Source organism: Oncorhynchus mykiss, chromosome 23, assembly GCF_057628025.1.
Source record: "Oncorhynchus mykiss isolate SJ-2025 chromosome 23, ASM5762802v1, whole genome shotgun sequence".
NCBI classification, from domain to species: Eukaryota; Metazoa; Chordata; class Actinopteri; order Salmoniformes; family Salmonidae; genus Oncorhynchus; species Oncorhynchus mykiss.
The window spans coordinates 44973794-45045882 of record NC_143044.1 but is presented as its reverse complement, the minus strand read 5'-3'; the positions used below and the strand labels follow the sequence as shown (position 1 = coordinate 45045882).

Here is a 72089-nt window from a genome sequence, read left to right as displayed (position 1 = left end):
TGGCGGATGAATGGCACGACAATGGGCCTCAGGCTCTCATCACAGTATCTCTGTGCATTCAAATTGCCATCAATAAAATGCAATTGTGTTCATTGTCCGTAGCCTTTGCTTGCCCATACCATAACCCCAGCGCCACCATGGGGCACGCTGTTCACAACATTGACATCAGCAAACCGCTTGCCGACACAACACCATACATGCTGTCTGCCATCTGTCCAGTACAGTTCAAACCGGGATTCATCTGTGAAGAGCGCACTTCTCCAGCGTAGCAGTGGCCATTGGAGGTGAGCATTTGCCCACTGAAGTCGGTTACAACAGCCAACTGCAGTCAGGTTGTGGCTGCTTTGTGTGATGTATTGTTCTCTACATTCTTGCCCTTTGTGCTGTTGTCTGTGCCCATTCATTTTTGTACCATGTTTTGTGCTGCTACCATGTTGTGTTGCTACAATGTTGTTGTCATTTTGTGTTGCAACCATGCTGTGTTGTCATGTTTCCTGCCTTGCTATGTTGCTGTCTTAAGTTTCTCTTTATGTAGTGTAATGTGTGTTTTGTCCTATATTTATATATTTAAATTGTTTTATTTTTTAATCCAAGCCCCCGTCCCCGCAGAAGGCCTTTTGCCTTTTGGTAGGCCATCAATGTAAATAAGAATTTGTTCTTAACTGACTTGCCTAGTTAAATAAAGGTGAAATAAAAAATACAATAAAGGTCAAGACCCTGGTGAGGATGAAGAGCATGCAGATCAGATTCACTGAGCTTTTTTCTCACAGTTTGTGCAGAAATCATTCAGTTGAGCAAACTCAGAATTTCACCAGCTGTCCTGGTGGCAGGTCTCAGACCATCCTGCAGGTGAAGAAGCAGGATTTGTAGGTCCTGGACTGGTGTGGTTACACATGGTCTGTGGTTGTGAGGCCGATTGGACTTGCTGCCAAATTCTCTAAAACCACTTTGGAGGCTGCTTATGGTAAAGAAGTTAACATTCAATTATCTGGCAACAGCTCTCGTGGACAATTTGCTAGAGGTCGACCGATTAAATCGGAATGGACGATTAATTAGGGCTGATTTCAAGTTTTCATAACAATCGGAAATCTGTATTTTTGGACACCGATTTGGCCCCAATTTTTTTTTACACCTTTATTTAACTAGGCAAGTCAGTTAAGAACACATTCTTATTTTCAATGACGGCCTAGGAACGGTGGGTTAACTGCCTTGTTCAGGGGCAGAATGACAGAATTTTACCTTGTCAGCTCCAGGGATTCAATCTTGCAACCTTACAGTTAACTAGTCCAACGCGCTAACCACCTGCCTCTCATTGCACTCCACGAGGAGTCTGGCTGTTACGCGAATACAGTTGAAGCCAAGGTAAGTTGCTAGCTAGCATTAAACTTATCTTATAAAAAACAATCAATCATAATCACTAGTTAACTACACATGGTTGATGATATTACTAGTTTATCTAGCGTGTCCTGCGTTGCATATAATCGATGCAACGCAGGGGGATGATTTGACAAAAGCGCATTTGTAAAAAAAGCACAATCGTTGGACGACTGTACCTAACCATAAACACCAATGCCTTTCTTAAAATCAATACACAGAGTATATATTTTTAAACCTGCATATTTAGCTAAAATAAATCCAGGTTAGCAGGCAATATTAACCAGGTGAAATTGTGACACTTCTCTTGCGTTCATTGCACGCAGAGTCAGGGTATATGCAACAGTTTGGGAAGCCTGGCTCATTGCGAACTAATTTGCCATAATTTTACGTCATTATGACATAACATTGAAGGCTGTACAATGTAACAGGAATATTTAGACTTAGGGATGCCACCCGTTAGATAAAATACCTGACAGTTCCGTATTTCACTAAAATAATAAACGTTTTGTTTTCGAAATGATAGTTTCCGGATTCTACCATTTTAATGACCAAAGGCTCGTATTTCTGTTTGTTATTATGTTATAATTAAGTCTATGATTTGATATTTGATAGAGCAGTCTGACTGAGCGATGGTAGGCTTGTAAGCATTCATTCAAACAGCACTTTCGTGCGTTTTGCCAGCAGCTCTTCGCAATGCTTCAAGCATTGAGCTGTTTATGACTTCAAGCCTATTAACTCCCGAGATGAGGCTGGTGTAACCGATGTGAAATGGGGTGCGCGCTAAAAGCGTTTCAAACGTCACTCGCTCTGAGATTTGGAGTAGTTGTTCCCCTTGCTCTGCATGGGTAACGCTGCTTCGAGGGTGGCTGTTGTCGATGTGTTCCTGGTTCGAGCCCAGGTAGGGGCGAGGAGAGGGACAGAAGCTATACTGTTACACTGGCAATACTAAAGTGCCTATAAGAACATCCAATAGTCAAAGGTATATGAAATACAAATGGTATAGAGGGAAATAGGCCTATAAATACTATATTGACTACAACCTAAAACCTCTTACCTTGGAATATTGAAGTCTCATGTTAAAAGGAACCACCAACTTTCATATGTTCTCATGTTCTGAGCAAGGAATTTAAACGTTAGATTTTTTACATGGCACATATTGCACTTTTACTTTCTTCTGCAACACTTTGCTTTTGCATTATTTAAACCAAATTGAACATGTTTCATTATTTATTTGAGGCTAAATAGATTTTTATTGATGTATTATATTAAGTTAAAATAAGTGTTCATTCAGTATTGTTGTAATTGTTATTACAAATACAAATCCATTTTAAAAATTGTCAGATTAATCGGTATTGGCTTTTTTTTGGTCCTCCAATAATCGGCAACGGTATCGGCGTTGAAAAATCATAATCGGTCGACCTCTAATTTCTGCAGCCCGCATGCCAAAACTGCACATTTTAGAGTGGCCTTTTATTATCCCCAGGACAAGGTGCACCTGTGTAATGATCATGCTGTTTAATAAGCTTCATGGTATGCCACATCTGTTAGGAGGATGGATTATTTTGGCAGAGGAGAAATGCTCACGAACATGGATGTAAACAAATTTGTGCTCAAAATTTGAGAGAAATAAGCTTTTGGTACTTATGGTACATTTACAGGATCTTTTAATTCAGCTCATGAAACATAGATCCAATACTTTTTGTTCAGTGTATAAAGGCAAATGCTTCTACAAATGTTCTGTCCTCTGTAATCTCTAATAGGCAGATATTTCTCTGTTGCCGATATTAGTCCTCTAGGATAAGAAACCCTATTAGCTTAGCTTCTATTAAAGGATTGTATAAATTCCTCATGAATTATGTTGACAAACAGAACTGCATCTTAAGGACAAGGATAGTCAAATTGACATTATGTACCTGAATTCTACGAATCTATTGCCTGACAATTTATCCTGAATTTAATTCCGCTGATCTATTGATCGCTATTTACATTCAGTCTGAACCTGCCACCCTAGAAGTCGTTTGTGTGATGTCAAAATGATGAGCGTTGTACAAAACAAATTCATCAGTAATTGGATCGTCCCTAAAAAATCCAACCAATCAGAGTATCAAAGTTGATAACGTCATCCTGTAGGCCAGTGCTTGCCAACTCATTGGTTTCTGGGACCAATCAGAACGGTTAGAATGTGTTCGCGTTCCAGAAGTCGTCGGGGAGAGAGGCAAGTCCAGACTCATCATGGAGAAGAAACGTTAGTGGGCGTGGCAATTGGTCATAGTGATGTGGATGGGTAGCCACGTAAACAAACCTAGAGAAATGGCAAAAAAATTCTAATTCACAACACTCGTTGTGATGCTGCTACTCCCTTGGTCAGCCAGTAGCCTTCCTTACAATACAACACTGTGTTCCAAATGGCAGCCTATTCCCTGTGTAGGGCACTACTTTTCACAGGGCGCTGATAAAAAGTAATACACTATAAAGATAATAGGTTACTTTCACAGATGTGACTGATTGCCTCATTAACTCTCAAAGTAATCTCATTGGTTAATTGTGGTTTCTGACTTGTATTAAACCCCTGTTTCTTTATGTTTTAGGGGAGTTGATGCAGTCCAGAGGTATGGTGGTTTCCGGGAGTATGAGGGAAATGGAGTCTTGTGAGTTTGATGAGCGAAACAAGATGGACCCCTGTCTCCTGAGCTGCACCGATTTCTGTGCCTTTTTGTTATTTTCATTTAAGATTGCATGGTTTGTGAATGTTCCTGGGCCAGTGAGAAAGGCCACTGCTAAAAAAGGGAACTTGTAAACGCTATTTATTAAATGCTGAAACTGGTCCTTTGTTTGGTCTCTACTTCACTCTGCCTACTCAACTCAGATCTAAAAGAACCTGTCACTTTTCCATCTCTTGACATTTGGCGTAGTCGGCAAGATCTGAGTCACTGAGTCGGCAGCTGTGGAGCACAGGCAGGTTTTGTTTGCTTTTGCTCTTTGTACTGTGTTTGTGTGCAGTCTGGTGGTCCTGGGAGTGGTAGGGGTAGAGATGGGTGACAGCTCAGCAGCCCAGAGATGGTGAACATTGCGTTGTGGTTAAGCTGTGGGAGAATTTCCAGCTAAGAGTCCAAGATAGCACTGGCATGTGGGGCATGACTGCCGGACAGGGTGGTCCACTCAAGTGAGTGAGCGGTGTGGCTGGGGTTACGGGGGAGGAGAGTGCAGTAAGCACCCTCGGTACACAGCCAATTTAATGAGGATATGAGGAGATTCTGGATCTATCCCCTACAGGGGTGAGGCGGGCATGGCATTTCCATCATTTTGGTCTTACTCTAACCTAATCTATAACAATAACTAGGTTTCCATCCAACCTTTTTATGCGAGTAAAGTACATGTCGGATGAACAAATATGGAGTTTATCAGGATACTGATGAAATAACCACAGGGTGGTGAAAGTGCAAGGTGATGAGCTAGATGCTGCTTTCCAATAAATATTGAGGGTACGTCTTATTTCTTATTCTGGTGACATGATGATTGATGCTTGGCTGCCATTTGACAAATAAAAATAATATTGCTCTTTTGTCCATGATAGGAATCTCATCATGTAGGTAGCCTACCCAATCTGTATCTGCTGAGGGCTATGCATTATTTATCAAGACAGAGGGCTTAAATTCCCAGTGCAGTCAACCTTCAGTGTTTCCTGTGTATACAGAGCCATCAGAAAGTATTCACACCCCTTGACCCCCTTTTTCCACATTTTGTTGTGTTACAGCTTGAATTTAAAATGGATTACCTTTAGATTTTTAGTCACTGACCTACACGCAATATCCCATAATGTCAAAGTGGAATGATATTTTTCTGAATTTTTACAAATTAATAAAACATTTAAAAGCTGAAATGTTGTGTCACGAGTCCGACCGAGGGTGGCTTCCCTTCCCGGTCGGGTGGCGCTCGGCGGTTGTCGTCACCGGCCTATTAGCTGCCACTGATTGTCTTTCCTCCCCCTCCTTGTATGTTTATTGGTAGCACCTGTTTATGTATAATTAGTTTGTCTTTATTAGACAGCCGCCCGCCTGTTTGTTGTGCGGGATTAATTATTGTGACCTTCGGCTCTGTAGTAGAGGTACGTGTTTGTTCCTGGTCATGTGTTTCAGTTGTACATTTTTCATTCCCCATGTTTCGGGCCGTTATTATTGTGAGCACCCTGTGGTGCGTTGGTGCATTAAAGAGCACAACATTGCACTCTGTCTCCTGCGTCTGACTCCACACCCACGACACCCGGAGCATTACATGTTGTGAGTCAATAAGTATTCAACCACGTTGTTATGGCAAGCTGAAATAAGTTAAAAAGTAAAAAAGATCTTAATAAGTTGCATGAACTCTGTGTGCAATAGTGGTTTAACATTATTTTTTAAATCATTACCTCATCTCTGTACCCCACACATACAATTATAGACAGAGATTTAAACACAAAGACCAGGGAAGTTTTACAAAACCTCTCAAAGAAGGGCACCTATCGGTAGATGGGTAAAAAAAACTGTAATTGAATATATCTTTGAGCATGGTGAAGTTATTAATTACAATTTGGATGGTGTATCAATACACTCAGTCACTTCAATGGTAGTGTACTTCCTAATTCTGTTGCCGGAGAAGAAGGACACCATTCAGTGATTTCCCGATAAGGCCAATGGTGACTTTAAAACAGTTACAGAGTTTAATGGTTGTGATAGGATCAAAACTGAGGAGGAATCAACAACATTACAGTTACTCCACAATACTAACCTAATTGACAGAGTAAATAGAAGCCTGTACAAAATACAAATATTCCAAAACATGCATCCTGTTTGCAACAAGGCACTGAAGTAATACTGTAAAAATGTGGTAAAGCAATTCACTTTTTGTCCTGAATACAAAGTGTTATGATTGGGGCAAATCTAATACAACACATTCCTGAATACCACTCTTCATATTTTGAAGCATGGTGGTGGCTGCATCATATTATGGGTATGCTTGTGATCGTTAAGGACTGGGTAGTTTCTCAGAATGAAAAATAAATGGATGGGAGCTTAGCACAGGCAAAATCCTAGAGGAAAATTGGGTTTAGTCTGCTTTCCATCAGACACTGGTAGACACTGGTAGACAAATTCACCTTTCAGCAAGACAATAACCTAAAACACAATGCCAAATCTACACTGGAGTTGGATCCCAAGAAAACAGTGAATGTTCCTGAGTGTCTGAGTTACAGTTTTGATTTAATCCTTAAGAGTCTGAGCAAGGGGCAGGGGGGTATAGCTAACATATAGATTGTTTTAAAATGGTCAAATCAAGGATAATTTTGCTATTTGATTTAGAATTTTAGGACCCCTTTAGGTATACAAAAAAGATTACAAAATGATTTGATGAAACATAACATTTGGCTTTACTGCTACTAGCCAATAGAAATGCATTGAATAACAGAGTCATACATGGAAAAAATGTATCAAAGTAAAGTTGTTGTTCAGACCCTTTTGTCAATTTTCGCCTAACATAACCCAAATCTAACTGCCTGTAGCTCAGGACCTAAAGCAAGGATATGCATATTCTTGATACCATTTGAAAGTAAACACTTTGAAGTTTGAGGAAATGTGAAATTAATGTAGGAGAATATAATACATTAGATCTGGAAATAGATAATACAAACAAAAAACATGTGTTTTCTATTCATCTTTGAAATGGAAGTGAAAGGCCATACACTCAGATAGGATTTATGTGTAATTTAGATGTTGTCCACAAGATGGTATCAAATGTATGTGCAAAGTTTCAGACTAGTCCTGTGAAGAATTACATCACCACACAACATTTTGTATCAAGTCTGCCAGGAGTTTGCCCAAAAGTGCAGAATTGGTCAATATAGAGAACATACAAAATGTCATGGTAATGAAACATTTAAGTTTACACACTCCCAGGAATGTCATACATGATGGATCATTAGCTTCCTTACAGAAAAGACACTAACCCAGTTCCTACATTTGAATATAAAAATAGATTTTTTTCAAACAAAACTACATTTTTTAAATCTTTATTTAACTAGCCAGGTCAGTTAAGAACAAATTCTTATTTTCAATGACGGCCTAGGAACTGCCTTGTTCAGGGGCAGAATGACAGATGTTTACCTTGTCAGCTCGGGGATTCGATTTTGCAACCTTTCAGTTACTAATCCAACGCTCTAACCACTAGGCTACCTGCAACTCCATTTAATCTCTGGGCCCCTCAGGATGACAAATCAGAGAAAGATTACTGAATGTAAGTACATTATTTACCTTCAGAGGTGAATGTATCAAACCAGTTACCGTGATAAAAGTGCTTTGTTGTTGTGCACTATCCTCAAACAATAGCATGGTATTTTTGTTGTTGTAATACAGTGGGGAGAACAAATATTTGATACACTGCCGATTTTGCAGGTTTTCCTACTTACAAAGCATGTAGAGGTCTGTAATTTTTTTTATCATAGGTACACTTCAACTGTGAGAGACGGAATCTAAAACAAAAATCCAGAAAATCACATTGTATGATTTTTAAGTAATTAATTTGCATTTTATTGCATGACATAAGTATTTGATACATCAGAAAAGCAGAACTTTGCTGTGTTATTGGCAAACTTGATGATGGTGTTGGAGTCTGCAGTCATGAGTGAACAGGGAGCACAGAAGGGGACTGATTACACACCCCTGAGGGGCCTCCGTGTTGAGGATCAATGTGGCGGATGTGTTGTTACCTACCCTTACCACCTGGGGGCGGCCTGTCAGGAAGTCCAGGATCCAGTTGCAGAGGGAGGTGTTCAGACCCAGAGTCCTAAGCTTGGGGACAAGCTTGGAGGGGACAATGGTGTAGAACGCTGAGCTGTAGTCAATGAACAGCATTCTCACATAGGTTTTCCTCTTATCTAGGTGGGTGAGGGCACTGTGGCGAGCAATTGATATTGCGTCACGGATGGATCGGTTGGGGCTAGCTAGTCAATGTTATCGGTGGAGTCTCTAAACATATTTCAATCAGCACTAACTAAGCAATCCTGTAGCATAATCTCTGATTACCATGTCTCATTGGAGTCACGGGTACTTCCTGTTTGAGTTTATGCTCGTAAACAGGAAGCAGGAGAACAGAGTCATGATCGGAAATGACGAATGGCGGATGAGGGAGGGCCTTGTATGCTTGCTTGTGGGTAGAATAACAAGACGCTTGTGGGGGTCGTAAAGGGGTCATAATAGTTTGTAGGCCAAACCGTTCGGACACTACATACGATTTTGTGAGAAGAACGATTTTTGGGATGTCTCATGGTCTGACAAACATCTCTCCAAATCTGTCACCTTTCACTGGAGACGCGGAAGTGCAACATCGGCAAATGGGTGGATTGAGACTAGTTTAAATTGACAGATTTTTAAGGGGAATTTGTATTATGCTAATTAGATTTCAGTGGGGCACGGAAAAATACTATAGGGTGTTCATTTTATGTACAAAGATAGGATATTCTCAGTGATGGGACAGTTTCTACATGCATCCAATCCAGACCTCCGAAATCTCCCTGCTACCGTATGAGTTTGATTGGTTTTCTGAGGACAGCAGAGCAGGACAGGTCTTGGTTGTCTCCCCCTGGTGGATGGATAAAGATGGTCTCCATCCTCAGAGTGATAGGTTCCTTGACAAATTGACAGTTTACAAGAGCCAACTTCACCAGTCAGACTGCCTAATTGAGAGCCCCATCTGTTGAAGTGCCTGCAAGACACCAATTTTAAAGTTATTACTAGACCATCTGCTACCCATTACATGCATTTGTCTTCATAAGGATTCTTCCTAGAAAGCATGAAATACTTCACAATACTCCTTTTATTTACATTTTTAGCTGAAGTAGATGCATATGAGTGCAATGAACCACAGTGTTGTTTCCATGGAGACAACCAGATAAAAAGGGGGGCGGTTAAATTGCTGAGCAATGTGTAATTGATTGGGAGGCTAATTTCCAAGGATATAATCCCATTTGCCAAAAATGGGCTGTACAGCATGGCTGATGTGATTGAATCCCTGTATCATTACATTATACAAAGTCGGAATCTAAAGCCTCGCTAGAGAGGCCCAAATATGGTGTTTAATCCTACACTCTTTCCCTTTTTTCCTTCTTGTTCAACAGACTATGGCTTCCCCCAAATGTATTCATATTATTCAGTACTGACAAGAAAACCCAGTGCAGGCCTTAAAATTGGTCAACTCTGAGAAGTAACAGACTGTGCCATTCGTTTGGTTTGTTTTTTCCATCTGAAATATTAGATGCAAATTTTGCTTGGGTGCAAATGCTTAGTTAGTGAAACTGTCCTGATTTCTTAAGCTTCACACTTTAGGATCTTAAAGCTGCAGTCTGTAATGCAAATAACAATAAAACAGTCACCCAGTCACTTTATTTTGGTAAACATTTCTTTGAAGTGCACATTTTTTAGGAAAACTTGATATTCTGTACATACAGTTGCAAATAGTTTAACCTATCGAACGCACCCCAGGTGATCTTGATGGTGTTCCCATTTCTCCCATTGACCTTGAAAAGGGCTTCTTGCTTGAGGCCTTGCTGAGTCACTGGAGAAATGGGAGCGTATCTGATTAGTGTGTCATCACTTTTTTCTGATTGCCTCTTTCATTTGCATTCCAGGATCCATGCCAAATACTCACTAAGCAGCCTTGGGTTTTTATTTAACCAGGATGAATCCAAATAAAAAAAAGACAAAGAAATATCAATTAGAAATATTTTACAGCAGATTCCTCTGAGAACAGCTTAATTTCACAAGCTCTGGCTGATATTGAATGTTTTACAATGGCCGCACACATCGGATTTTGTAACGTTGCAATATTACATTCTTTAGAGGAGGCAAAGCTTGTCAAAATGGGTACATTCACTCATCAGAATTAGGATACTCAGGATATATCAAGGGTACCAAAAACCTTGTTGGGTTAATGATCAAGCCAAAAAACTAGGCCAAATCAGGAAGTGCAGCTCTCCGTTAAACATTTGCCCAAGATGTTCTACATCGTGAGGTAACAGCCATACACATGTTTTAGTTTAGTTTTAGTTTTGGCTTCAGAATGTTTATTTAACCTGTACCTAACCATACCCTGACCATAACCACACATTTTTTTTGTATGCATTGGATGTGTCTCAATCCACCACATCCGCAGATGTCGCACTTCCACATCTGCTGTGAAAGGTGACAGAGCTAGAGCGGTGTTTGCGTTTTGCTCTACGACCCCCACAAGCATCTTCGGACTTGTCTGAAGTCGGTACAGCCGATCTGCCAGCTTCTGTCTGTAGCATCCTAACAGTTTGGGCTACACACTAATACGTGCCCTCTGGCACATTAGTTTGGACTACACACTAATACGACCCCTCAGTGGAAAGGTGAGACGCTCACAAACGCCCAAAAGCCTCACAAGACTTGTCTGAAGGTACCCAGTTAACAGTTAAAAATATGAATGGAAGTATGTATGGAGATAGTTTAGTACAAAAAATAAGGGGTTAAATACATGTAAAAAAAAAAATATTGTTTCCTGATCTTTCTTATATACCTTAGATATAGGGCAGACATTATATTTTTTTACTTTTTGTGTGTGTGACTGACCAGTAGCTGATCTACACTGCCATGCCCATTCATTCTACTAAGCTAACATATATCATTGTAGTGAATCTGTAAATCTGACCTTAGAACAATGATATATGTTAGCTTAGTCAACATCACATTGAATTAAACTGCTTTATACAGCCTGGGACTTCCTCTGAAATGGCCAATAAGACCTTTTTATATGAGAAATCAGATCTCCTTTTTAAAAATAGTTTTGTTTGTTAGGCAACATTTTCACGAAAATAAGAAAAACAATAAAATTAAATAATTTACCTTTGAAGAACTTCGGATGTTTTCACTCAGGAGACTCCCAGTTAGATAGCAAATGTTCCTTTTTTCCCAAAATATTATTTTTGTAGGCGAAATAGCCCCGTTTGTTCGTCATGTTTGGTTGAGAAATTGACCGGAAAATGCTGTCACTACAAGGCCGAACTTTTTTCCAAATTAGCTCCATAATATCGACAGAAACATGACAAACGTTGTTTAGAATCAATCCTCAAGGTGTTTTTCGCATATCTATTCGATAATATATCCGTCGGGACAATTGGTTTCTCATAAGAAGCGAAAAAATGGCTACCTCAGTACTTTACGCAAGATTTTCTGCGGGATCCATCATGTGACCACTTGCTCAATGTGGTCCCTTACGGCTATTCTTCAACATAAATGCGTAAAAAGACGTCACAATGCTGTAGACACCTTGGGGAATACGTAGAAAGCGTAAGCTCATTCGTAGCCAATTCACAGCCATATTAGGAGTCATTGGCATGAAGCGGTTTCAAAAAATGCGGCACTTCCTGGTTGGATTTTTATCTGGTTTTCGCCTGTAACATCAGTTCTGTTGCACTCACAGACAATATCTTTGCAGTTTTGGAAACGTCAGAGTGTTTTCTTTCCAAAGCTGTCAATTATATGCATAGTCGAGTATCTTGTCGTGACAAAATATCCTGTTTAAAACGGGAACGTTTTTTATCCAAAAATTAAAATACTGCCCCCTAGTTGCATACATCAATAAAAATAAATTTAGTCTCAAATAAATAATAAAACATGTTCAATTTGGTTTAAATAATGCAAAAACAAAGTGTTGGAGAAGAAAGTAAAAGTTAAATATTTGCCATGTAAAAAAGCTAACGTTTAAGTTCCTTGCTCAGAACATGAGAACGTGAGAAAGATGGTGGTTCCTTTTAACATGAGTCTTCAATATTCCCAGGTAAGAAGTTTTAGGTTGTAGTTATTATAAGAATTATAGGACTATTTCTCTCTATACCATTTGTATTTCATATACCTTTGACTATTGGATGTTCTTATAGGCTCTATAGTATTGCCAGCCTAATCTCGGGAGTTGATAGGCTTGAAGTCATAAACAGCGCAATGCTTGAAGCAAAGGGAAGAGTGGCTGGCAAAAGCACAAAAGTTTTTTTTTTTTTTGAATGAATGCTTACAAGCCTGCTGCTGCCTACCACCGCCCAGTCAGACTGCTCTATCAAATATCAAATCATAGACTTAATTATAATATAATAACACACAGAAATACGAGCCTTAGGTCATTAATACGGTCAAAAAAAGATAAAGATTGTTTTTTATAAAATAAGTTTAATGCTAGCTAGCAACTTACCTTGGCTCCTTGCTGCACTCGCGTAACAGGTAGTCAGCCTGCCACGCAGTCTCCTCATGGACTGCAATGTAATCGGCCATAATCGGTGTCCAAAAATGCCGATTACCGATTGTTATGAAAACTTGAAATCGGCCCTAATTAATCGGCAATTCCGATTAATCAGTCGACCTTTACTGCCACCCCCGTGCTTCACGGTTGGGATGGTGTTCTTCGGCTTGCAGGCCTCCCTCTTTTTCCTCCAAACATAACGATGCTCATTATGGCCAAACAGTTCTATTTTTGTTTCATCAGACCAGAGGACATTTCTACAAAAAGTACAATCTTTATCCCCACGTGCAGTTGCAAACCATAGTCTGGCTTTTTTTGGCGGTTTTGGAGCAGTGGCTTCTTCCTTGCTGAGCGGCCTTTCAGGTTATGTCGATATAGGACTCGTTTCACTGTGGATATAGATACTTTTGTACCTGTTTCCTCCAGCATCTTCACAAGGTCCTTCACTGTTGTTCTGGGATTGATTTGCACTTGTCACACCAAAGTATGTTCATCTCTAGGAGACAGAATGCATCTCCTTCCTGAGAGGTAGGACGGCTGCTTGGTCCCATGGTGTTTATACTTGCGTACTATTGATTCTACAGATGAACCAGACCTGTGAAGGTCTACAATTTTTGGGCTGAATTCTTTTGATTTTCCCATGATGTCAAGCAAAGAGGCACTGAGCTTGAAGGTAGGCCTTGAAATACATCAATAGGTACACCTCCAATTGACTCGAATCATATCAATTAGCCTATCAGAAGTTTCTAAAGCCATGACATCATTTTCTGGAATTTTCCAAGCTGTTTAATGGCACAGTCAATTTAGTGTATGTAAACTTCTGACACACTGGAATTGTGATACAGTGAATTATCAGTGAAATAATCTGTCTGTAAACAATTGCTGGAAAATTACTTGTGTCATGCATAAAGTATATGTCCTAACTGACTTGCCAAAACTATAGTTTGTTAACAAGAAATTTGTGGAGTGGTTGAAAAATGAGTTTTAATGACTCCAACCTAAGTGTATGTAAACTTCTGACTTCAACTGTATGTATGCTAAGTATTTAAAACACTTAATGGGCTTTGGTACGACAGAACACAGTTGTCCTCTAAAATAATGGGTGCATGATGCCCATGTGTGTGTGTGTGTGTCTGTGTGTGTGTGGGTGTGTGTGTGTTTCAAGGGGGACATTCAGTAATGACACACTTATTAGAGTAATATAGTATAGATGGACGGCCTTTGTAACTAAGTAGACTAATGAACACATGACCCACACGCACGCGCACACACACACACACACACACACACACACACACACACACACACACACACACACTTTCCATTCATATGTATTCTTGATATACAGTATAGCTAACTTTTATCATCATTATTCATAAATTGCTTCTAAGCAGGGTGAACAATGTTTTACAACGGCCAACAGGAACAACATTATCATCCCTTACCTGGTTGTTTGATAAGAAAAATTACACACAGTATATGAGTTTAGTCTAAATTAGGTGGATTAGATTAGGTTGCCAGTTCCTTCTGATTTGCCTCTGTACTGTAGTTACTGTCCAGAATAATGCCTCCAAGGCTTTCATTCTGTGTTGCTGAATAACGTAACTCCCTGTATTACTGTAATCTTAAATAACAATCCAAAGATTTAATTTTAATTAATATACTCTTGCCTGGGTTCAGGCAGTATCTCAAGAGAATTATTCCTATGACATTGAGTGAAAGATTGAATTAATCAGACGCATTTAGCCATTGTGCAAGTCATGAATACATAATAGCAATACTGTAATAACTATCTATCATTAAAAGTGCAATCTGCTGTTCAAACAACAACAAAGCGTTCATCCAGCCACTGTTTTGGTAAACACTGAGGGATGGGGTTGGAGAAATGTAACCGCTCTCAAATTCATAGACAGAGCAAGGACTGTCCATCCATTGGATCAAAATGATTGTTTCTCTAAGCAGTGCAGTGTGTGCAGTCTCTTGGAACACTGAAGTGCAGCGTCCTCTTTCCTTGGTCAGTCTGCATTACATGAGCACCACATGTAATGTTTTATCAACCAGGCAGCACAGTAGTGACAAATGAAAGCACTGAAGATGAATGTACCCAGCAGGGAAAAACACAGCAATTTCTCTACCATTGAAGCAAAGCATGATCCTTTACATACTAACCTCGCAATACTATACAGTAGCCTACATGCAAAGGAAGCATTCTGAAGTGCTGGTTGCCATTACTTTCCCATAATATAGTTGGGGAAGCATGACAGCATGACTTGCTTATATGAATATAAATGCTATAAAAATAGCAATACAACTTTTGCAACACCATTTAGTTGGTTAAAATAAAGGAAGACTCGAGTTTAGAAACCATGAGGCTGAGGAGATTTGCTGCAAAGTCATTGTGGGTCTGTTAGTCTGTTTTATGAAATGTTTGACTGTATTTAGACAATGAACATGACATGATGTTGTTATTACGCCAGTTTTTCCACTAAATATTTACTTAAACAGAAAGACTTATGTCCAAGATGAGTAAACTCAGAACACTCTGCAGATTGTTTGGAACAATGTGGAATGGAAGAATTTTAAGCTGTGATCTGAGCTCTGTCACCCTGTTCACCGGGGAAACAAAAGAAAAGGCACCAAAATGATTTTAGCATCTAATTGGTCATCCAACCGCATTCACCTCAAAGGTTGTTAAAAACAGTCAGGTGACCAGCTTAATGTGGCAACAAGAACATTGTGCTCTGTTTTCTGTGAATGGTGATCATGGAGATCTTGTTAGCACTAACTCATACTCCATATCCAGGACTGCTGCTCCTGCTGGACTTAACCTTTGAGCACTTTGAAGAACTCAATGACAGTGGTAATAGTGAGAACCCAGGGCAGAATATTACCAAAGGGGTTGTGTGATACATGGTAAAGCTATAACACAGCAGACCGACAAATTGGAGCTGTCAACCCTTGTCATTTAAAACTATAGTGTGAAGAAGAAAGAAGTAGTCACTGATAGATTACAAATCCTGTCTACATGCTTGCTGACCAACTTTTTAAGATTGCTTTTCTCTAACTTGGGAAAAGTGATAATTTAATTTATGGACCTTGAAAGTAGATCTGATTTATTTAAAATGGTCAGACATAACACCTCAGTATATGTAATGAGAATAACATAAGAGAGTATCATGTCTACAATATCTAGTAATAAAATGTTTTTTTATTATTATGGAGAGACCATGAAGCTGTTGTTAGTCAAATTAATATTGCATTTCAGTCACAGACTAAATGGAATAAGACAATGACGAGAACTCCATTCATGAGGATGTTCTATTGTAAAAATGAAGACATTTTGAATTTGCTGTAATGAGGCTCATTGAGTCTCCTAAATTGCTTTTCCACACAGGTTCCTTGAACTCAATTTGAACTGAGGACAACATTTGCAGCGTCTTTAAGTTCGATCTGCTGGAACAGGGGAAACTATTGAAAGTAGTTGCCCTTCCTCTATAACATTCCTTAAATCGTTTAGCATGAGTCAGTGCTGTGCACAGAGCTTTGGTGGGGCAGGTGCTTAAAGTGAAAAAGGACAAAACCCCCACCTCTAAAAAATTAACATAATTCCATTCATAGATTTCAACTTGTTCTGTTACAAGAAAAAAAATCAACTTAAAGAGAAAGGTCATTATTGTTTTAGCGCCACCAACATTTTTCATAGGAGGGCAAAAAGGCAGGTTATCCAGCACCCCTGGGGTTAGGGTTACAAACATGCAGTGCTGTGTTCTCTAGAAGACCACCCAAAGCAACACCAAGTCAAGGCCAAGACCGGAGCAAATCGAGACCAATTCAAGACCAGGACCGGAGCAAATCGAGGCTGGAGGGAGACAGAGTCAAGACCAGAACAATGCAAGTCCAATCAAAGATCGTGATTGTAATTTTGTCAGATTACTACTATAATAAGTTTTGTATTTCTGTGCTCATATGGATTCTGTGTTCATATTTCAAAACATATGGATTCTGTGTTCATAATTCAGAACATGTAGATTCTGTGTTCATATTTCAGAACATATGGATTCTGTGCTCATATTTCAGAACATATGGATTCTGTGTTCATATTTCAGATAATATGGATTCTGTGTTCATGTTTGGATTCTGTGTTCATATTTCAGAACATATGGATTCTGTGTTCATATTTCAGAACATATGGATTCTGTGTTCATATTTCAGAACATATGGATTCTGTTTTCATATTTCAGAACATATGGATTCTGTGTTCATATTTCAAAACATATGGATTCTGTGTTCATATTTCAGATCATATGGATTCTGCGTTCATATTTCAAAACATATGGATTATGTGTTCATAATTCAGAACATGTAGATTCTGTGTTCATATTTCAGAACATATGGATTCTGTGTTCATATTTCAGATAATATGGATTCTGTGTTTATGTTTGGATTCTGTGTTCATATTTCAGAACATATGGATTCTGTGTTCATATTTCAGAACATATGGATTCTGTGTTCATATTTCAGAACATATGGATTATGTGTTCATAATTCAGAACATATAGATTCTGTGTTCATATTTCAGAACATATGGATTATGTGTTCATAATTCAGAACATATAGATTCTGTGTTCATATTTCAGAACATATGGATGCTGTGTTCATATTTCAGAACATATGGATTCTGTGTTCATATTTCAGAACATGTGGATGCTGTGTTCATATTTCAGAACATAAGGATTATTTAGTCATTCAGAATGATGAAAAAATGCATGACCAAAGCTGGTCTCTGAATAACAGATTTAAAAAATCTATATATTTTACAATTTCCGCCGGTCCCCTCTTACTAATAGCGAGCATGCAACTAATGCAATTTCCCCTAGTGTCCCCTATTAGCGGTGCAAGGAAATTAAGAGGATCAAATCAAATCAACTCAACTCAACTTTAATTATAAACCCCTTTTTACATCAGCAGATGTCACAAAGTGCTTATACAGAAACCCAGCATAAAACCCCAAACAGCAAGCAATGCAATGTAGAAGAAGATAATCTATATGTCTCTGTAAGTGCTTCTTTAATACACAGAGGTGAAAAACCCAGAGAGAGAGAGAGAGAGAATAGAGAGACTTTGTTTGTGTGTGTTCACAGGTGCATGTGTGCCCTTATAAATTCCACATGTGAAACTGCATATCTGACTCTCAAATGTGAAAAGTGAAACCACAAATTTCAGATGTGAAACTGCAATTCACATGTGAGGTGAAAACATGTTGGTGTTAAAATGTGAACTCTAAATGTAACACGTGAAATTTAGGCTCAACATGTGAAAACAGCTATTTCACATGTGAAACTGCAAATGTGACGTTTTTTTTCACAAGGGTGTGTGTGTGTCAAATCAAATCAGGTTTATTGGTCGTGTACACAATTTGGCAGATGTTATAACAATGCAGTAAAAATGTCAAACAAGTACACAAATAATAATATGAAAAAACTAGAAAAAGTGTGTGTGAGTGTATATATGAGAACAGGAGTCTGTGTGTATGTGTGTGTATGATGTGTGTGTTTATGAGGTGTGTGTGTATAAGGTGTGTGTGTGTGTGTGTGTGTGTGTGTGTGTGTGTGTGTGTGTGTGTGTGAGGTGTGTGTGTATATGTGTGTATGAGGTGTGTGTGTGTGTGTGTGTGTGTGTGTGTGTGTGTGTGTGTGTGTGTGTGTGTGTGTGTGTGTGTGTGTGTGTGTGTGTGTGTGTGTGTGTGTGTGTGGCGTCAGAGAGAGACAGTGGAGGAACAAGAGGAAAATAAACTATGTTCCATGAGTACACATTCTATTATTCATGGATAACTGGAACCAGTTAGACTTTCAATCACCCCCTTATTACAGGCAGTACATACAATGAACTACATATAACTGCATCTATAGATTGAATGCATTAAAATGTCTAATTCTATTGGACTTTTTAGCACATTCTGACAAACAGTACAAGAGCAACAACAAAAGCAAACAGTAGAGTTGTGTTTGAAGTACTGCAGATCAAGATGTGAGAAACAGATCACTGATTTGTAATGGATCATGTTGCATTGTGTGTGAGGAGATCTGTAAGACTTTGATTTAGTGTGGATGACTAGCTACTTCTGCAAGCCTCTCTATGCCAACAGCTGGTATGCAGAGTGAGCTGATAAGAGGTAGAGTTATAGTCAACAACCCACAGAATGACAATCAAAAGGTAACAGTGTGGAGCTCCAAAAAATGTGGTTAACCCGTACATTATCCTCATTCTTGCTGTCACGTTTGTCGTATGAATGAGACCAAGGCGCAGCGTAAGTACAGTTCCACATGTTTTTAATAAAACCGAAACTCACCGAAACAAAACAAACGAACGAACGAACGAACGAACCGTGAAGCTATACGAATAGTGCAGACAGGCAACTAAACATAGAACAAGATCCCACAAACACCAAAGGGAAATGGCTACCTAAATATGATCCCCAATCAGAGACAACGATAAACAGCTGTCTCTGATAAGGAACCAAATCAGGCCAACATAGAATTACAAAAACCCCTAGCCCTACAAAACCCTAGACATACAAAAACCCTCGACAATACAAAAAACATAGACAATACAAAACTAGCGTACCCACCCTAGTCAGATCCTGACCTAACCAAAATATAAAGAAAACAGAGATATCTCAGGTCAGGGCGTGACACTTGCATTGAACGATCCATGATTGTACAGGTGTAGGATCTTAATTTGATCACCCTGTTGCAGGAGAACTGTCCATTGCAGGACATTTTAAAATTGTAGTGTATTTGAGGTTTAAAAAGGCTTCTGGATTTTACCTTATGAAAAATGTATCAACCCCCGATAAACATTTTCATGAACTATAATCAAAATAATAATTCACATTTCCTCTTGCTTCAGGATAATTTTCCTGCTGGCTCAAATTCAGATCCTATATCTGTACTGCCACACAAAATGGGTATCTGCTCTGTTCTGTCATTACACAGAAGGAGAAAAACACTACCATTTTAAATAATTAAATGTTTTAAATGTAGGTATATACAATGCATTCGGAAAGTATTCAGACCCCTTAACTTTTTCCACATTTTGTTACGTTACAGCCTTATTCTAAAATGGAGTAAATAAAAAAATCCTGAGCAATCTATACACAATACCCCCATAATGACAAACCAAAAACAGGTTTAGACATTTTTGCGAATTTACATAAAATAAAACAGAAATACCTTATTTACATAAGTATTCAGACCCTTTGCTATGAGACACTAAATTGAGCTCAGGTGCAACCTGTTTCCATTGATCATCCTTGAGATGTTTCTACAACTTGATTGGAGTCCACCTGTAGTAAATTCAATTGATTGGATATGATTTGTAAAGGCACACACCTGTCTATATAAGATCCCATAGTTGACAGTGCATGTCAGAGCAAAAACCAAGCCATGAGGTCGAAGGAATTGTCCGTAGAGCGCCGAGAAAGGATTATGTCGAGGCACAGATCAGGGAAGGGTACCAAAAAATTTCTGTAGCATTGACGGTCCCCAAGGACACAGTTGTTACGGTGCGTGAATGAGGACCCAAAAGCGAATTAACGTAAACAGAGCTTCTTTAATAACAAAACAAAACGTAGGCTCAGATGGACCGGCAGGTTCCGACAGGACAGGACAAGGTTGCAGCAAACATGACGATAGTCTGGTTCAGGCATGAACAACACAAACAAGAATCCGACAAGGACAGGAGCAGGAACAGAGAGAGATATAGAGACCTAATCAGAGGGAAAAAGGGAACAGGTGGGAAAAGGGGTGACGAGGTAGTTAGGAGGAGACAAGGCACAGCTGGGGAAAAGAGGGGGAGAAAAGGTAACCTAACAACGACCAGCAGAGGGAGACAGGGTGAAGGGAAAGGACAGAAACAAGACACAACATGACAGTACATGACAGTACCCCCCCACTCACCGAGCGCCTCCTGGCGCACTCGAGGAGGAAACCTGGCGGCAACGGAGGAAATCATCGATCAGCGCACGGTCCAGCACGTCCCGAGAGGGAACCCAACTCCTCTCCTCAGGACCGTACCCCTCCCAATCTACTAGGTACTGATGACCACGGCCCCGAGGACGCATGTCCAAAATCCTACGGAGCCTGTAGATGGGTGCGCCCTCGACAAGGATGGGTGGGGGGGGGGAAGACGAGCGGGGGCGCGAAGAACGGGCTTGATACAGGAGACATGGAAGACCGGGTGGACGCGACGAAGGTATCGCGGAAGAAGAAGTCGAACTGCGACAGGATTAATGACCTGAGAAATACGGAACGGACCAATGAACCGCGGGGTCAACTTGCGAGAAGTGGTCTTAAGGGGAAGGTTCTGAGTGGAGAGCCAAACTCTCTGACCGCGACAATATCTAGGACTCTTAGTTCTACGCTTATTAGCAGCCCTCACAGTCTGCGCCCTATAACGGCAAAGTGCAGACCTGACCCTCTTCCAGGTGCGCTCGCAACGTTGGACAAAAGCCTGAGCGGAGGGGACGCTGGACTCGGCGAACTGAGATGAGAACAGCGGAGGCTGGTACCCGAGGCTACTCTGAAAAGGAGATAGCCCGGTCGCAGACGAAGGAAGCGAGTTGTGGGCGTATTCTGCCCAGGGGAGCTGTTCTGACCAAGACGCAGGGTTGCGAAAAGAAAGACTGCGTAAGATGCGACCAATAGTCTGATTGGCCCGTTCTGCTTGACCGTTAGACTGGGGGTGAAAGCCGGAAGAGAGACTGACGGAAGCCCCAATCAAACGGCAAAACTCCCTCCAAAATTGAGACGTGAATTGCGGACCTCTGTCCGAAACGACGTCTGACGGAAGGCCATGAATTCTGAAAACATTCTCGATGATGATTTGTGCCGTCTCCTTAGCAGAAGGAAGCTTAGCAAGGGGAATAAAATGAGCCGCCTTAGAGAACCTGTCGACAACCGTAAGAATAACAGTCTTCCCCGCTGACGAAGGCAGTCCGGTGACAAAATCTAAGGCGATGTGAGACCACGGTCGAGAGGGAATGGGAAGCGGCCTGAGACGGCCGGCAGGAGGAGAGTTACCGGACTTAGTCTGCGCGCAGACCGAACAAGCAGCCACGAAGCGACGCGTGTCATGCTCCCGGGTGGGCCACCAAAAGCGCTGGCGAATGGAAGCAAGCGTACCCCGAACGCCAGGGTGGCCGGCTAACTTGGCAGAGTGAGCCCACTGAAGAACGGCCAGACGAGTAGGAACGGGAACGAAAAGAAGGTTCCTGGGACAAGCGCGCGGCGACGGAGTTTGAGTGAGTGCTTGCTTTACCTGCCTCTCAATTCCCCAGACAGTCAACCCGACAACACGCCCCTCAGGGAGAATCCCCTCGGGGTCAGTGGAGGCTACTGAAGAACTGAAGAGACGAGATAAAGCATCAGGCTTGGTGTTCTTAGAGCCCGGACGATAAGAAATCACGAACTCGAAACGAGCGAAAAACAGCGCCCAGCGCGCCTGACGCGCATTAAGTCGTTTGGCAGAACGGATGTACTCAAGGTTCCTATGGTCAGTCCAAACGACAAAAGGAACGGTCGCCCCCTCCAACCACTGTCGCCATTCGCCTAGGGCTAAGCGGATGGCGAGCAGTTCGCGGTTTCCCACATCATAGTTACGTTCCGACGGCGACAGGCGATGAGAAAAATACGCGCAAGGGTGGACCTTGTCGTCAGAGAAGGAGCGCTGAGAAAGAATGGCTCCCACGCCCACCTCTGACGCGTCAACCTCGACAATGAACTGTCTAGAGACGTCAGGTGTAACAAGGATAGGTGCGGATGTAAAACGATTCTTGAGGAGATCAAAAGCTCCCTGGGCGGAAACGGACCACTTAAAGCACGTCTTGACAGAAGTAAGGGCTGTGAGAGGAGCTGCCACCTGACCGAAATTACGGATGAAACGACGATAGAAGTTCGCAAAGCCGAGAAAGCGCTGCAGCTCGACGCGTGACTTAGGGACGGGCCAATCAATGACAGCTTGGACCTTAGCGGGATCCATCTTAATGCCTTCAGCGGAAATAACAGAACCGAGAAATGTGACGGAGGAGGCATGAAAAGAGCACTTCTCAGCCTTCACAAAAAGACAATTCTCTAAAAGGCGCTGGAGGACACGTCGAACGTGCTGAACATGAATCTGGAGTGACGGTGAAAAAATCAGGATATCGTCAAGGTAAACGAAAACAAAGATGTTCAGCATGTCTCTCAGGACATCATTGACTAATGCCTGAAAGACAGCTGGAGCGTTAGCGAGGCCGAAAGGAAGAACCCGGTATTCAAAGTGCCCTAACGGAGTGTTAAACGCCGTCTTCCACTCGTCCCCCTCCCTGATGCGCACGAGATGGTAAGCGTTACGAAGGTCCAACTTAGTGAAAAACCTGGCTCCCTGCAGGATCTCGAAGGCTGAAGACATAAGAGGAAGCGGATAACGATTCTTCACTGTTATGTCATTCAGCCCTCGATAATCTATGCAGGGGCGCAGGGACCCGTCCTTCTTCTTAACAAAAAAAAACCCCGCTCCGGCGGGAGAGGAGGAGGGGACTATGGTACCGGCGGCAAGAGCTACAGACAAATAATCTTCGAGAGCCTTACGTTCGGGAGCCGACAGAGAGTATAGTCTACCCCGGGGGGGAGTGGTTCCCGGAAGGAGATCAATACTACAATCATACGACCGGTGTGGAGGAAGAGAGGTGGCCCTGGACCGACTGAACACCGTGCGCAGATCGTGATATTCCTCCGGCACCCCTGTCAAATCACCAGGCTCCTCCTGTGAAGAAGAGACAGAGGAAACAGGAGGGATAGCAGACATTAAACATTTCACATGACAAGAGACGTTCCAGGAGAGGATAGAATTACTAGACCAATTAATGGAAGGATTATGACAAACTAGCCAGGGATGGCCCAAAACAACAGGTGTAAAAGGTGAACGAAAAATTAAAAAAGAAATGGTTTCGCTATGATTACCAGAAACAGTGAGGGTTAAAGGTAGCGTCTCACGCTGAATCCTGGGGAGAGGACTACCATCCAGGGCGAACAAGGCCGTGGACTCCCTTAACTGTCTGAGAGGAATGTCATGTTCCCGAGCCCAGGTCTCGTCCATAAAACAGCCCTCCGCCCCAGAGTCTATTAAGGCACTGCAGGAAGCTGACGAACCGGTCCAGCATAGATGGACCGACAAGGTAGTGCAGGATCTTGAAGGAGAGACAGGAGTAGTAGCGCTCACCAGTAGCCCTCCGCTTACTGATGAGCTCTGGCTTTTACTGGACATGAAGTGACAAAATGACCAGCAGAACCGCAATAGAGACAGAGGCGGTTGGTGATTCTCCGTTCCCTCTCCTTAGTCGAGATGCGGATACCTCCCAGCTGCATAGGCTCAGCACCCGAGCCGGCAGAGGAAGATGGTAGTGATGCGGAGAGGGGGGCAACGGAGAACGCGAGCTCCTTTCCACGAGCTCGGTGACGAAGATCAACCCGTCGCTCAATGCGAATAGCGAGTTCAATCAAGGAATCCACGCTGGAAGGAACCTCCCGGGAGAGAATCTCATCCTTTACCTCTGCGCGGAGACCCTCCAGAAAACGAGCGAGCAAAGCCGGCTCGTTCCAGCCACTGGAGGCAGCAAGAGTGCGAAACTCAATAGAGTAGTCTGTTATGGATCGATTACCCTGACATAGGGAAGACAGGGACCTGGAAGCCTCCTCCCCAAAAACAGATCGATCAAAAACCCGTATCATCTCCTCCTTAAAGTCCTGATACTGGTTAGTACACTCAGCCCTTGCCTCCCAGATTGCCGTGCCCCACTCACGAGCCCGTCCAGTAAGGAGAGATATGACGTAGGCGACACGAGCAGTGCTCCTGGAGTAAGTGTTGGGCTGGAGAGAAAACACAATATCACACTGGGTGAGGAACGAGCGGCATTCAGTGGGCTCCCCAGAGTAACACGGCGGGTTATTGATTCTGGGCTCCGGAGATTCGAAAGCCCTGGAAGTGGCCGGTGGATCGAGGCGGAGATGGTGAACCTGTTCTGTGAGGTTGGAGACTTGGGTGGCCAGGGTCTCAACGGCATGCCGAGCAGCAGACAATTCCTGCTTGTGTCTGCCTAGCATCGCTCCCTGGATCTCGACGGCTGAGTGGAGAGGATCCGAAGTCGCTGGGTCCATTCTTGGTCGGATTCTTCTGTTACGGTGCGTGAATGAGGACCCAAAAGCGAATTAACGTAAACAGAGCTTCTTTAATAACAAAACAAAACGTAGGCTCAGATGGACCGGCAGGTTCCGACAGGACAGGACAAGGTTGCAGCAAACATGACGATAGTCTGGTTCAGGCATGAACAACACAAACAAGAATCCGACAAGGACAGGAGCAGGAACAGAGAGAGATATAGAGACCTAATCAGAGGGAAAAAGGGAACAGGTGGGAAAAGGGGTGACGAGGTAGTTAGGAGGAGACAAGGCACAGCTGGGGAAAAGAGGGGGAGAAAAGGTAACCTAACAACGACCAGCAGAGGGAGACAGGGTGAAGGGAAAGGACAGAAACAAGACACAACATGACAGTACATGACAACAGTGGCCTCCCTGCACCACTCCACCAATCAGGCCTTTATGGTAGAGTGGCCAGATGGAAGCCCCTCTCAGTTAAAGGCACATGACAGCCCGCTTGGAGTTTGCTAAAAGGCACCTAAAGACTTTCAGACCATGAGAAACAAGATTCTCTGGTCTGATGAAAGCAAGATTGAACTCTTTGTCCTGAATGCCAAGCGTCACGTCTGTAGGAAACCTGGCACCATCCCTACAGTGAAGCATGGTGGTTGCAGAATCATGTTTTTCAGCGGCAGGGACTGAGAGACTAGTCAGGATCGAGGCAAAGATGAATAGAGTAACATACAGAGAGATACTTTATGAAAACCTGGTCCATACCACTCAGGACCTCAGACTGGGGGCAAAGGTTCCCCTTCCAATAGGACAACGACCCAACGTGGCTTTGGGACAAGGCTCTGAATGTCCAAGAGTGGCCCAGCCAGAGCCTGGACTTGAACCAGATGAAACATCTCTGGAGAGACCTGAAAATAGCTGTGCAGTAACGCTTCCCATCAAACCTGACAGAGTTTGAGAGGATCTGCAAAGAATGGGAGAAACTCCCCAAATACAGGTGTGCCAAGCTTGCAGCATCATACCCAAGAAGACTCAAGGCTGTATTCACTGCCAAATGTGCTTCAACAAAGTACTGAGTAAAGGGTCTGAAAACTTGTGTTTTTTTTTATATAAATTAGCAAACGTTGCTAAAAAACAGTTTTTGCTTTATCATGATCGTGTGTAGATGTGTGTAGATTGATGAGGGAAAAAGACAATTGAATCAATTTCAGAATAAGGCTGTAAAGTAACAAAATGTGGAAAACGTCAAGGGGTCTGAATACTCTAGGCACTGTATTTAGCCTAGAGGTTAGAGATCCCAAATCTGGCGTGGAAAGTTTGCTAGCAATTGTATCCTAGATGCCACCTACCTTGAGAAAGGAACGTATTTACAGTTTCATGACATTCTCATGTTTCCATTTGTCAATTGTATGTGTTTTTGTAAAAGTCTCTAATCGATTGGGATTGGTCCACTGAGCTGTAAAAAATTATAATAAAACCTGGATTCCAACTGCTCAGGTTGTGTGTGTGTGTGTGTGTGTGTGTGTGTGTGTGTGTGTGTGTGTGTGTGTGTGTGTGTGTGTGTGTGCGTGTGTGTGTGCGTGTGCGTGTGCGTGTGCGTGTGTGTGTGTGTGTGTGTGTGTGTGTGTGTGCGTGTGTGTGTGTGTGTGTGTGTGTGTGTGTGTGTGTGTTTCTCAGGGAGTTGGGTTAAAAGGCCAATTGATATGTGGCTGTCTCACCTACCTTCAATGAATGCACTGACTGTAAGTCGCTCTGGATAAGAGTGTCTCCTAAATGACCAAAATGTCAAATGGACATTACAATCTCATTTTTTATGTCTTAGCCATATTGAAAACCTAGTCAAACATCAAACAGCAAACCTCTTAACTGAATAAGAATACATTACTTGAAGATAATTAAATGTCAAGAGAACAATATGGTCTATATTGTTAAGGAAGACCACGGTTCCAATCTGATGCTTGAGGCATGCTTTTGAAGCTCCTAAAAGTGAATCTCCATAGGACATACTGTAATTACAATCTCAATGGATCTTCACTAATAGGGCTCTATTGAGGGCTCTACCTTGGTTCAAATATAATTAGTTATATTTAAAATACTAATTAACACTAGCCATACTGAATAAAGAGAAAACGTTATTCTCTTTAAACAGCATGCCTACCCAAACAAATACTTTGCCAGGCCTGCCTTGGAAATAAGAATGTGTTCTTACTGTAACAGGGATAAGTGAATAGTCGAGAACAAAAATATCTGTTAACTATAAGATGCCAGCTACTTGCTTGAATTCCACACATTGTATAACCTTAATCAGATAGCAATGTAATATGGGCCCTTTACGGTACAGTACATAACACGTAAATAATAATACAAAACATTATGTTGTATTGTCACATACACTGGATAGGTGCAGTGAAATGTGTTGTATTACACGGCCAGCCATAATAGTACAGCACCTCCGGAGCAAATTAGGACTTAGTGCCTTCCTCAAGGGCACCGACGTATTTTCACCTTCTCGGCTCAGGTATTCTTTCGGTTACTTACCCAATGCTCTAACTACTAGGCTACTGTACCTGCCGCACTCTCGGCGCGATCTACAGCAGAATACACTACTTCAAAGACATGGACATATGTTTTGATGTAACTAAAAACTGTGCTTGTGATCTACAGCAGTGATATATTTTCATAATAACATCACAGAAGCAGTTGGTAAATTATTCAAAACAGAGGACTCACTGTGGCATTTGTCCTAATATAATCAAATGTTTTTGAGTCTCGCAACTGCAGCTGCTTTGTTCTGTAAAACTTTGTTCGGTCTTCAACACATTAACAAATGAATGTCATCCACTTAACATTTACCAGAAACAGCAATGTAACACAGAGTTACATTACCATGATTCAAATCAATGCCTATTGGATTATAGGAGTGGGTACCAGACCTCTTTCACTTATAATGCAACACAAAACATTAAATATAAGAATACCTCAAATCATTCTACAAGTGTCAAAAGGAGATTACGTGCGTAAAAGTGTTATGTGTGATCTACTATGTAGATACAGTACGTGATCAAGCATTACACTGCACTGGGAGTTAGTGAAACCTTGTATAATGCTTTGACTGTTGGTGCATGAAGTACACCTGTTGCTTAAGAGGATACCACCTCCTCCACCGCCCTCATCATCACCAACACCACCACCACATTGTTGTACAATTGTAGCCTATATCTTTCTGATATTGGTAGCTTGCTACTAGCCTACACTTTCAACTAGACTTTCAATTGTAGCCTATATGCCAGGGTATATAGCTGCGCTTCAGATTGACCTGCGACTGGGTTTGGTGTTTGAAAAATGTATGCAGTCTACTGTAGCGCACTTAAATTAAGTAATTTAAAAAATATATATACAGACAATTACCACTTTCTAAACACTTTCTAACGCCCGTGCGTCAGGTGGTTCATGGAGTGACGTCATTTTTTGATAAATTGAGAAAAAGCATTAAGGGAAATTGGTAATATTCATTCATGTTCATCCTCCTTCCGTCACTCGTGTTTACGGGTACTTAACGTGGTGTGACACAAAAGCGCCTTCAAACTCACACTGTGCAGCCTGGAAGGTGAGAGAATCGTTCCGGGATTTCTTGTGCTGAGCGCCTCAGCACAGACAGCTTCAGTGGATCTGCAACAAAAAGCGATACAGCAAGTCGCGCCAGTGATAGCCTACATTTCAAATCAACACATCATTATTCAGTGGACGATGGGAAGCGGTGGCAACACATCGGACATTCCGTACCATATCTCACATTTGGCCATGATGAACAATAGTGTTTTTTGTCGGAACTTCAGCGATAACGTGAGTGTAGAGGCAAAATGTGAGAGAACAGACAACCTAGCCAAAGACTCGACACCAGTGATCATCGCGATTATAATCACGACTCTTTACTCTATCGTGTGTGTGCTTGGTCTGGTGGGGAACGTACTCGTCATGTATGTCATTATCAGGTAAGATATCACAAACTAATCCCATGTTTTATAGTCTACACTGCCCTGACAATTGTCCAGATGTTTGTTAAATCCTAGCCTAGTCTAGGTTAGTCTTTGTAAATTTCAAAGTAATAGGGACATCAATGGACAGTAACCCGCCATAAACGGGGACACCATAAGTAACTTGTTGCATTTTAAATCATGTAGAATAGTATGTGGTAAATTGTAAGAAACAGGTTGTTTATAGATGAATATGGCACCCTGCTCAATAATTAATCTGAACAGAGCATGTGAAGGAATGGCACCGGGAGTGAGGCGCATGTAAATCATGATATTGACCAGCAAATTGCTACATTATTTAGCCTGCGTAATTCATTAGGGAATTCATTACAACATGTGCTGAAGGCCATCATAAAAATAAAGCATATTGCATTATTTTTGTCAATAGGCAGAGCACTGCACCATGTGTAATCTCATGTAGCCTAGTCAGAATAAAATACTGCAAGAAAAAGCATTGCAATCACATGTTAATCAGACAATTACAATTTACAGCTCCAGTTGTTAAGGAATTTAGGCTAAAATGCAACGGATTTCCAGACCCTCATAGTCACCATCATAACATTAGCTGCCATAGAAACCATTGTTGTGGCACAGTAGAAACAATTGGCCACATAGGAGTTTAACATTATTTGTAATTATTGGTATTTAACTGTCATAAACACTTTACTTTGATAACATATATAGAGATATTTTAAGGAGCATATGCATTCCAAAATGCATGTCAAATTGGCCAGAAAAATGACAAGGCCTTGTATTTTGCAATAATATTAAAGGAAAATACAGTAATTACAGGCTTAACAGGTACAATATAACAATGTGTAATTGCACTATTATTACACTGAACCTGGCTATATGTCAATAGTAGTATGGCCTATACCCTTTCAATGAAAAATGATTCACTAGGATAAAGGCTCATTAGAAATGTATTGTATGTGTAGCCCTTGATATGCCCTTGTGAGACTGAGCAGCAGTCTGGCCTGCATGGAGACATTGAGAGGATGGATTGGCTACAAGACTGCTGATAGCTTTCTGATTGACATGTGTACATGTGTAACAGTATAGCTTCCGTCCCTCTCCTCGTCCCACCCTTGGCTCGAACCTGGACCCTCTGCACACATCAACAACAGCCACCCCTCGAAGCATCGTTACCCATCGCACCACAAAAGCTGTGGCCCTTGCAGAGCAAGGGGAACAACTACTTCAAGGCCTCAGAGCGAGTGACGACACCGATTGAAACGCTATTAGCCCGCATCACCGCTAACTAGCTAGCCATTTGACATCGGTTACACATGTTACTTTGTTACCGGTCCCAGCATGCGTCACACCATTTTCTATACAGACATAAAATATTTTAGTCACAGGTGGGTTGATTGAAGGGAGCTCATGCATCTTTTAGCATGCTGTTGCCAGAGATGTGTTTTTAATTAAACAGCTTCACTAATGTCCTTCATATTATACCAAAGGTGTTAAGAGCCTAACGCTTTGAAACAGTTGAGTATCTCCAGTCACCAGCCACAATCCCACACTGTCATTGAAAGATGCTCAAGGCCAGCAGTAAATCAATGCTGTTTCTCAGAAATGTCTTCCTCAGCCGGTGTGGACTTAGTAGCCCATCAGCATTCGCCTGCTTCTTTTAGTCTTTGATCAAAAGAGGAGATGACAACCTACTGATCTCTGCTGATGACATACAGTAGTCTAAGACTCCTGAGTAGAGTTCAGTTTTATCCAGACAAACTACTACCTCAGCTTGTCCAATAAGAACACAGATATTAATTAATCACAGCACAAGTTTCATTACGGTGTTCCCTACTGAACATGTGCCACATTGCCACACTTCACTATGACCCAGAGGCATGTAAGCTACTTTAAGCACAACCTCAAGAGAGTCAACTCCCTTGGGGAATTCAGAATCCACTCACAAAGTCCTCCATTTACCCCAATGAACGCCGTGGTGGTGAACTGATTGGCATTATGATTAAACTTTTTTTTAAAGACATGTAGCCTGAGATTGCTGTGCATAACTCGTGAAAATCTTGCATTGACGTCAATGCATGATGTACACAAAATCAAGTTAGTCATTCCTATCTCAAATTTGGATTCTTTCCTAAGTGCGTACCAACTTAATAGCTCTAGTAACTGCAAAGACCTTTTGAAACTTTATATGTTAAAAACAGCTACACAGTGGACAATGTTCATTCCATTAACAACAACACCTAACCCACCCTCAATCTTCCACTAGATCAGCTCTTTCATCCAGAAACTCTCACAAGCACAAACAAATGACAATCAGTGTCACCCACAGAATGATATCTGCACACTCGTGGAAAATCCATTCTAGTTGTCAGAAAAACTGCAGGAAACTGCAGGGAAAATAGTGCAGAGTGCTTTTTGTTGTCATGGAGACACCAAGGCTTTCTCTCTGACCATCCCTTCCCCCAGTCAGTCTACCAAATCATCCCTCCCCCAGTCAGCCTACCAAATCATCCCTCCCCCAGTCAGCCTACCAGACCATCCCTTCCCCCAATCAGCCTACCAGAACATCCATTCCCCTAGTTAGTCTACCAAATCATCCCTCCCCTAGTCAGTCTACCAAATCATCCCTCCCCACATTCAGGCTACCAGACCATCCATTCCCCTAGTTAGTCTACCAAATCATCCCTCCCCCAGTCAGTCTACCAGACCATCCATTCCCCTAGTTAGTCTACCAAATCATCCCTCCCCACATTCAGTCTACCAGACCATCCATTCCCCTAGTTAGTCTACCAAATCATCCCTCCCCACATTCAGGCTACCAGACCATCCATTCCCCTAGTTAGTCTACCAAATCATCCCTCCCCCAGTCAGTCTACCAAATCATCCCTCCCCCAGTCAGCCTACCAGACCATCCCTCCCCACAGTCAGGCTACCAGACCATCCATTCCCCTAGTTAGTCTACCAAATCATCCCTCCCCCAGTCAGTCTACCAAATCATCCCTCCCCCAGTCAGCCTACCAGACCATCCCTTCCCCCAGTCAGCCTACCAAATCATCCCTTCCCACATTCAAGCTACCAGACCATCCATTCCCCTAGTTAGTCTACCAGACCATCCATTCCCCTAGTCAGTCTACCAGACCACCCTTTCCCCTAGTCAGTCTACCAGACCATCCATTCCCCTAGTCAGTCTACCAGACCATCCATTCCCCTAGTCAGTCTACCAGACCATCCCTCCCCACATTCAGGCTACCAGACCATCCATTCCCCTAGTCAGTCTACCAGACCATCCATTCCCCTAGTCAGTCTACCAGACCATCCCTTCCCCCAGTCAGCCTACCAGACCATCCCTTCCCCCAGTCAGCCTACCAAATCATCCCTTCCCACAATCAGGCTACCAGACCATCCATTCCCCTAGTTAGTCTACCTGACCATCCATTCCCCTAGTCAGTCTACCAGACCACCCTTTCCCCTAGTCAGTCTACCAGACCATCCATTCCCCTAGTCAGTCTACCAGACCATCCATTCCCCTAGTCAGTCTACCAGACCATCCCTTCCCCCAGTCAGCCTACCAGACCATCCCTTTCCCTAGTCAGTCTACCAGACCATCCATTCCCCTAGTCAGTCTACCAGACCATCCATTCCCCTAGTCAGTCTACCAGACCATCACTTCCCCCAGTCAGCCTACCAGACCATCCCTTCCCCCAGTCAGCCTCTTGCAGTACAATAAAACACCAGGTGTGATCCATTCCCTGAATTGCTGTTAACACTTACATTTTTGGGTCACAAACAATGCATTCAAAAGGGTCCTGTACCCTTCATGGCCATATGTTCCTTGATGAACAAAAACGGTGGTTTATTGTTATCAGGCTAATGCTTGTATTTTATCATCATTTTGAAGGGTGCAAAACATGACGAGGTAGGGAAATCAATTCAGGCTAACATGTCCCTCTATGCACAAATAAAATTAAAGATTTATCATTTAATTGTCCTCTTATCAACAGGTTGCTACAATGTATGCCTAATACGTCAGGTCCAATTATTTTAAGGATCACACCCTTTTTATCAATTTTCACCTAAAATGACATACCCAAATCTAACTGCTTGTTGCTCAGGCCCTGAAGCAAGGATATCCATTTTCTTGGTACCGTTTGAAAGGAAACACTTTGAGGTATGTGGAAATGTGAAAGGAATGTAGGAGAATATATCACATTAGATCTGGTAAAATATAATACAAAGAAAAAACCAACTGTTTTTTTGTATTTTTTTGTACCATCATCTTTGAAATGCAAGAGAAAGGCCATATTCCAGCCCAGGTGTATTATTCCAGCCCAGGTGCAATTTAGATTTTGGCCACTAGATGGCATCAGTGCATGTGCAACGTTTTAGACTGATCCAATGAACCGTTGTATTTTTGTTCCAAATTTATAACTTTTCATGTTAAAAAATGTGCACTCTCCTCAAACAATAGCATGGTATTTGTTCACTGTAATAGCTACTGTAAATTGTACAGTGCAGTTAGATTAACAATAATTTAAGCTTTCTACCAATATCAGTTATGTCTATGCCCTGGGAAATCTTCTTGTTACTTACAACCTCATGCTAATTGTATTAGTCTATGTTAGCTCAAACATCCCACAGGGGACCCATCAATCCTGAAGAAGTTTTAAAGGAGGGTTCTGAGCAAAATGCCAAATAACTTTTTCTGTAAGTGTTACCTGATTGGCCATTCAACAACCCTTCAGTAATAACACATCTCATCTCCTCATTTCATGATGTTAGTTGGTTTCATAAAGCCACTTCAAATGGATACAATTTTTTTTTTTGTAAGTGTTACCTGATCGATCATTCAACAACCCTTCAGCAATAACACATCTCATCTCCTCATTTCATGATGTTAATTGGTTTCATAAAGCCACTTCAAATGGATACAATTTTTTTTTTTGTAAGTGTTACCTGATCGATCATTCAACAACCCTTCAGTAATAACACATCTCATCTCCTCATTTCATGATGTTAGTTGGTTTCATAAAGCCACTTCAAAGACGTCCATGTGCTGGATGTCGTATGGGGATAGAAATTTGTTTGAATAGGCTCCACACAGTACTCTATGCCAAACAGCATCAGGTAAATGGGCAGAGAATACAGGCTAATACTAGTAGTTCCATCCTCTCAAACTCAAGTGAATAACATGTACAGTGAGGGAAAAAAGTATTTGATCCCCTGCTGATTTTGTACGTATGCCCACTGACAAAGAAATAATCAGTCTATAATTTTAATGGTAAGTTTATTTGAACAGTGAGAGACAACAACAACAACAACAAAAATCCAGAAAAACACATGTCAAAAATGTTATAAATCAATTTGCATTTTAATGAGGGAAATAAGTATTTGACCCCCTCTCAATCAGAAAGATTTCTGGCTCCCAGGTGTCTTTTATACAGGTAACGAGCTGAGATTAGGAGCACACTCTTAAAGGGAGTGCTCCTAATCTCAGCGTGTTACCTGTATAAAAGACACCTGTCCACAGAAGCCATCAATCAATCAGATTGCAAACTCTCCACCATGGCCAAGACCAAAGAGCTCTCCAAGGATGTCAGGGACAAGATTGTAGACCTACACAAGGCTGGAATGGGCTACAAGACCATCGCCAAGCAGCTTGGTGAGAAGGTGACAACAGTTGGTGCGATTATTCGCAAATGGAAGAAACATAAAAGAACTGTCAATCTCCCTCAGCCTGGGGCTCCATGCAAGATCTCACCTCGTGGAGTTGCAATGATCATGAGAACGGTGAGGAATCAGCCCAGAACTACACGGGAGGATCTTGTCAATGATCTCAAGGCAGCTGGGACCAAAGTCACCAAGAAAACAATTGGTAACACACTACGCCGTGAAGAACTGAAATCCTGCAGCGCCCGCAAGGTCCCCCTGCTCAAGAAAGCACATATACATGCCCGTCTGAAGTTTTCCAATGAACATCTAAATGATTCAGAGGACAACTGGGTGAATGTGTTGTGGGCAGATGAGACCAAAATGGAGCTCTTTGGCATCAACTCAACTCACCGTGTTTGGAGGAGGAGGAATATTGCCTAGGACCCCAAGAACACCATCCCCATCGTCAAACATGGAGGTGGAAACATTATGCTTTGGGGTTATTTTTCTGCTAAGGGGACAGGACAACTTCACCGCATCAAAGGGACGATGGACGGGGCCATATACCGTCAAATCTTGGGTGAAAACCCCCTTCCCTCAGCCAGGGCATTGAAAATGGGTCGTGGATGGGTATTCCAGCATGACAATGACCCAAAACACACAGCCAAGGCAACAAAGGAATGGCTCAAGAAGAAGCACATTAAGGTCCTGGAGTGGCCTAGCCAGTCTCCAGACCTTAATCCCATAGAAAATTTGTGGAGGGAGCTGAAGGTTCGAGTTGCCAAACATCAGCCTCGAAACCTTAATGACCTACAAAGAGGAGTGGGACAAAATTCCTCCTGAGATGTGTGCAAACCTGGTGGCCAACTACAAGAAACGTCTGACCTCTGTGATTGCCAACAAGGGTTTTGCCACCAAGTACTAAGTCATGTTTTGCAGAGGGGTCAAATACCTATTTCCCTCATTAAAATGCAAATCAATTTATAACATTTTTTGACATGCGTTTTTCTGGATTTTGTTGTTGTTATTCTGTCTCTCACTGTTCAAATAAACCGACCATTAAAATTATAGACTGATCATTTCTTTGTCAGTGGGCAAACATACAAAATCAGCAGGGGATCAAATACTTTTTTCCCTCACTGTATAGAATTGACGTCCACGCAAACTCAGCCACCTATGGATCGCCAACAGGCAGCTAATGTCACATTGTTTTTGGCTCAATATATTGGCTCTCCTTATGATTAACTCCTGATGTCTGTTGGCAGGATGAAGCATTCAGGGCAATCTCCATCTTCTTATGCTCAATTACCTTCTATCTTTATTAAGGGAGATTAACAATATTGTTCTTGAAAGGTCAGCTGTGGTGAACAATTGTATTTCCACCATTGCCTCCCTCCCATAGGGATTGTCTTTCCTCAAGGTAAGATGAGGACAAGAATAGGACTGCTCCTGAACAGTAAATGTGTCTTCACAATATGATTGATAGTAGTAGCTTTGTCAATGAATGCATGACTGACATTGAGTCAGTCTCCACTCATTATATAGTACAGATGTGTGATCTTAATTTGATCAGTTTTTCACAGCAACAGGAAATGTGAATTATTGTGTGAATTTTTATTAATGGGCATTTTTGTAAGGGTTAGTGCAAATCCAGTCTGACATTTTCAAATGGAAGTTACACATTTTAGAAGCCTTTTTAAACCTCAAACACAATACAAGTTTGCGTTCCCTGCTGTGCAGGGTGATCAAATTAAGATAGTTCTTATCTTGGTTTTCTCCGCCATTGAATGGATTACAATTCAGGAGATGCCGTAAAAAATGTCACACTTCAGAATTTTTTTTTGTTTTTAATTGGACTCATTACTGTTTTCTTTGGCTCCTATATTAACTGTAGATTTTGTGATGATGGTTTTTGAGAGAACATGTATTTGACATTTCCAACTGAATAATGTATTGTCCCTTCGACAAAGCTTTCCAGTTTTAAAACGCTGGAAAAAGAAAGATGTCAGAGTCTAAATTGCCCACTCTACATTTGAATATTCATCAGAACTTGGTTCGTACCAAAGGATCTCACCACATTGTTTCCATTATTTAGGTGGGGTCCTATGGGTATTAGGGAAATTGATTTCAATTCAAAAGTTTAAAGAGGCCCATGTTGATTTTGGGGGGCTTTGGACCCCGTCTGAAACAATCTAGGAGAAACACTGTCTCAGCCTGAATGTAATGGAAGGTTGTATCAAATATTTTTTGAACTAACCCAAGATAGACCACAGCCTGTTGTTTCCAATGGGAGCAAATTAATCATAGTGGGCAAAAAACGAGCAAGGAGGTGGACAGAGCCAAGCACGAGCTAGCGAGATCTTATTGTCGCGTTCTCGCATGTATTTGCATATTTACATTAGGGAAAGCCTACTCTGTGAAGTATTCGTGTGCAATAACTCAATTCGCCCTTGCACTCCTTCTAAACAACACAATTTTTAGAAACTTTGGCAAACAGTAAAGTCTACTAAACTTATTCCAGTCTGTTCGTAACATATTTTAGTTTTGGGAACAGAAAACTGTATTGAGATCCAATGTTTCATTAATGAGAAAATGTGTAGAATGTTGGCCAAAATCCATCTCGATCCATCTTCTCCCACTGCCAGCCACTGGGCTTCCATATTTGGTGTTAAGTGGAAATGCCAACCGGATGCTTCAGATTTCTACTCTAGTGAAACATCTGGCTCATTGTTCTATCTGTGGCTGTATGATTTGATATAGGGAGAAGGTAATCACAAAAAGTAAGAGGCGATGTTCCGGTTGTTCCTTAGCAACAAGCCTTGATTGCTATAGGCTACCCTGCTGCGCTGTTTCTGTGGTTATACTACCATTCATTTCCTAAAATCGAACTGCATTTTGAGAGATAATCAAAACTAACCAATGTTTTGTAAACAGGCTCACCATACCATAGTGTGTTACTGCTCTATATCCACACTATCGAAATGTTTTCAAATCAAATCACATTTTATTGGTCACATACACATATTTAGCAGATGTTATTGTGGGTGTAGCGAAATGCTTGTGTTCCTAGCTCCAACAGTGCAGTAGTATCCAGCAATTCACAACAATACACACAAATATAAAAGTAAAATAATCTAATTAAGAAATATATAAATATAAGAATGAGCAATGTTGGAGTGGCATTGACTAAAATACAGTAGAATAGAATACAGTATATACATATGATCTGAGTAAAGTAGTATGTAAACATTAAACATTATTCAAGTGACTAGTGTACCATTATTAAAGTAACCAGTGATTCCATGTCTATGTATATAGAGCAGCAGTCTCTAACGTGCAGGGTTGAGTAACCGGGTGAAAGCCGGTTAGGGGACAACATCAATTTCACTAGTGTGGCTCTGATGAGTTCAGAGCTATTGTGAAAAGGCTTGTTTATGTCTGCTCTATGTCAACTGTCACTATGCATGAGCATTAGGCCTTACAACATGCCATGCTCAAAGGCCATTTGCAGAGCCGGCCCTTGCCTTTTGGGGGCCCTAAGCAAGATTTGGTTGCTGGACCCCCCCACCTCACAGTCAAAACATTTTGGAGGCCCACCTCTTGACGGTGGATATAAAATGTAAGTTTTAAAGTTAATTTCCTGCAATTGGACACATTTTGCCATGGGGAGTGGAGAAAATGTAGCAGTTATAAAGCAAGCTTTCTGCTATTATACACATTTTGCCACAAATTATGCCATGTTAATGATATCTGAGTGAGAGTAACTATCAAAATCAATAGGGGCCCCCGGGAGGTCAGGGCACCTGCCCTGCGTGCCTGGTTGGAATTCGGCCATGATTACTACACGTTTAGATTGCTGGCTAGACTCATTTAACAATCTAAAAATTGTTAGCTGACATGCTAATTAAGTGACTGTCAGTGACTGACATAACAAGAGAAAAACTGCTGATGCACAACCACATTTTGAAAATGCACCTAGGGCATTCTGCTATTGTAACAATCAACAGTAAGTTGGGACCTCGACATAAGCTTATGTCGCTTATGCCTGGAGCCATGTGTCAGCGGTGAATATCCAAAAGTATTTGCAAATCCGTTCCACTAGACATCATCTGCTGAATAATGAGAAAAAACTGCTGGCTGCGCAGGGATATCTGCTCTATTTGATTGGAGGTAACTGCCACCAGTGTGATCATGTCTGCCAGTTGAGCGGACCATCACACTCAGTAATTGCAGAGGCAGTTACTATGAGGCAACTGAAGTGTTTTAGTGTTAAGCTGCTGTCTATCTTAATCGATGCTGTGATGGCTGTGCTCCCTCTTTCATAGCGAACTGGTTTCCACTGACTAGAGGCAGACAGCGCTGTTGCAGGAGGAGTCCTGTGCCATTGCTCCCTGCTACACACTTTTATGCTGGGCAGCAGGTAGCCCAGCGGTTAAGAGCATTGGGCCAGTAACTAAAAGGTTGCTGGTTTGAATCTCCGAGTCGACTATGTAAAATATGTTGTGCCCTTGAGCAAGGCACTTAACCCTGGTTGCTCTGGATAAGAGTGTCTGCTAAACGACAAAAATGAAAGCTGTTGGGCAGGAGACTTCTCCTCCAATACACTACGGCCAAAGTCTGTGGGAACAGGTTGTTGTGTTGGCATCAAATGAATTTGTCCCCCAGCAGATGTTAGAGAGGTTTGATGGCTATTGAATTCTAAGGGCCTGACTCACCAATAATCACTAACCTCAAATCACAGCAGAGAGAGTCATTTCCAGAGGTGGAAAGAATCTGTTTTTGATGGTGTGCAACTGCCATCCTCTCTCCATGCTGCATCAGAGGGTTCATCAATCCTTTGATACATAAGAATAACTCTCCACCTCAAAGAATATGGAGCCAGACTAAAGAATATTGGGAGATGATTCATCTGGGAATCCCTGATTATGGGGACAATTTCCTTAATGAGGAAGGACCAGTTAAATTCATCCAACTTAAGAGAAAAAAAGGCTTTTGATGCACATTCGCTCTACTTGTAATTGGCTTGTCATCTAAAACCAGGAACAAATATCTTATTGAAAAAAGGCACTAAAAGCTCATTTAACAGGATTGTGCACAGGGACGATTTCCAGTCTGCTGTGTTATAACCATCAATCATTTTCTCTTTTCCTGTGAAATTTCTTGTGTGAGAGACAGGATGAGCGTAGTAGAGCATTTAATATGAATAAGTGAACTCCAACCATAGCTGTCACTGTCGCCCATTACTGATTACTGATCATACTTCTGAACTTCCCTTCTGTTAGCACCCAAGGTCACATATGAGAATAATGAAATCCAAGGTCACATATGAGAATAATGAAAACCGCAGAGCATGTTGGCATGGCTTTTTGTACACTCTGGAAGATTCATACATAGGTCCAGATAGGGCTGTGGGGCTCACAAAATTTTGTCAGCTGGTGATTGTCCAACAAATAACTGTCGGTCTCACGGTAATTGACTGTTAATCAACATAAACACATTTAGCATCTCATGGCTTCCACACTGTTGGCTGGCTACCTGGCTTCCACACTGTAAAAAGTATAATAAATCCATGTAATATAGCCTACACCTTCACAATAAATCCGTTATTTATTTTAGACACGTCTAAAGAAGCATGATATGAATAAAACGTAGTCTATTTCAGAAGAACAGAATAGCATACTCTGAGTTGCCCTTAAGTTAGGTCTATGCCAAATGGCTGGGGGCTACACAAGTTCATTTAACAGCAAGATTTCCTTAGAATTACGTGGCATTATTTTATAGTATGAAGAATACAATTGAACATAGCTGAATAAAATATAAATATTTTCTCCAAACGATTTGAGAGATTGCGCACATGCAGCTGTCCTGTGTTGAACGGTTAACGAATAAATACAGTGGGGCAAAAAAGTATTTAGTCAGCCACCAATTGTGCAAGTTCTCCCACTTAAAAAGATGAGAGAGGCCTGTAATTTTCATCATAGGTACACTTCAACTATGACAGACAAAATGAGAAAAAAAATCCAGAAAATCACATTGTAAGATTTTTTATGAATTTATTTGCAAATTATGTTGGAAAATAAACAAGCAAGATGTCTGGCTCTCACAGACCTGTAACTTCTTCTTTAAGAGGATCCTCTGTCCTCCACTCGTTACCTGTATTAATGGCACCTGTTTGAACTTGTTATCAGTATAAAAGACACGTGTTTACAACCTCAAACAGTCACAATCCAAACTCCACTATGGCCAAGACCAAAGAGCTGTCAAAGGACACCAGAAACTAAATTGTAGACCTGCACCAGGCTGGGAAGACTGAATCTGCAATAGGTAAGCAGCTTGGTTTGAAGAAATCAACTGTGGGAGCAATTATTAGGAAATGGAAGACGTACAAGACCACTGACAATCTCCCTTGATCTGGGGCTCCATGCAAGATCTCACCCCGTGGGGTAAAAATGATCACAAGAACGGTGAGCAAAAATCCCAGAACCACACGGGGGGACCTAGTGAATGACCTGCAGAGAGCTGGGACCAAAGTAAGAAAGCCTATCATCTACACACTACGCCGCCAGGGACTCAAATCATGCAGTGCCAGACGTGTCCCCCTGCTTAAGCCAGTACATGTCCAGGAAGTTTGCTAGAGAGCATTTGGATGATCCAGAAGAAGATTGGGAAAATGTCATATGGTCAGATGAAACCAAAATATAACTTTTTGGTAAAAACTCAACTCGTTGTGTTTGGAGGACAAAGAATGCTGAGTTGCATCCAAAGAACACCATACCTACTGTGTTTTTCTGCAAAGGGACCAGGACGACTGATCCGTGTAAAGGAAAGAATGAATGGGGCCATGTATCGTGAGATTTTGAGTGAATACCTCCTTCCGTCAGCAAGGGCATTGAAGATGAAACGTGGCTGGGTCTTTCAGCATGACAATGATCCCAAACACACCGCCCGGGCAATGAAGGAGTGGCTTCGTAAGAAGCATTTCAAGGTCCTGTAGTGGCCTAGCCAGTCTCCAGATCTCAACCCCATAGAAAATCTTTGGAGGGAGTTGAAAGTCCGTGTTGCCCAGCAGCAGCCCCAAAACATCACTGCTCTAGAGGAGATCTGCATGGAGGAATGGGCCAAAATACCAGCAACAGTGTGTGAAAACCTTGTGAAGACTTACAGAAAACGTTTGACCTCTGTCATTGCCAACAAAGGGTATATAACAAAGTATTGAGATAAACTTTTGTTATTGACCAAATACTTATTTTCCACCATAATTTAGAAATAAATTCATAAAAAATCCTACAATGTGATTTTCTGGATTTTTTTTCTCATTTTGTCTGTCATAGTTTAAGTGTACCTATGATGAAAATTACAGGCCTCTCTCATCTTTTTAAGTGGGAGAACTTGCACAATTGGTGGCTGACTAAAAACTTTTTTGCCCCACTGTAGGTATGCTTAATTTAGAGTTATTAATGCAACTTTAGTTGTTCTGCAGACGTTGGGCTATATGTTTTGATCTTTAATACATTGTAAGGCTGCATGATGCGACTCTAATGACAATTTGAAAAGAGTTGCTTGAAAGACATGAGGTAGCTTTGTTTTTTGCGCAGGCTGTACACACTTTATCAGTCTCTCATTCACAATTTGACAAGCACTTGATATTTCCTCGAATATCACGGCGGCATCCCCTTTGTGGCCATAATGCACCCCAAAAAATCCATGCCTTTTGCGGCCAGTTGCGGTTGTGCCCTTGGACCGGATTGCTGCGTTCTGCTCTTCTACCTTAGTGCTGCGCGCCCTACGCGCCTCTCACTCACATGGCTCTCCATCACGTGATTGGGTATTTCTCACAGGCTACAAGTGAAGACAGACACATCTGGGACGCAACTGCGCGCGCCCTTATCCGATCCCGAGATGCATATTGAAGTTATTGGAAGACCTGTCCACATTTACTTTTCATCAACCAACAAGATGCGGTGGCCTAACAAACAGCAGAAGCACTAGCCTATGTCAATCTACTATCCTCCATAGTACAAGTACAGTCATGGCCAAAAGTTGAGGACACAAATATTAATTTCCACAAAGTTTGCTACTTCAGTGTCTTAAGATATTTTTGTCAGATGTTACTATGGAATACTGAAGTATAATTATAAGCATTTCATAAGTGTCGAAGGCTTTTATTGACAATTACATGAAGTTCATGCAAAGAGTCAATATTTGCATTGTTGACCCTTGTTTTTCAAGACCTCCGCAATCCGCCCTGGCATGCTGTCAATTAACTTCTGGGCCACATTTTGACTGATGGCAGCCCATTCTTGCATAATCAATGCTTGGAGTTTGTCAGAATTTGTGAGTTTTTGTTTGTCCACCCGCCTCTTGAGGATTGACCACAAGTTCTCAATGGGATTAAGGTCTGGGGAGTTTCCTGGCCATGGACCCAAATATCAATGTTTTGTTCCCAGAGCCACTTAGTTATCACTTTTGCCTTATGGCAAGGTGCTCCATCATGCTGGAAAAGGCATTGTTCGTCACCAAACTGTTCCTTGATGGTTAAGGGGGAAGTTGCTCTTGGAGGATGTGTTGGTACCATTCTTTATTCGTGGCTGTGTTCTTAGGCAAAATTGTGAGTAAGCCCACTCCCTTGGCTGAGAAGCAACCCCACACATGAATGGTCTCAGGATGCTTTACTGTTGGCATGACACAGAACTGATAGTAGCGCTCACCTTGTCTTCTCCTGACAACCTTTTGTCCGGATGCCCCAAACAATCAGAAAGGGGATTCGTCAGAGAAAATGACTTTACCCCAGTCCTCAGCATTCCAATTCCTGTACCTTTTGCAGAATATCAGTCTGTCTCTGATGTTTTTCCTGGAGAGAAGTGGCTTCTTTGCTGCCCTTCTTGACACCAGGCCATCCTCCAAAAGTCTTCGTCTCACTGTGTGTGCAGATGCACTCACACCTGCCTGCTGCCATCCCTGAGCAAGCTCTGTACTGGCGGTGCCCTGATCCCGCAGCTGAATAAACTTTAGGAGACAGTCCTGCCGCTTGCTGGACTTTCATGGGCACCCTGAAGCCTTCTTCTCAACAATTGAACCGCTCTTCTTAAAGTTCTTGATGATCTGATAAATGGTTGATTTAGGTGCAATCTTACTGGCAGCAATATCCTTGCCCGTGAAGCCCTTTTTGTGCAAAGCAATGATGACAGCACGTGTTTCCTTGCAGGTAACCATGGTTGACAGAGGAAGAACAATGATTCCAAGCACCACCCTCCTTTTGAAGCTTCCAGTCTGTTATTCGAACTCAATCAGCATAACAGAGGGATCTCCAGCCTTGTCCTTGTCAACACTCACACCTGTCTTAACGAGAGAATCACTGACATGATGTCAGCTGGTCCTTTTGTGGCAGAGCTGAAATGCAGTGGACATGTTTTTGGGGGATTCAGTTCATTTGCATGGCAAAGAGGGACTTTGCAATTAATTGCAATTCATCTGATCACTCTTCATAACATCCTGGAGTATATTCAAATTTCCATCATACAAACTGAGGCAGCAGACTTTGTGAAAATTCATATTTGTGTCTTTCTAAAAACTTTTGGCCACGAATGTACAAACGTTTACCTATTCTGTGTGAGAAATAAATATTCCAAACATAGTCTGAGACAGTTGTGGGATGCAATAGATCCCAAATTAATACAACCACTTGCATCAAACTTGTTGACGCAATGTGGCTGACGCAACAGATCAGAACATTTAGCTTAAAATGTTGATAAACTATTAGGCTATTTCTTTTTCTTTTATTTATTTAAGTTCTCATTTACAACTGCAACCTGGCCAAGATAAAGCAAAGCAGTACGACAAAAACCACAACACAACAGAGTTACACATAAACAAACGTACAATAACACAATAGAAACATCTATGTACAGTGTGTGCAAATGTAGAAGAGTAGGGAGGTAAGGCAATAAATAGGCCATGGAGGCGAAATAATTACAATTTAGCATTAACACTGGAGTGATAGATGTGCAGATGATGATGTGCTAGTAGAGATACTGGGGTGCAAAAGAGCCAGAGGGTAAGTAACAATATGTGGATGAGGTAGTTCGGTGTGCTATTTACAGATTGGCTGTGTACAGGTACAGTGATCGGTAAGCTGCTCTGACAGCTGATGCTTAAAGTTAGAGCGGGAGATATAAGACTCTAGCTTTAGATATTTTTGCAATTCGTTCCAGTCATTGGCAGCAGAGAACTGGAAGGAAAGGTGGCCAAAGTAAGTGTTGGCTTTGTGGGTGACAAGTGAAATATACCTGCTGGAGCGCATGCTACGGGTGGGTGTTGCTATGGTGACCAGTGAGCTGAGATAAGGCGGGGCTTTACCTAGCAAAGACTTATAGATTACCTGGAGTCAGTGGGTTTGGTGACGAATATGAAGCGAGGGCCAGCCAACGAGAGCATACAGGTGCAGTGGTGGGTAGTATATGGGGCTTTGGTGACAAAACAGATGGCACTGTGATAGACTACTTCCAGTTTGCTGAGTAGAGTGTTGGAGGATATTTTGTAAATGACATCGCTGGAGTCAAGGATTGGTAGGCTAGTCAGTTTTAATTAGGGTATGTTTGGCAGCATGAATGAAGGAGGCTTTGTTGCGAAATAGGAAGCTGTTTCTAGATTTAATTTTGGATTGGAGATGCTTAATGTGAGTCTGGAAGGAGAGTTTACAGTGTAACCAGACACCTAGGTATTTGTAGTTGTCCACATATTCATATCCTATGGAGTTGTCCACATATTCATATACATATGCTATGTAGTGTTCCACATATTCATATCCTATGTAGTTGTCCACATATTCATATACATATCCTATGTAGTTGTCCACATATTCATATTCATATCCTATGTAGTTGTCCACATATTCATATACATATCCTATGTAGTTGTCCACATATTCATATACATATCCTATGTAGTTGTCCACATATTCATATACATATCCTATGTAGTTGTCCACATATTCATATCCTATGTAGTTGTCCACATATTCATATACATATCCTATGTAGTTGTCCACATATTCATATACATATCCTATGTAGTTGTCCACATATTCATATCCTATGTAGTTGTCCACATATTCATATACATATCCTATGTAGTTGTCCACATATTCATATACATATCCTATGTAGTTGTCCACATATTCCTATACATATCCTATGTAGTTGTCCACATATTCATATACATATCCTATGTAGTTGTCCACATATTAATATCCTATGTAGTTGTCCACATATACATATCCTATGTAGTTGTCCACATATACATATCCTATGTAGTTGTCCACATATTCATATACATATCCTATGTAGTTGTCCACATATTCATATACATATCCTATGTAGTTGTCCACATATTCATATACATATCCTATGTAGTTGTCCACATATTCATATCCTATGTAGTTGTCCACATATTCATATACATATCCTATGTAGTTGTCCACATATTCCTATACATATCCTATGTAGTTGTCCACATATTCATATCCTATGTAGTTGTCCACATATACATATCCTATGTAGTTGTCCACATATACATATCCTATGTAGTTGTCCACATATTCATATCCTATGTAGTTGTCCACATATTCATATACATATCCAATGTAGTTGTCCACATATTCATATACATATCCTATGTAGTTGTCCACATATTCATATACATATCCTATGTAGTTGTCCACATATTCATATACATATCCTATGTAGTTGTCCACATATTCATATACATATCCTATGTAGTTGTACACATATTCATATACATATCCTATGTAGTTGTCCACATATTCATATCCTATGTAGTTGTCCACATATACATATCCTATGTAGTTGTCCACATATACATATCCTATGTAGTTGTCCACATATTCATATCCTATGTAGTTGTCCACATATTCATATCCTATGTAGTTGTCCACATATACATATCCTATGTAGTTGTCCACATATACATATCCTATGTAGTTGTCCACATATTCATATCCTATGTAGTTGTCCACATATTCATATTCTATGTAGTTGTCCACATATACATATCCTATGTAGTTGTCCACATATACATATCCTATGTAGTTGTCCACATATACATATCCTATGTAGTTGTCCACATATTCATATCCTATGTAGTTGTCCACATATACATATCCTATGTAGTTGTCCACATATTCATATACATATCCTATGTAGTTGTCCACATATTCATATACATATCCTATGTAGTTGTCCACATATTCATATCCTATGTAGTTGTCCACATATTCATATACATATCCTATGTAGTTGTCCACATATTCATATACATATCCTATGTAGTTGTCCACATATTCCTATACATATCCTATGTAGTTGTCCACATATTCATATACATATCCTATGTAGTTGTCCACATATTCATATCCTATGTAGTTGTCCACATATACATATCCTATGTAGTTGTCCACATATACATATCCTATGTAGTTGTCCACATATTCATATACATATCCTATGTAGTTGTCCACATATTCATATACATATCCTATGTAGTTGTCCACATATTCCTATACATATCCTATGTGGTTGTCCACATATTCATATCCTATGTAGTTGTCCACATATACATATCCTATGTAGTTGTCCACATATACCTATCCTATGTAGTTGTCCACATATTCATATCCTATGTAGTTGTCCACATATTCATATACATATCCTATGTAGTTGTCCACATATTCATATACATATCCTATGTAGTTGTCCACATATTCATATACATATCCTATGTAGTTGTCCACATATTCATATACATATCCTATGTAGTTGTCCACATATTCATATACATATCCTATGTAGTTGTCCACATATTCATATCCTATGTAGTTGTCCACATATACATATCCTATGTAGTTGTCCACATATACATATCCTATGTAGTTGTCCACATATTCATATCCTATGTAGTTGTCCACATATTCATATCCTATGTAGTTGTCCACATATACATATCCTATGTAGTTGTCCACATATACATATCCTATGTAGTTGTCCACATATTCATATCCTATGTAGTTGTCCACATATTCATATCCTATGTAGTTGTCCACATATACATATCCTATGTAGTTGTCCACATATTCATATCCTATGTAGTTGTCCACATATTCATATCCTATGTAGTTGTCCACATATACATATCCTATGTAGTTGTCCACATATACATATCCTATGTAGTTGTCCACATATTCATATCCTATGTAGTGTTCCACATATTCATATCCTATGTAGTTGTCCACATATTCATATACATATCCTATGTAGTTGTCCACATATTCATATTCATATCCTATGTAGTTGTCCACATATTCATATACATATCCTATGTAGTTGTCCACATATTCATATACATATCCTATGTAGTTGTCCACATATTCATATTCATATCCTATGTAGTTGTCCACATATTCATATCCTATGTAGTTGTCCACATATTCATATACATATCCTATGTAGTTGTCCACATATTCATATACATATCCTATGTAGTTGTCCACATATTCATATCCTATGTAGTTGTCCACATATTCATATACATATCCTATGTAGTTGTCCACATATTCATATACATATCCTATGTAGTTGTCCACATATTCCTATACATATCCTATGTAGTTGTCCACATATTCATATACATATCCTATGTAGTTGTCCGCATATTCATATCCTATGTAGTTGTCCACATATACATATCCTATGTAGTTGTCCACATATACATATCCTATGTAGTTGTCCACATATTCATATACATATCCTATGTAGTTGTCCACATATTCATATACATATCCTATGTAGTTGTCCACATATTCATATACATATCCTATGTAGTTGTCCACATATTCATATCCTATGTAGTTGTCCACATATTCATATACATATCCTATGTAGTTGTCCACATATTCCTATACATATCCTATGTAGTTGTCCACATATTCATATCCTATGTAGTTGTCCACATATACATATCCTATGTAGTTGTCCACATATACATATCCTATGTAGTTGTCCACATATTCATATCCTATATAGTTGTCCACATATTCATATACATATCCAATGTAGTTGTCCACATATTCATATACATATCCTATGTAGTTGTCCACATATTCATATACATATCCTATGTAGTTGTCCACATATTCATATACATATCCTATGTAGTTGTACACATATTCATATACATATCCTATGTAGTTGTCCACATATTCATATCCTATGTAGTTGTCCACATATACATATCCTATGTAGTTGTCCACATATACATATCCTATGTAGTTGTCCACATATTCATATCCTATGTAGTTGTCCACATATACATATCCTATGTAGTTGTCCACATATTCATATCCTATGTAGTTGTCCACATATACATATCCTATGTAGTTGTCCACATATTCATATACATATCCTATGTAGTTGTCCACATATTCATATACATATCCTATGTAGTTGTCCACATATTCATATCCTATGTAGTTGTCCACATATTCATATACATATCCTATGTAGTTGTCCACATATTCATATACATATCCTATGTAGTTGTCCACATATTCCTATACATATCCTATGTAGTTGTCCACATATTCATATACATATCCTATGTAGTTGTCCACATATTCATATCCTATGTAGTTGTCCACATATACATATCCTATGTAGTTGTCCACATATACATATCCTATGTAGTTGTCCACATATTCATATACATATCCTATGTAGTTGTCCACATATTCATATACATATCCTATGTAGTTGTCCACATATTCCTATACATATCCTATGTGGTTGTCCACATATTCATATCCTATGTAGTTGTCCACATATACATATCCTATGTAGTTGTCCACATATACCTATCCTATGTAGTTGTCCACATATTCATATCCTATGTAGTTGTCCACATATTCATATACATATCCTATGTAGTTGTCCACATATTCATATACATATCCTATGTAGTTGTCCACATATTCATATACATATCCTATGTAGTTGTCCACATATTCATATACATATCCTATGTAGTTGTCCACATATTCATATACATATCCTATGTAGTTGTCCACATATTCATATCCTATGTAGTTGTCCACATATACATATCCTATGTAGTTGTCCACATATACATATCCTATGTAGTTGTCCACATATTCATATCCTATGTAGTTGTCCACATATTCATATCCTATGTAGTTGTCCACATATACATATCCTATGTAGTTGTCCACATATACATATCCTATGTAGTTGTCCACATATTCATATCCTATGTAGTTGTCCACATATTCATATCCTATGTAGTTGTCCACATATACATATCCTATGTAGTTGTCCACATATTCATATCCTATGTAGTTGTCCACATATTCATATCCTATGTAGTTGTCCACATATACATATCCTATGTAGTTGTCCACATATACATATCCTATGTAGTTGTCCACATATTCATATCCTATGTAGTGTTCCACATATTCATATCCTATGTAGTTGTCCACATATTCATATACATATCCTATGTAGTTGTCCACATATTCATATTCATATCCTATGTAGTTGTCCACATATTCATATACATATCCTATGTAGTTGTCCACATATTCATATACATATCCTATGTAGTTGTCCACATATTCATATTCATATCCTATGTAGTTGTCCACATATTCATATCCTATGTAGTTGTCCACATATTCATATACATATCCTATGTAGTTGTCCACATATTCATATACATATCCTATGTAGTTGTCCACATATTCATATCCTATGTAGTTGTCCACATATTCATATACATATCCTATGTAGTTGTCCACATATTCATATACATATCCTATGTAGTTGTCCACATATTCCTATACATATCCTATGTAGTTGTCCACATATTCATATACATATCCTATGTAGTTGTCCGCATATTCATATCCTATGTAGTTGTCCACATATACATATCCTATGTAGTTGTCCACATATACATATCCTATGTAGTTGTCCACATATTCATATACATATCCTATGTAGTTGTCCACATATTCATATACATATCCTATGTAGTTGTCCACATATTCATATACATATCCTATGTAGTTGTCCACATATTCATATCCTATGTAGTTGTCCACATATTCATATACATATCCTATGTAGTTGTCCACATATTCCTATACATATCCTATGTAGTTGTCCACATATTCATATCCTATGTAGTTGTCCACATATACATATCCTATGTAGTTGTCCACATATACATATCCTATGTAGTTGTCCACATATTCATATCCTATATAGTTGTCCACATATTCATATACATATCCAATGTAGTTGTCCACATATTCATATACATATCCTATGTAGTTGTCCACATATTCATATACATATCCTATGTAGTTGTCCACATATTCATATACATATCCTATGTAGTTGTACACATATTCATATACATATCCTATGTAGTTGTCCACATATTCATATCCTATGTAGTTGTCCACATATACATATCCTATGTAGTTGTCCACATATACATATCCTATGTAGTTGTCCACATATTCATATCCTATGTAGTTGTCCACATATTCATATCCTATGTAGTTGTCCACATATACATATCCTATGTAGTTGTCCACATATACATATCCTATGTAGTTGTCCACATATTCATATCCTATGTAGTTGTCCACATATTCATATCCTATGTAGTTGTCCACATATACATATCCTATGTAGTTGTCCACATATACATATCCTATGTAGTTGTCCACATATACATATCCTATGTAGTTGTCCACATATTCATATCCTATGTAGTTGTCCACATATACATATCCTATGTAGTTGTCCACATATTCATATACATATCCTATGTAGTTGTCCACATATTCATATACATATCCTATGTAGTTGTCCACATATTCATATCCTATGTAGTTGTCCACATATTCATATACATATCCTATGTAGTTGTCCACATATTCATATACATATCCTATGTAGTTGTCCACATATTCCTATACATATCCTATGTAGTTGTCCACATATTCATATACATATCCTATGGAGTTGTCCACATATTCATATCCTATGTAGTTGTCCACATATACATATCCTATGTAGTTGTCCACATATACATATCCTATGTAGTTGTCCACATATTCATATACATATCCTATGTAGTTGTCCACATATTCATATACATATCCTATGTAGTTGTCCACATATTCATATACATATCCTATGTAGTTGTCCACATATTCCTATACATATCCTATGTGGTTGTCCACATATTCATATCCTATGTAGTTGTCCACATATACATATCCTATGTAGTTGTCCACATATACCTATCCTATGTAGTTGTCCACATATTCATATCCTATGTAGTTGTCCACATATTCATATACATATCCTATGTAGTTGTCCACATATTCATATACATATCCTATGTAGTTGTCCACATATTCATATACATATCCTATGTAGTTGTCCACATATTCATATACATATCCTATGTAGTTGTCCACATATTCATATCCTATGTAGTTGTCCACATATACATATCCTATGTAGTTGTCCACATATACATATCCTATGTAGTTGTCCACATATTCATATCCTATGTAGTTGTCCACATATTCATATCCTATGTAGTTGTCCACATATACATATCCTATGTAGTTGTCCACATATACATATCCTATGTAGTTGTCCACATATTCATATCCTATGTAGTTGTCCACATATTCATATCCTATGTAGTTGTCCACATATACATATCCTATGTAGTTGTCCACATATACATATCCTATGTAGTTGTCCACATATTCATATCCTATGTAGTTGTCCACATATACATATCCTATGTAGTTGTCCACATATTCATATACATATCCTATGTAGTTGTCCACATATTCCTATACATATCCTATGTAGTTGTCCACATATTCATATACATATCCTATGTAGTTGTCCACATATTCCTATACATATCCTATGTAGTTGTCCACATATTCATATACATACCCTATGTAGTTGTCCACATATTCATATACATATCCTATGTAGTTGTCCACATATTCCTATACATATCCTATGTAGTTGTCCACATATTCCTATACATATCCTATGTAGTTGTCCACATATTCATATACATATCCTATGTAGTTGTCCACATATTCATATACATATCCTATGTAGTTGTCCACATATTCCTATACATATCCTATGTAGTTGTCCACATATTCATATCCTATGTAGTTGTCCACATATTCATATACATATCCTATGTAGTTGTCCACATATTCATATACATATCCTATGTAGTTGTCCACATATTCCTATACATATCCTATGTAGTTGTCCACATATTCATATACATATCCTATTTAGTTGTCCACATATTCATATACATATCCTATGTAGTTGTCCACATATTCATATACATATCCTATTTAGTTGTCCACATATTCATATACATATCCTATGTAGTTGTCCACATATTCCTATACATATCCTATGTAGTTGTCCACATATTCCTATACATATCCTATGTAGTTGTCCACATATTCCTATACATATCCTATGTAGTTGTCCACATATTCCTATACATATCCTATGTAGTTGTCCACATATTCATATACATATCCTATGTAGTTGTCCACATATTCATATACATATCCTATGTAGTTGTCCACATATTCATATACATATCCTATGTAGTTGTCCACATATTCATATTCATATCCTATATAGTTGTCCACATATTCCTATACATATCCTATGTAGTTGTCCACATATTCCTATACATATCCTATGTAGTTGTCCACATATTCATATACATATCCTATGTAGTTGTCCACATATTCATATACATATCCTATGTAGTTGTCCACATATTCATATCCTATGTAGTTGTCCACATATTCATATACATATCCTATGTAGTTGTCCACATATTCATATACATATCCTATGTAGTTGTCCACATATTCCTATACATATCCTATGTAGTTGTCCACATATTCATATACATATCCTATGTAGTTGTCCACATATTCATATCCTATGTAGTTGTCCACATATTCATATCCTATGTAGTTGTCCACATATTCATATACATATACTATGTAGTTGTCCACATATTCAAATACATATCCTATGTAGTTGTCCTGTCATGAACCGGCTCAAAGCCCATAACAAAAGGGAGACAACGTGGAGATAAGGAGTAACAAAATATATATATTTATTAAATATGTAACTAAGTATAATATACAATGTTGTGTGTAATCAGGAATCAGTAGTGTAAGTGAGTGTTTTGCATGCATGAATGTGATAATGCAGGGTGTTGAAAGATGCTAAAGCAAACAACCAAAAAACCACCAAGAAACACAACAAAATCTATAAAGGTGTCTGCATGGAGAGAGTCTCCTCCATGAATGGGGAAGTGGTGTATTTATCCTGGGAGACACCGGGCCCAGGTGTTTCCCATGTAGCTGACGACCCTCCCAACTCCGCCCACCAGCATCCTAATAAGGAAACAACAAAGAGAGAATACGGCAGACAGAGTGGGAGGGTCGTCACAGTCCACATATTCATATACATATCCTATGTAGTTGTCCACATATTCATATACATATCCTATGTCGTTGTCCACATTTGTAGTTGTCCACATATTCATATTCTATTTCTTCACATTATAAGCGCAGCAATGCACACATGGCAGTAGGCTATAAGCACGAATGTTCCATTAGCGGAAAACACCATTATCAAAAGTGACCGCAAATGCGATAATGCATGTAATGCTTTTATTATAAAGGTGCATTGTTATGGTGAAAATGAACTTCCCCAAATGTGAAACTTGTGCTGCTTGTATGCCAGTTAGGCTCTAAACCCTTTGTGAAGCGCATTAATGTGCTTAATTTTGGCACTTTATTAGTTATGTAAACATTATTACAACATATAGGCCTATGGGCTAGGCTACATGAGGTGTGCAACTATGATTAGAAAAAGTCACAAAAAAGGCAGTTTCTTATGCTGGGCATCATTCACAAGTGACAATATATATTTCACAAGTGATAGGCTAATATTTTCACCCATCAGACTATTCTTGTTTTAATCTTGTCTTCACATACACTAAATAATATAGGTGTGATATTAGTTTTGATTTAGAATAGACCATTATCATGCACCTGTCTCAAAACAGGGGAAGCAGCGAAAAAATACATGTCATCTATGCACTTAAATAGCAAATGGAGGACGCTATTCCTGTGGTTTATTTTCATGCCAGTCAGGTAGGCTATACTCCTGTTTTAAACAGAAGCAATGTGATTAATATTAGGAAAGTTTATAAATAAATATAGTAGGTCTAGCCTATAGAAAGCTGATGGGATCCTCCTATTTTTAACAGAGGCTATCACTTTGTTTTCTCGTGCAATTGCAAAGAAATGTTGCCCAACATGTGCTCATGGGCTCTCGTGAAGTGTTTGATTAGAGTTTCGAACACATTTGCGTTGATGTCAGAGTGATTATAGAGTGCCAGTCAGTTAGCAAGTTTGATAGGTACTAATGACCATCAGCAGCATCAGAGCTTGGAGAAGCCTAATTACCGTGACTAAACGGTCACATGGAATTTGACTGCCGTCATGACTCGTTACCGCCGGTGTGGCGGTAATACAGTCACCGCAACAGCACTAGGTCCAGATCCAGATATCCCTTCTGTCCAGATCCAGATATCCCTTCTGCCCAGATCCAGATATCCCTTCTGTCCAGATCCAGATATCCCTTCTGCCCAGATCCAGATATCCCTTCTGTCCAGATCCAGATATCCCTTCTGCCCAGATCCAGATATCCCTTCTGCCCAGATCCAGATATCCCTTCTGCCCAGATCCAGACATCCCTTTTGCCTAGATCCAGAAATCCCTTCTGCCCAGATCCAGATATCCCTTCTGTCCAGATCCAGATATCCCTTCTGCCCAGATCCAGATATCCCTTCTGTCCAGATCCAGATATCCCTTCTGTCCAGATCCAGATATCCCTTCTGCCCAGATATAGATATCCCTTCTGTCCAGATCCAGATATCCCTTCTGCACAGATCCAGATATCCCTTCTGCCCAGATCCAGATATCCCTTCTGCCCAGATCTAGATATCTCTTCTGTCCAGATCCAGAAATCCCTTCTATCCAGATCCAGATATCCCTTCTGTCCAGATCCAGATATCCCTTCTGCCCAGATCCAGATATCCCTTCTGCACAGATCCAGATATCTCTTCTGCCCAGATCCAGATATCCCTTCTGTCCAGATCCAGATATCCCTTCTGCCCAGATCCAGATATCCCTTCTGTCCAGATCCAGATATCCCTTCTGTCCAGATCCAGATATCCCTTCTGCCCAGATATAGATATCCCTTCTGTCCAGATCCAGATATCCCTTCTGCACAGATCCAGATATCCCTTCTGCCCAGATCCAGATATCCCTTCTGCCCAGATCTAGATATCCCTTCTGTCCAGATCCAGAAATCCCTTCTATCCAGATCCAGATATCCCTTCTGTCCAGATCCAGATATCCCTTCTGCCCAGATCCAGATATCCCTTCTGCACAGATCCAGATATCCCTTCTGCCCAGATCCAGATATGCCTTCTATCCAGATCCAGAAATCCCTTCTGCCCAGATCCAGATATCCTTTCTGTCCAGATCCAGATATCCCTTCTGTCCAGATCCAGATATCCCTTCTGTCCAGATCCAGATATCCCTTCTGCCCAGATCCAGATATCCCTTCTGTCCAGATCCAGATATCCCTTCTGTCCAGTATTAGTCTTCCTTACAAAGAGAGTACATTGGGAGCCACATCTTCACTTTCTCTCCCTGGAACTGGTAGGCAATCATAATTTTTTGTCTGAGAGACTCAAGCTTCACCTTATCAACAATTCTCCCCTGCTGTGTTTTATGGTGTTGTTATAGACAGACATGTTGTGTTCCAGAATGTGCAATACAAAACACCCTGCCCTTGGCTCCTTCCTGGGCTTTTACACTGATGACATCAGACCCATCAATCAGACACGGACAATGTTATGCTTAAAGCTCAAGACATCCGGTTCCTTGTGTACATCCATGGCTACGTATAATGCACAACTCCATGCGCAAACATAGTAGACAAAAAATGAATTATCTTTTAAAATAAAATAGTTAAATTTATTTTGGCATGCATTCCCCAGTCATCTCAATCTTCTGCCAGGATTCATTCCAAGTGCAATGCACTATCGACAAGGCAACTTCCCTGATGTTCTCAGAGATTGCATTCAGAGTAAACGCTGCGGATGTTGGCTCAAGAATAAATTACATTTAAAAGTAAAATGCAGTGCATTTGTTTACAATGTGCCTTTGATTGAATTCTTCGTCTTTTCATTGTTTGGGTTACTGTGCTGCTGTTTTTTATTTTGGAGTAGTCCTTCATTTGAGATCAAGTTCACTTTTACTTGTCAATTGTACACGAGGTTCAACTGAAATTGTACTTCCTCTTTATCCCAACCCCTCCAAATGACACACAGACATATAGAGGTCAGAGAGGTTGGAGCAGGCGTCTTGTTGAGGGGGGGGGGGTAAGTGCCTTGCTCAAGGGCACAACAGCAGGCAATGGCATCCAGGATTCCCTTCCTGGCAGATTCTTCCCATCAGACCCAGAATTTCAAAATGCTGTCTAGCCTCTCTAACCATTAGGCTACCTGCGGCCAATTTGAGATTGTATTTATCCAGAAAATGCCTTGTATCTTAAAGGGATACTTCGGGGTTTTGTCAATGAAGCCCTTTATCAAATTTGTGGATGTAGAAGACACATTTCAGTTGGAAGGTATTCAGTTGTACAACTGACTAGATATCCCCCTTATTAATCAGGGCCATGGTACATTTTAGTAATCTATCTAAACAGTGTGATCAGGGAGATTTTTCCAAAATAAAAAAGATGATTTGCTGTTATCTGTTCTGAAAATCTCATTGACATTAGAAGATAATAAAGAGTTTTGGAAACGAGAAGAAATGAGACAATCCCAGACTGCTAATGTGGCATTGGAAATTAATGAAACATTTTCTCATGAAAAACCAATCAGAATGATGTGGATGAGCATAATGGGATTGTATTTGCTATTCTCAAGCGTTATATAATATTGTTTATATTAGCCAAATACACAAGCTATTCTATCTGTTTAAGATATGCCACTCTTTCTTTTTGGGCATTATGGGAAGTTCAACAGGAATACGTTATTACTATCCATTAATTGCGGAGACGCAGGAACGACAGTTCAAGCTCCGTCACACTTGAGTCCCCCCCCCCACGCATCCAAAACTCAATTTATAACTTTTATATAATATGTCATTAATGGTAATCCGCAGCACACGCAAACGTAAAATGTTGGCAGGTCGGTCCACAAGATTGCCCGGGCAATTTGGATTAGAAAGGCATCCGGCACAGGGTCAGACTGCTCTGAAACTCTAATTCACATATAAGCGACGGTTCCTTGTAGTCATTCTGCATCTCCACAATGTAAACACACCTTTACTCTCTGTACTACTACAAAGAAATGATTGCAGAATAGTTATACAAGTGAAAATGGTTTCCTTTTAGTTTTATTTGTGTTCAGGAATATGCTGAACCTAGAAAGTAACAAAATGAAACCTACAAATGATGCCTCATAATGAGAAATAATGAAAATTAAGAAACAACAAAAGCGAACAGTACTTCATTATGCAACAATACGTTCTTTGTGTAACGGCGCACAATAAGCTCCAAGTGAACACTGTTTTTGATTGAAATTATTAATACGGATAAAAGATCTAGTCTGCTCCGTTGAATAAACACAATGGACGACACTACCTATGGTATCCCTGCATAATTGGTATAATAAGACCAACTGCATCATAAGTGCTCTGATATGATACGTAAGAGATCAATGTAGTATCTAATGGGTGGAAATTACGTTCATGATCCACCCAACACTGTCTTTATGTATTTGGAGCCAATCATTTTGATGAACTATTGTCAGTGCCTGTCATGAGAGGATTTAGGCTGGTCAAATATTTGTTCAAGTAAAAATACCATTTCCATTACAATGACTGTCTGTTTGTTTAACAATAACGTACTTTAACTTTAGCGCCTATTGACGATAGTATCTTCTGGCCGGGGGAGTTTTTTTAGGATCGTTCTGACTGTTAAAAGGTATCGCTTGCGGTACGGTTTTGGAAACATAAGGAACGTATCATTCATATCAGCGCAAAATAATAATAATATATATTTTTTTAAATTACTACACACCTTAATTGGGTTAGTGTTCCTACACGGCCATATCTCCACGTTACATCACTTGTTTACGGAAGACAGGTGCAAGACATAGGCAGCCACCTGTGCTAATTAGCTATCTAGCGTAGAGTATTCTCAACACCTGTGTGTAAACTTAACTGGAGAGGAAGTGTAGTTTGTCAACTGGAGGCACACACTGCTTGTGGATCTGTGAAAAACTGCTACAGTAAGTGTATATTTTTTATTTGAACGAGTATTTCTTGCTGATACTTTACTCAGTACTTTGTTGAAGCACCTTTGGCAGCGATTACAGCCTCACGTCTTCTTGGGTATGACTCTACAAGCTTGGAACACCTGTATTTGGGGAGTTTCTCCCATTCTTCTCTGCAGATCCTCTCAAGCTCTGTCAAGTTGGATGGGGAGTATTGCTGCACAGCTATTTTCAGGTCTCTCCAGCGATGTTTGATCTGGTTCAAGTCGGGGCTCTTGCTGGGCCACTCATGGACATTCAGAGACTTGTCCCAAAGCCACTCTTGAGTTGTCTTGGCTGTGTGCTTAGGGTTGTTGTCCTGTTGGAAGGTGACCTTCTCCCCAGTCTGAGGTCCTGAGCGCTCTGGAGCAGGTTTTCATCAAGGATCTCTCTTTACTTTGCTCCGTTCATCTTTCGCTGACTAGATCCTGACTAGTCTCCCACGTCCTGCCGCTGAAAAACATCCCCACAGCATGATTCTACCACCACCATGCTTCACTGTAGGGATTGTGCAGGTTTCCTCCAGACGTGACTCTTGGCATTCAGGCCAAATAGTTCAATCTTGGTTTCATCAGACAAAGAATCTTGTTTCTCAAGAGGCTTTAGGTGCGTTTTGGCGCACTCCAAGCGGGCTGTCGTGTGCCTTTTACTGAGGAGTGGCTTCCGTCTGGCCACACTACCATGAAGGTACTCCAATCAAGTTGTAGAACCATCTCAAGGATGATCAATAGAAACACGATGCACCTGAGCTCAATTTCGAGTCTCATGGCAAACGGTCTGAATATTTATGTAAATAAGGTATTGATTATTTTATTTGATAAATTTGGTTATATTTGCTAAAGTTTCAAAAAAACTGTTTTCGCTTTGTCATTATAGGGTATTGTGTGTAGATTGACGAGGGAATCTATTTTTAAGGCTGTCACGTAACAAAATGTGGAAAAGGGAAGGGGTACTTTCCGAATGCACTGTATGAAATATAAAAGGTATATCAGCATGTTTCGAAAACCGTTTCGCAAGCAATGATTTTTGACATTTCTAAACGTTAAAACACACTGTCCGAAGAATTGTAGTTGACACGCAGTCAACCGTGTGCGACGCAAACCTCTGAAAACCCACAGATAATTAGAAGGGTTTCCGAGAGCTACCCAGTAGGTGACGCTGTAAGAAAGAGAAATATGATTAGAATTAATTAACAGTTATGAATGTTCCTCTATGTCAATACACCATCTGTCTGTGTGTTTGTGTGTTTGTTTGTAATATAAATTCCTTATGAATCCAATATTTTGTAAACCTGTTCTTGGTGGTATGATTTGTCTGAGAAACTGAGACACAGCGATAAGATGTTGCCATGAACTGCAAGGTGAACAGAAGACATTGCTGAGCTTATGGTTTTGAGATAGACAAGCTGCTGTCCAGATTATTTGTCTTCTGATAAGCATCCCCTAATTTGGTCTCTCCATTTTTCTTTCTGTATGTTATCTTTCCAGATACACTAAAATGAAAACCGCCACAAATATCTACATCTTCAACCTGGCCTTGGCTGATGCACTAGCCACCAGTACACTGCCCTTCCAGAGTGTCAACTTCCTGATGGGGACTTGGCCGTTTGGAGACATTCTGTGCAAGATAGTGATATCCATCGACTACTACAACATGTTCACCAGTATCTTCACATTGACCACCATGAGTATTGACCGTTACATTGCAGTGTGCCACCCCGTCAAGGCCTTAGACTTCCGCACGCCCCGTAACGCAAAGATTGTCAACGTGTGCAACTGGATCCTGTCCTCTGCCATCGGTCTGCCTGTCATGTTCACCGCCTTAACTACTGTAACTGATAATGGCAAGTATGACAGTACGTTTCCCCATGCTGTTTTTCTTTGATCCTCTATTGTAGGCAGCCTATCTAGAATGTCAGTGAGTACACCACAGTAGCGAGAGAGTAACAATTATGTTTTACACTTCATTTTATTTCTGTGAAGTGAATGGAATTCGGCAAATTATCACTTTGCTGTTCTACACATGGTCTGGGTCTAAGTCATAGAGAGAAAGTGCCATGTTAGCTATGAAGCTTTTTTTAAATGATCATATAATGAGAACACTTTCAGTTCCTTTATTTAGGTTTACGTGTGACATTAACTTTTACATAATGCTGGATTTAAAACTGCAAATCAGAGGCTATATTAAGTCATGTTTTGTAAGTGTTCATCCCTAATTGGCCATAATGTAGGTTTCCAACTCTATTCATCAATATAATGCTTTAAAGCTGCAATATGTAACTTTTGGGGTGACCCAACCAACTTCACATAGAAATGTGAGTTATGTGTGTTTATATGATACCAGGGGTCCGAAACATGTAAAAAATAAATAAATAAATACAAAAATGTTTCTTTGGAACCTGGGGTCCGTATTGACCCCGTTCTGGTTCCGGTTCTGGCCAGTTGAGTATGGAGGCCCTACACTATACTTGCTTGTTTTGTCACATAAACTGAAATTAGCAGCCATGAGAATGCAGAGCGAGTTCTACATAGTGCATCTTTAAAGATTACTAATATAACCATAGACTAGCAGCTTCCACCATGTAGACTTTATAGATGACTAATATAACCATAGACTAGCAACTTCCACCATGTAGTCTTTATAGATGACTAATATAACCATAGACTAGCAGCTTCCACCATGTAGACTTTATAGATGACTAATATAACCATAGACTAGCAACTTCCACCATGTAGACTTTATAGATGACCAATATAACCATAGACTAGCAGCTTCCACCATGTAGTCTTTATAGATGACTAATATAACCATAGACTAGCAGCTTCCACCATGTAGTCTTTATAGATGACTAATATAACCATAGACTAGCAACTTCCACCATGTAGACTTTATAGATGACTAATATAACCATAGACTAGCAACTTCCACCATGTAGACTTTATAGATGACCAATATAACCATAGACTAGCAACTTCCACCATGTAGACTTTATAGATGACCAATATAACCATAGACTAGCAGCTTCCACCATGTAGACTTTATAGATGACTAATATAACCATAGACTAGCAACTTCCACCATGTAGTCTTTATAGATGACTAATATAACCATAGACTAGCAGCTTCCACCATGTAGACTTTATAGATGACTAATATAACCATAGACTAGCAGCTTCCACCATGTAGACTTTATAGATGACTAATATAACCATAGACTAGCAGCTTCCACCATGTAGTCTTTATAGATGGCTAATATAACCATATACTAGCAGCTTCCACCATGTAAACTTTATAGATGACTAATATAACCATAGACTAGCAACTTCCACCATGTAGACTTTATAGATGACTAATATAACCATAGACTAGCAGCTTCCACCATGTAGACTTTATAGATGACTAATATAACCATAGACTAGCAGCTTCCACCATGTAGACTTTATAGATGGCTAATATAACCATAGACCAGCAGCTTCCACCATGTAGACTTTAAAGATGGCTAATATAACCATAGACTAGCAGCTTCCACCATGTATAATAGTCTTAAAGTCCATGCATCATTTCAGTATAATAGTGGGATGGAAACTTGTCAGAAAAATTTGTGATGCTTCTCCTGAATTAGGTTTTCAAAATGCCTGTAAAAACCATCTTAGCTCTTTTTATTGGTTAGAGGAGAATGGGTGTTATTTGCAGTCTCTTGAAGGAACTCTATCTGATGTCAGCTTGGGGAATAGAAGCAGGCAGCACAAGGTTGTTTAACAAATAGCTGACTATTATGGCTAACATTATGAGCAATGCTTCGGGGCCTATGTAGCTTTATCTACAGTTGAAGGCGGAAGTTTACATACACTTAGGTTGGAGTAATTAAAACTTGTTTTTCAACCATTCCACAAATTTCTTGTTAACAAACTATAGTTTTGGCAAGTCGGTTAAGACATCTACTTTGTGCATGACACAAGTAATTTTTCCAAAAATTGTTTACAGACAGATTATTCACTGCATCACAATTCCAGTGTGTCAGAAGTTTACATACACTAAGTTGACTGTGCCTTTAAACAGTTTGGAAAATTCCAGAAAATAATGTTATGGCTTTAGAAGCTTCTGATAGGCTAATTGAAATCATTTGAGTCAATTGGAGGTGTACCTGTGGATGTATTTCAAGGCTTACCTTCAAACTCAGTGCCTCTTTGCTTGACATCATGGGGAAATCTAAATAAATCAGCCAAGACCTCAGAAAAAAAATTCTGGACCTTCACAAGTCTAGTTCATCCTTGGGAACAATTTCCCAACGCCTGAAGGTACCACGTTTATCTGTACAAACAATAGTACGCAAGTATTAACACCATGGGACCACGCAGCCGTCATACCGCTCAGGAAGGCGACGCGTTCTGTCTCCTAGAGATGAACGTACTTTGGTGCGAAAAGTGCAAATCAATCCCAGAACAGCAAAGGACCTTGTGAAGATGCTGGAGGAAACAGGTACAAAAGTATCTATATCCACAGTGAAACGAGTCCTATATCGACATAACCTGAAAGGACGCTCAGCAAGGAAGAAGCCACTGCTCCAAAACCGCCATAAAAAAGCCAGACTACGGTTTGCAACTGCACATGGGGATAAAGATTGTACTTTTTGGAGAAATGTTCTCTGTTCTGATGAAACAAAAAGATAACTGTTTGGCCATATGTTTGGAGGAAAAAGGGGGGGCTTGCAAGCTGAAGAACACCATCCCAACCGTGAAGCACGGGGGTGGCAGCATCATGTTGTGGTGCTGCTTTGCTTCAGGAAGGACTGGTGCACTTCACAAAATAGATGGCATTGTGAGGAAGGAGAATTATGTGGATATATTGAAGCAACATCTCAAGACATAAGTCAGGAAGTTAAAGCTTGGTCGCAAATGGGTCTTCCAAATAGACAATGACCCCAAGCATGCTTCCAAAGTTGTGGCAAAATGGCTTGAGGACAACAAGGTCAAGGTATTGGAGTGGCCATCACAAAGCCCTGACCTCAATCGAATAGAAAATGTGTGGGCAGAACTTGAAAAGCTTGTGCGAGCAAGGAGGCCTACAAACCTGACTTAGTTACACCAGCTGTAGCACGAGGTATGGGCCAAAATTTACCCCACTTATTGTGGGAAGCTAGTGGAAGACTACCTGAAACGTTTGACCCAAGTTACACATTTTAAAGGCCATGCTACCAAATACTAATTGAGTGTATGTAAACTTCTGACCCACTGGGAATGTGATGAAATAAATAAAAGCTGAAATAAATAATTCTCTCTACTATTATTCTGACATTTCACATTCTTAAAATAAAGTGGTGATCCTAACTGACCTAAACACAGGGAATTTGTACTAGGATTAAATGTCAGGAATTGTGAAAAACTGTTTAAATGTGAAAAAGACTGCCGTGAAGCTATTGGTTTCCTCATGTACTACGTTCCTTCAACTGTGTCTTGTACTCAATCTCCACATGTTCAGGATTCATCGACTGCACTTTGATCTTCCCACACCCATCCTGGTACTGGGAGAATCTCCTGAAAATCTGCGTCTTCATCTTTGCCTTCATCATCCCGGTCCTCATCATTACCGTATGCTACGGGCTAATGATCTTGCGCCTGAAGAGCGTGCGCATGTTGTCCGGCTCCAAGGAGAAGGACCGCAACCTGCGGCGCATCACCCGCATGGTCCTGGTGGTGGTGGCCGTCTTCATCATCTGCTGGACGCCCATCCACATCTACGTCATCATCAAAGCCCTAATCAATATCCCCAACTCCCTGTTGCAGTCCGTCACCTGGCACTTCTGCATCGCTCTGGGCTACACAAACAGCTGCCTGAATCCCGTCCTCTACGCCTTCCTGGACGAGAACTTCAAACGCTGCTTCCGCGAGTTCTGCATCCCCTTGAGTCCCTCTGTGTTGGAGCTGCAGAATTCTTCTCGTACCCGCCCCCACCAGCAGCACCAGCGCGATCAGCACTCCAGCGCCAACAGGGTGGAGAGGTCCAATCAACAGGTATGACTAGGTATGGAGATGTTGTCTTTGGACTCACGCTACCAGCCTAATGATGACATGAGCTCGGAAGTCACCCAGGTAACCACAGTGCTCTGACACAAAGCTCTGACACATGATGCGCCAAGATACTGAAGTGCAACGTATCACAACCATTGATCGTACTGTCGCCTCTTTCTGGAGAGGCTGACGAGTATTTGAATGCAGAATGACACTCCGCATAAAGCCTTCTGTCCGGTAGCATTATTAAAATGTTGAACATTAGGCAGAACACTGAAATGAAGACACATCAACTATTATGTACACAGTATATTTGTAGACTAGTATATTGAACATACTGTAATAGGATAATGTTCTGTGGTCAACATCATTCACAATTAGAAACTCTTGATTGAGAGCACTTATTTCAAGACACTCATTCAAGAAGATTGTTATTTAAGGGTCAAGTGGCGATTCAAAAAAACAAGGCGGCCACCCCACCACTTGTTTTGGTAAACAGCTGAGAGATGGGACTGGAGGAATGTAACCACTGTCAAATTGATAGACAGAGCTATGGATGCAAGAACTGACCATCCATGAGATCAAAATGATCTGTTTGTTTGTTTACAATTACATTATTGTTTGCTTCCAGAGTCAATGGCTTTATATTATTAATTTTAAAGTCAGAAAATGGATGTAGCCTACCAATCTGCTTTACATCTACTGTATGTATAGCAGCTTTTATATACTGTATGTTATGTACTAAATTGTTATTTATTATATGTGTATATGATGTGCAAGAGGTTTGGGAACTATCAAATGAATCATTTATATTGTATTTCCGTGTCAAATCGCCAGTTGGCAACCCATCCCTTACTGGATTTACTGACGCATAAACAAACATTACAATGATTCACAGTGATTATTCAGTGATAATTCTTCCAGTGTTCTGTGCAGTGCACTGCATAAAGAATGAAAAATGAATAATAGTAAATAAGGTTATTCAAGCAATAATAATAACAACCCTAGAGCTGTAAAAAATAATACAAATTAATTACAAAATAAATAAAGCAAATGGCATTTAAACCCGGTCTGGCACAAAGAGAAGATTTAAATCAAATCTAATTTTATTTGTCACATGCACCAAATTCAACAGGTGTTTCACCTTACTGTGAAATGCTTACTTACAAGCCCTTCTATTGTGAGTGATATACACAATCTATATACATATGTGCACTTTGAATTTCATTCTGTCACCCTTTTTTTTTTATTCCAAGCTTTATAAAACAAAATCTGCAAACAGAAATACACAACAGACAAAAAACGATTTCAGTTTCTCTTCATCGCTCAGCCACATAATGCCAGGGTAGATCTGGTGGAATTGCTGAAAGCGTATATATCGTGGTAGAAAGGACAATAGAGGATAAAATGAATTGAGTTCTCTCTTCGACGTCACAATAGTTACATAGTGTTTCCGCTTCCATTTAACCACAAACCGACCTGTTTCAATACACAGAGACAATATCCCTTATATTACCTGTTTCAATATGCAGAGACAATATCACTGATCTTACCTGTTTCAATACGCAGAGACAATATCCCTGATCTTACCTGTTTCAATACACAGAGACAATTTCACTGATCTTACCTGTTTCAATACGCAGAGACAATATCCCTGATCTTACCTGTTTCAATACTCAGAGGCAATATCTCTGATCTTACCTGTTTCAATACACAGAGGCAATTTCCCTGATCTTACCTGTTTCAATACGCAGAGGCAATATCTCTGATCTTACCTGTTTCAATACACAGAAGCAATTTCCCTGATCTTACCTGTTTCAATACGCAGAGGCAATATCCCTGATCTTACATGTGCACATAGCGAACACTTGCTTTTATGTAGGTTGTACATAATATATATATCTCACACACAAAGTCACAAAGTCAATTTGGGTTTATGATTAATCTCCACCCATTTGTTTTAATATTGCATTGTCAGTTGTTTTTCAATAGCGTCTATGTCTCCTTTAATTTGGTTTTCGTTCAAATGTTCACAGACAGGGCACAATGGTGTCAAGTCAAGTTACCAATCGTTTTTCCACCATTCATTTTTCCCATAGTGGATTTTAGAAACACTTCAAATAAGAGCTGTGTTTCATGTAGGCTCACCCTGGCATGACGTTTTGATAACCATGTAAATCTCTAGGACAAGGATACTTTTATCAATATATTTTCCGGTTATTTTTACCCCCCAAAAGTGAAATGCTAATTAGCTGCTAATGTGGCTATCCTAAAAAAAACTACAAATGCCATGATGATCTGGACGAGCCTGCCGAATTGAGGCAAAGGTAACCATCTCTAGATTAACTATCTAATGTTAGCTACATTTTGTAATTAATAAATTGTCTAAATTTCTGTAAATTGACAAGTCTGTGAACTGTCTTGTGCAAGTTTTAAATTGACATAATACCTGTTAGCAAAGGTGTCAGCTAGAGTTGACTTGCAGGAGGAGCCTGCTGAGATTTGTAGTTTTGCATGACGTCTACTGAGAGTAAATAGAGGCAAATATATTGCTAAAAGTCACATTGTCCTAGAGAGATTTACATGGTTATCAAAACATTACGCCAACCAACCTAGGTAAATTAGCCCTTAGTTTTAATGCCGCTCATGTTTGGAATAATTTACAATCCTCATTACATCTTGAATCCCTGCCAGCAGGGCAGTTTAGAACGCTGATGTGGAACATTCTCTGAGGTTTGCGAGTGTTTTGGTTGATTGTAATGATTTATTTGTGTTGTTGAAATGTATCTGTTGTGTCATATATTTTCATTTTTTGCTGTTTTATTTAATTATGTTGATTTGTGATTTGTTTGTTCTCAGGGCACTATTATGAATGAGACCCTGGCCTCAATTGGGATCCCCTGAATAAGTACAAGTGAAATAAAAAAAAAGTAATACATATTGCCTTTACTGTAGCAGTGCAGAATATCAAAACTGAAAAGGGATTTTAAAAAATGATTACATTTAGTTATATCCAGATATTGTATTCAATACTTTTTTTTGTCATTTTTAACTTGGCAGATGACTTGCCCACATCCTGAATGTGCCATCAACATGATAATGCTGCTGATATATTACAGTGCTTGCAGGTTTACAGAGACAAAGTCCTAACCATTGGATTGTGGCAGGCCTGGGTTCAAATGCATGCTTAATTAAGTATTTATATTTTAAATACTTATTTTCTGTGTATTTGAGTATTTTCAAATAATGTGCACAAATCAACTACTTATATTTGAAGTAGTAGAAAATACTTGTATTTCCAAAGAACAAGTATCAAAATATTTACTTTGAAATAAATGTGAAAGTAATTGAAATCCCTTAAATAGTATTTGAACCCAGGTCTAGGGTGTGGCTGTTCATTCCAAACTTGATGTACTTGCTTGATATATTTCTATATTATATACATTTTTTAGGTCAATCCATTCAATGATTTTAAAAAGCATGTGTAGATAGGGATGCCATTAGGCTTTGTCAGATGTATATTATGGTCTTATTATGCCTGTGTTGCTTTTCAGGGACATACAATAGTCTATCATGTAACATTTTATTGTAAAAGTGTCATTTTTCTGTATTAACAATTTTGCAATTACAGGTGCTTTGACAAAATTGTCTTAAAATGTAATGTTACCACGGTGAATGTACTTGCCTGTACTTTCTAAATTATTGTTGTGAATTTGAAACTGAGTATGTGATTTTGATTCAAAATATCTAAGATGGACAGTATATCAAATTACTCATAGTTTCAGGCCAAATGTAGAAATGTGCATGTTAATGAGAAAATGTTGTTTTTCTAAATATACTTCAATTCTGAATGTTGTCATATCATGAATGTTTTTTATAAGCACTCAAATAAACCATTATCTATCCAAATCTGTAGAAAGTATTAGTTCAACATGGTCATGTTCAATAAATCTGCACACCTCCCCTCTCTATACTGCAGCAAAAAAAAGGTTTTGGTTGAGATGCACTGCATCAAACACTTTAGATCTCATATGAATGACAAATCAGTTTTCCCCATCCAATCTACTTATCATGTCAAAGCTGTCAAAGCATTTGACATTGTGGCTTGGTATCACATTCAGTATCAACAGGGGTGTTACAGCCCACAAGCCAATGTGTCATGCGTATTTTATGCGTAAAGGACACCATTTGAAAATGTGTTTTGTTAGGTAACGATGAATGACGCAGAGTAAATCATTTTTGTTTGTTAATTTAACCTTTATTTAACTAGGCAAGTCTGTTAAGAACAAATTCTTATTTACAATGACTGCCTACCCTGGCCAAATCCGGGACGATGGGTCAATTGTGCGCCGCCCTATGAGACTCCCAATCACGGCCGGATTTTAGGTTCTAGATAGCACCTTGTAGACTGGAAACAAAACAAAGCCCAGAAAGCAGCAGCTGTGTTCAGTTATTGCCCAGGCTGTTAATTACTTGACAAGGGACCCCCACCGGCTGTAGAGGGTCTATAATATGATATTCTCTCTCTCTCTCATTCTAAAGTGGATTGAATCGTTTTTTACACACATCAATCTACACACAATACCACATGACAAATGACAAAGCAAAGACAGGTTTTAGATTTTTTTGCAAATGTATTTCAACAAAAAAACTTAAAAATCACATTTACATAAGTATTCAGACCCTCTACTCAGTACTTTGTTGAAGCGATTACAGCCTTGAGTCTTTTTGGGTATGACGCATGTCATGACGTTGCCCTAGGGATAGGTTTATGACAGTCATAAATACCTCTTTCCCCCTTTTTCCTCTCTCTACCCTACTGATGTTACATTTGCAAAACCCTTGGTTAACTTAGAGATTCTGGGAACATCAGAAGGTGGGGGGAAATTAACTATATTCTGGTAATCCGACCAATTGAACATATGCGGTGGTACTTAATGAATATGATGTCAGTTCGGTTGTCATCTGAGACATTCTCATCAATGATAAGATGACAAACTATACAGTGGAAAGTCTACACTTCAGAGTTATCGGATTCACATGGAATTGTTGTTCAATTTAAATATTTGAATATGAAATTATTCGTGATGGGATGAAATGTGATTTTAGCTTCTAAAATGTGAGATTTGGGTTTTCATAAGATCTCTGCTCAATCAGTGGCCTGCCCCTGTGAAGGGACATGGGCTATAAAACTTTTCAAACACGCCCTCCTCTCCCTTCCTATATAAGCCCTTGACGACAATATCCTGTTCCGAGGACTTGAGGACGACGGTCCGATGTCAGAGTGCTTCAGATAATAACTACAGAACTAAGCCAACATCAGCGTGAGCTTTGGTTGTGTAACGGCATTCTTCCTCCTCTTCTGAGGAGGAGTAGCGAGAAGGATCGGAGGACCAATGCGCAGCGTGGTAAGTGTCCATAATGTTTATTTTAAGACATAAACTGAACACTATGAAATACAAAACAATAAACGTGAACATGAACAAAAACCGAAACAGTACCGTGTGGCAACAAACACTCACACGGAAACAAACACCCACAACTTAAAAGTGAAACTCAGGCTACCTAAGTATGATTCTCAATCAGGGACAACAATTGACAGCTGCCTCTGATTGAGAACAATACTAGGCCGAACTCAAAACCCAACATAGAAAAACAAACATAGACTGCCCACCCCAACTCACACCCTGACCATACTAATACAAAGAATAAAATAACAGAACTATGGTCAGAACGTGACAGGTTGCGAATGGTATGAGCTTTGAACTCTTATTCACTACAGAAGTGATACCTCCTAGCCGTTGAGTTAGCAACAGCCGCTGCAAACGAGGGTTAGGAAGGAACAGACAGAGTAACCCGTCTACCACACAATGACATTACTACAACGTATTCAATTTACCAGCAGAGACATTCTTCAAAGGACAAAGGACTCTGTTGGGCAACACGGCCTTCCATCTACCAGCAACCTACCGAAGCGCAGCTCAGAGTAAATATTTATTGCATTTTCCTTTTCCAAATGGGCGGTAATTTAGAATTCATAAGATATTGTATTTACGATAGCACAGCTTCGCCCTTTGTTCCTCAGTCTTCCCGCTTTTTCACTCAAACCCAGCCCCTTTTCTTTTGTGTAACCAGCTGTCATATCTGTTCTGCTTGCTAGGGAAGTTTTCCTTTATGACGTAATTTGTAATCAAGTTATCATTTAATTATGTGTATGTGTAATTCTGTGTGATTAGTTAGGTATTTAGTAAATAAATAATTAAACCCAATTTTGTATTGCTGATTCAACTTGTGAGCCAGGGTTTGTGCAGATAACCAAGAATTTACAACTTTCAGATGAGACTGAATTAAGATGACGATTAATATTGACTGCTATTGAGGTAAAATATTACTAGGTCTTTAAGAGTATATTCGGAAGTGTCACGTTCTGACCTTAGTTCTTTTGTTATGTCTTTGTTTTAGTATGGCCAGGGCGTGAGTTGGGTGGGTTGTCTATGTTCCTTTTTCTATGTGGTGTTTTTGTGTTTGGCCTGGTATGGTCCTCAATCAGAGGCAGGTGTCGTTAGTTGTCTCTGATTGAGAATCATACTTAGGTAGCCTTTTCCCACCTGTGTGGTGTGGGTGATTGTTTTCTGTCTTTGTGTATGTAACCAGACAGGACTGTTTCGTTTCATTCTCTTCGTCATTTTTGTTTTAGTGTTCTGTGTTCAATAAATTCATCATGAACACGTACCACGCTGCGCATTGGTCCTCCGATCCTTCCTACTACTCCTCCTCAGAAGAGGAGGAAGACGAGCGTTTCATAATCACCCACCAACCAAGGACCAAGCAGCGTGGTAATGGGCAGCGGCAGAAATCTCAAGACTCCTGGACATGGGAGCAGTTTTTGAATGGAGAAGGACCCTGGGCACAGGCTGGGGAATATCGCCGCCCCAAGGCAGAGCTGGAGGCAGCGAAAGCTGAGCGGAGGTGGTATGAGGAGGCAGCTCT

The 72089-nt window shown here is 40.2% G+C and overlaps 1 protein-coding gene across 1 annotated transcript; it reads left to right on the top strand.

Moving 5' to 3' along the window:
- Window positions 1–28374: 28374 nt before the first annotated feature.
- LOC110502978 (delta-type opioid receptor) lies at window positions 28375–69002 on the top strand. Its single transcript, XM_021581332.3, has 3 exons — window positions 28375–28831; window positions 60580–60947; window positions 64570–69002. Exons 1-3 carry the CDS (start codon window positions 28587–28589, stop codon window positions 65106–65108), a joined length of 1152 nt encoding a protein of 383 aa, XP_021437007.1. The 5' UTR covers window positions 28375–28586; the 3' UTR covers window positions 65109–69002.
- Window positions 69003–72089: the final 3087 nt, after the last annotated feature.

What these genes read in the sequence shown, in the direction of transcription:
- LOC110502978 (XM_021581332.3), top strand. Translation starts at nt 28,587, where the DNA reads ATGGGAAGCGGTGGCAACACATCGGACATTCCGTACCATATCTCACAT. An exon ending in GTCATGTATGTCATTATCAG is followed by an intron (nt 28,832 to 60,579) that starts GTAAGATATCAC and finishes TTATCTTTCCAG; the next exon opens with ATACACTAAAATGAAAACCG. An exon ending in TGATAATGGCAAGTATGACA is followed by an intron (nt 60,948 to 64,569) that starts GTACGTTTCCCC and finishes CCACATGTTCAG; the next exon opens with GATTCATCGACTGCACTTTG.